This window comes from Cuculus canorus, chromosome 1 (assembly GCF_017976375.1).
Source record: "Cuculus canorus isolate bCucCan1 chromosome 1, bCucCan1.pri, whole genome shotgun sequence".
Lineage (NCBI taxonomy): Eukaryota > Metazoa > Chordata > Aves > Cuculiformes > Cuculidae > Cuculus > Cuculus canorus.
The window spans coordinates 160,860,581-160,931,541 of record NC_071401.1 but is presented as its reverse complement, the minus strand read 5'-3'; the positions used below and the strand labels follow the sequence as shown (position 1 = coordinate 160,931,541).

The following is a 70,961-nucleotide window of genomic DNA, read 5'->3' as shown; positions in this document are numbered from 1 at the left end:
TGTTTAGACAATGCAGTTAGACATATGGTGTGAGTTTTGGGGTTGTCCTATGCAGGGATATGAGCTGGATTCGATGATCCCTGTAGGTATCTTCAACTCAAGCCATTTCATGATTCTGTGACTTTGTGAATCTCTTCCTTTTCTCCTAGAAAGCATGCGTGATTGTACACTGGCACTCAAACCCATTCTGCAAACCCATTCCTTTTAGCAGAAAAATGATAGCCAGAATGGTCTTAGAAGTCACCTACTAGGAATGTCCCCAAAGTGCCAGCCTGGCCTTCAGACCTCATCTGCTCTGCTTATAGCTGTCAGCCACTGCACACAACTCCACTAACGGAAATGGGTGCAAGGTGTGGGTTAAATGGCCTGGCAGGAAGATGACAAATAGATTCAAAATTATAAATATACACATCTCTGCATTTATTGTCTATCTATACTGCTCTGCACTGGAGAACAAAAAAGGCATGTAGAAAATTCCTCCTCCCCAGTCTTCACTCGCACTGACTGAAACGACAAGGAAGTAATTTCCTTTAAAAGAGCTCTGAATGTTTTTAGTTTCCATCATTTTGGTATTGAATACTTTCAGTTTCAATAGTTTAAATTTCTCGTTTTTTACTTTATGCACTGCTGCAATTCAAAAGCTTATGAGAGATAATTGTTCACAAAAATGAGGAAAATGTCTAATTAATTTACACTTCACTGGAGTAAATGTGTGGGTTTTTATGTTGCTCAAGGAAACTGCTTTTCAGTGCTAGCTCTGCAGTCGTTATCTGAGCATTTATGTTTCTAAGACATCTCAAGATTTTGCAAGTTGTCCTTGTTTCCTTCTAAGCAATCCATAATTTACTACCTGCCTCTGACCCACTGTGGTCTTGCCTAAAATCCTGCCTTGCCCATTGAGCTCTAAGATGGAAATGAAGCTCCAAGCAACACTGGAAAGCACCGTGTATTAGAAGCTATCAACACTTGGTGGTACCTTTTCACTTGTAAACCCCTAATTTGGAGCTAACTCCAGGCAAACATCTCTCAAAAGTAAGTGAGAAAATGTAAAGTTTGGCTCAACTGACTTTCAACTGCTTAATAAGAAGTGAACTGAATGACACTTGTGTCACTCAAGTATACTGTAGACTAGGACAATTGTCATCATTAACTTCTGAAAACCATGTAATACTGCAGAAGACCCAACAGATTAGCTGTCTTATATTAGCCTGAGTAATCTTTCAGCTGAATTAAAAGCAAGATAATCATTGCAATGATAATATCTTATTTGTGTTAGCTTAGTGTCTGGGTGTTCCCAGCCTTGGAATACTCCTTGGTTCTCAGCATTCCACATAGTGTAAGAGACTGTCTTCCCGATAAAGGTTATAAATGACTTGAGACTGGGACAAGCAAGGGAATTCATATAGTTTCCTTTTAACAAGTGGGAAAATTACGCTTAATGGTACAACACTATTTTAACCAGAAAGCCTGTATCAGACTGAGAGGCAAACAGGTTCTTATGAATCTTACTGTCCTAAACATCCCTCACCTCCATGTGTCTGTCAGACTTTACATTGCTAATATATTTCATTAAGAAATTCTAGTTTCTAATAGAAATTTTTATTACTTTTTTTTTTTTTTGCCTTGTTAGTGCTTTTGTCTTGATACTTTTTCTGTTCTTTTTTTCTCAGACACTTGAGAAAAGACCATGCTGGTTGTAAAATACCGCTGTTGAGACACTGGATCAGCTTATATTTCACAGCATTTAGAATAAGGTTGTTCTAGCCAGTAGAATGGAATTTGGTGTCTTTCATCTGCATAGAAGTGATTTTAAAGATTGTTTTTGTGGTTACTTCAAACTCTAAGGCAAGATGCCCTGTTACTAAAGTAAAATTCAAAAGGACAAGATTCAAAAGAGAAGTAATTGGACTCTAAAAAAGTTAAAGCTGCAACAATCTTGTTGATTTCTCTGCAGAATAGATTTTACCTTTAGAAGTTCCCTTTAGACGGATAACTTCAAAGATGTTCTCTGTGTTGTCAGTTCTTCAGTGCCAATCTGCAGCAGCAAGGAGATATCAGCAAGTTCTCTATTTGTAGTAGCAGAATTTGTGTGAAAGCATCCCCCACTCAAACTCTAAGTGAAATCCTTAAAAAAAAAACCAACCACCTTATTTGCTCTCAAATGTAAGCATCCTAATGGTGCTCTTTGTGCCTTAAGATTTAGTAGCAGGCATAAAAGCAACAAAAACTCAAATAAGCCCATCAGTGGAAGGCAGAAACGGAGAGATGGACACTTGATGGCTCTTCAAAGCTCGCCATTACTGGACTAACCTGCCGAACAGTGCTAGTTAAAATTGTTGTGGTTCTCCTTCATTTTACTTGACCAGTTTCTTTTACTGACTTGACTACGATTTCTTTTTCTAGGACAGAAAATGGAGTGGATCCATAACTACTTGCCATATATTTATTGTCTGTCATTCTTGGCCAAGAAAAAAATTGTGGCTTAATCCAAAATACCTCTGGGTTTCTTTACAGTTGCATTTCATCCGATACTTTTACTTTCTTGTTCTCTCTGAGGAAAGGATTTCATGTCTGAAAATTACCAATTCACACAAAGATCTTTGGGACAGTTTCTGCATAATTATAGGCAATGAGCATTTATGTTTTTTTCTTTTGGGGATGGAGAGGGTGGAGGGGGTAATTGCTGATTCAGAGGCACAGACACTTGCTGTAGTTGCATGTTTACAGCAAGAAGTGGAGTTTCCCTGCCCAGTGCACGTTTCTGCCTGGAGAAGTTACCCTTTGATATACATGCATGTGACATTTCACCACTTCAGCAGTGAAGAAGCTTTTGATGGATTTTGTGCTTTTAGAGGTGTGACTGCATGTAACTAATAAAAGCTTCCTAATCAACAGGTCTGAAGAACAGAGCACAAACATCTCAAACTGTAATTGTTACCATTTATTTATCTGGTAGCAATTCCAAGTCAGCTATCTGCAAGGAAAGTCTTATTTTTCTGAGCCCGATCAATGGCTCACCATCAATCAGCTGAGGTTGTTTACATTTTGTCTGCTGTTTAAGTCTTTTGAGTTACAAAGGAAAATACAGTCTAGCTCCAAAGGCCATTAGCTTATGCCTTGCTTAAGCCTATGTTTATGATGCTTGTGCTATTTCTTCTCTCTGTTGAAAGAAGGGTAGGACCAGTGTACAAATCCATTGCTAACTTAATGAGATATTTAAATTACTTTGAATAGGATCAAGCACAACGTGTGCAATTGATCTCCCAGGTCCTGAAAGGAAGAAACTGCCCAGCTAGATGGTTGGAGACTTGTCCCCAGAGTAATGTTGACAGATGACTTAGCTTAGGGACTTCCAGAGAATGTAATTTCCTCTCCCTTTTGCCATATTGGGAAGCATGGGAGACTCCTGCAAGTTCACAGTTTCATCCTCTTTGGGAGGAAGCCTGGTGGTTCCTATGCTGAGACAAGAATGCAGGGGGTCACTAGGGACCTCCATCCTTGCTGTCCTGGGGATCATGGCAGGGATGGCCATGTGCCGCTCCCCATCCTGTACCATTGTTGACATGACTCTGTGCTGCACAGCTGAGCCAGAGCCCGCAGAGGATGGCAGGATTCATGGTGCAGGTCGCCTCTGCAGTATGCACAAACTCTTTTCTCCCTCTCTTGGGAGTCCGTCATTGTATGAATGGCATCAATAAGGGGATTATGTACTTCCAAATCATATCAGCAGTACCTGACTTCGTTTCCCAACCCACAGCAGCACAGTGATCTTAAAGCACAGGACAAGAGAAAAAGCATCTGCAGACAGAGTATTAAAATCTCGGTTAGATGCTGTTTGGCTGAGTTGGTGAATGCACTGTGGAAATAGCAGGGAGAAAAGGTTCAGAAAGGGAAGGAAGAGAGAATGAATTATGTTACAATTATTTTATGAGGTTTTTCTAGGACCCGACAGAAAGCTGATATGTGCAGTAGCAACTGGATCACCAAGGAATAAATAGGATGCTGTGAAAATATACAATGAGTAGAGAGAAGACGGGAATTAGTCTGGCATGATGTAGATAAACGTGACTAATGGGGGTCACATACTGCAACCTTTGTACACCAGTTTCATTTCCTCCACATGTTATTTGGTTGTGTAAAACCTATTTGTCTAGTTATCTTCTTCTAAATTTCATTTTACTCTTCTGTAACCATTGATGGCTCTTATCTCATTACCATATGCTTCTCTTGGTCAGGAACCATGCTTTGTGGGCAAGATTACCCTGGTAACAAAACAAAAACAACTGTGAGAGGAGAAAGATATATTATTCAACACGGCTACATCAAAGATAATACTTGATTTTTATGCATTTTTTTTTACCTGAGAACAACTTTCATACTCTACTGTGAAAAACAAGAAAGTAGTTGGCAATTGGGATTTGTTACGTGGTACAATTTCCAAACAAATATTCAAAGAAAAAGGTCAGTTTGTTAAAGTAAGTGCAGGAAATAAAAGCTTGACTTTGCTGATGATTTTTCCTTTCACCCCATTCATCTTGGTGTGAAAGAGACTCCGCACTAATTCCTCTAACTACACAAAACAGCAAGCTAATGCCTCAATCCTTTTTTTTTAGTTGTTTTGCAGAAGACCTGAGTTTATTATGTTACATTGTGAGGAATGTTTATATTGGTAGCAGTTCTCCAATGAAGGAAAAATATTAGTGCAGTTATAGCCTAGGTAATAAGTGAAATCCGAATCTGACCTATGCTTGGCTAAACATCAATCCTGTTAAAAAAAAAAAAAAAAAAAATCAAATTTTAGGATAGTAAGCTTTTAAAATATAAATGAAGGAAATATCTTGACAGTATCCTTTTAAATAACTTTCAGAACTGAGAGCACCATTTCTGAAAGTCTATTTAAATTCCTGTAAGCATCTGAGTGACCAGGAGTGAGCATATGGGGAGACAGCAAAAATCAATGCAGGCTTTTAATAAAGGAGAATTGAAAATGAGAAAGAATGCAAAAAATCATAATAACGGAGAATTGCTGAAGCCCTAGTAGTATTTCAGTCTCCTTCATTGACTCAATCTGCTATTCAACCTCCCCTAGTTAAGACAGAGGGACGTTAAACCTCTTTCCAGCCAAGGAGAGATGGAAGGAGCAAATGGAAGAAAGCAGTCTATTTTCTTCCGTGTACTTTTTTTTAAAGCACAGACTAATTACATTAAAACACTCCCTGACCTTTTCAGGTTTCAAGCAGAGGCTTATCAGGACTGTTTGTGATTCTTCAGCACATGCAGGCCAGCAGTTTAGAAACTACTGCACGTGTAGAGCAATGCATTCACCTTTTGAGTGCAAAAAATGACTAGTGGCTCCCACTGTCTCTAACTTCTTGTCCAGGACTCTCCAGGGAAGTGCTGGCCATCTCCAGATGATTCCAAGATGCATTTATGTCACCTCAGCTGCGGTTGGATGAGACCACAAGCAGGCTGCGTAGTATATTCGCTGCCTGGCTCGAGACAGGTTTCTGTTCCCTCTTCTCTTGCCAGGTTGGAGCAGTAGTTCAGCAACTGCCTCCTGCTCTACTTCCTTAGGCTGCACAGGGGAGCAGCCACTGCGCTGTTGTTGCTGCAGAGCTTTGGCTCTATCTCTGGAGCCTGCTCCTGTGTCACACTCAGTGCTGGTGCCCCAGTGGACCAATGTTTCCTATCAGCATTGCCTCTGGGTGCTGCACTGATCTGGTTACCACCAAAGTTTGAAACCAGACATGTTTTTTATCCCTAAGAGTCAGCAGTCTAAAATTCAGTATAAAATGACGTCTGGGGCAGGGCGGGAGGAGGGGGGCATGTGGGGTGTAGCAGGAAGGGTGGTCTCCAGAGATGTGGATTTTGCCTGCATGTGCAAAGAAGAAAAGCTTTTTGCTCCATTAGTCATCCCATAATGAAATGTCTGGTCTCCAGAGGCACTGAGGATGTCGTGATCTCATGAAAGTTGCAAGGTGGATGTCTCCAAAGACAGTTAATAGGATTAGTTAAAGCTTTTAAAGCAGCACCAGCTGGGAAAATCTTACTGTACAGCGACTCACCCAAGTGACATCAGATGCTGTGCATGCACGAGCCCAGTGGGTAGGAAAGGGAGAGCAAAGACACCACAGTGGCTCATGGCAGTGTGATGCACCACCACTGCCTAAATATATGATACAAATTTCCTCTAACGCTAAACAGCCCTTCTGCTCACTCTTGGTCAGCCAAACAGAAAAAGACATAATTGAATCTGGGCGCAGCTGCTCGGTGGGCTGATGGAGCTGCCCCGATGCTGCCTGTGGCCATGGCTGCATGGAGCGAACCTCCCGGTGCATTGCTGATGCAGGTCCTCAGGAGCAATGTCCTGCTAGTTTGTCTCTCCTGCCCATGCTGCTGTGGGTGCTGTCTCCTATCTGTAAGCATCGGGCAAGTTTCAGTGGGTACTCCTTTTGGCCTGCTACAGGGAACAGCATTTTTCTTATCACCATTATCGAGTTTTTTAACTAACTGCACTGGGACTCGCAGCCCACAGTGTTCATCCAGCTCTGTAAGACTTCTCTGGCCTTCAGCTGGTGGGGTAGCAGCCCTCCAGTCTCCAGGCATCCCAGTTTTTGTGAACATCACACAGGACTCGAGTGACAGCAGTGTGGCTGCTTGGTGGCACAGGGTGAACCCACTTCAGGTCCCTGCTGGAAGAGGTGACAATCCACCCTTTGGGTTACCTGCTGCACGGACTCTGTGACAGGAGGGTGGGGCAGCGCTGTAGGAGGAATTACGGCAAGTGCAGGCTGATAACAGGCTGACTGGGTGATCTCTGTTGGGATTTGGCAGGTTTTCACAGTTTGGGTCCACTGAGGAGATGGTTGGTGGGTCTGCAGTGAACTGAGTGCATGCAGGCATACCCGAGTGCAATTACAGCATCTAGAGGCAAATTACAAGTTTTAAACTGCTCTTTGCAGTTTGAGAAGCCAAAATTATAAATCTCATAGAAGAGTGTGAGAAGGATAAGAAGTAACTAGGAGAAAGCCACTCTACACTCTAGGGTGATTGTAAGAGTGCTTTCCTGTGAAATGTTGATAAGTGGTCAGCACCCCATAAGGAGCAAAGCAATGCTTTAACTTCCCAGCCAGTGATTGCTAGACACTTCTATGTGATTAAGTATTCTCGTTAACTAGAATTGATCTTTTGCAGAACTAAACCTAATCTGCATGTAGCCCAGTGTGTTTGCCTATTACTATTTGGTGATACTATTTAGTTCAGTGGCAACGGACCTGCAGTTAGGCAGAAGAGAAATTGGGAGAGATCCCTGAACACAGAGCGTGTGCTCGTGCATGGGACAGAAAAACGATCCTTTGCTTCAAAGGAATATGAAATAGGTCTTAAAGTTTCATCTTCTTGAAGGTTGCTGGTGATAGAAGAAATGGCAAATGAGGCACAGATGGGGCAGTGGCACAGAGTGGACTGCATCGCCTGATAGTCTATTTGCTGATAAAAACTATGTACTCAATGTAGCCAAGCTCAAATCCAGACACCCGATGAGATGGGGTGCAGAGCATCCTTATGAGGGAAGGGCAGTGCTTCCTCCCAGGAAACTGTGACAGACTGGAAAAGAGCTGGAGTCCACACTGGACATGGGCTGCTAACCCAGCCCTTCTGTCAAGTGATTAAAGACAGGGGAATATTGAGTGGGTGTAAGCTGGATATATTACCTTCATGTTTGGCAGCAGCACACTGGCCAAATGAGTGCATTTCTGGTGTCAGTAATTCAGAAAGGATATTGAAATATTGGAGGGATTCAAGTAAGAACCACCAGGATGACAAAAAAAATGGAAAACATGAGGAAGCCTCAAGGAGAGGAGTCTGTTTATCTTATCAAAAACAAGGCTAGTGCAGCTTGTGAATATCTGCAGAGGAAACAAAAATTTATTAATAGATAATTTTTCAGCCTAACAGACAAATAAATTTCATAATCTGTGAAGAACGGTTCAAGACAAGAACACTTTAGATTAAAAATAAGGTGCCAAGTGTCTAACAACAAGAGTAATTAACAATTAACCACATTAATAACTATGTTAGATTGCATTTTTTTTCTGCTGAAAGAGATGATCTGGTTCCAACAAGGGTTCACATGGAAATCTGAGGTCCGTGTTCTGCAAAATGTCAAACCAAATGGTCTCGATCATCTCTTCTAGCTCTATCTTTGAATTTTGTAATGTATTCTGTTCCTAATTCAGTGGGGGAAAAGGTTTTTTTCAGTATCTTTAATTTCTACCAAATGCTTTTTGCATTCATCTTCCACTGTTTTCGATTTCCTGCAATGAAATTTTGGCTGATGTTTAGCTCTGTGTGTATAAACATTGCTGGCAGATAATGAGGAAGGACTTGTTTCACAATCGGCCTGCAATATGCAAAACTTCATAGAGGCAATCCATAACATAGGAGGCAATTATGAAAATAAATTATTTGATTATGAATATGTTTCTGTGTTCAAGGGATTTTCAGACAAAATCCCACACTTTTTTGAAAAGAACAGTCAGGCCTGTTGCCAAGAGCTTGCAAAGGGAAGCTTAAAAAACAACTGATTGAGCCCTCTATATCATCTATAACCACGTTTTATTGTAGTTGTATGTTGTAGATGTGTATTCAGGACTACATAATTTAAAAAAAAATATCTTTAATTGCTAGTTTGTGTGAGATTTTGGTTTTTCAAAGCCTTTAACTCCCTTTCTTCAAGTAGCCACGTTGTTATGATGCTGCAAGTTCAACACAGCTTTCAAGAGCTGCAGGATCCAGACTGGTACCTGGTACTGCAGTGAGCAGCATCAGGAGAGAGAGAACCTAAAAAGAGCAAGTGAGGATGACAGTAACAGCTATGATGGATGCTGGTTTGCCAGCTAGAGCACCAGTTCTTTGGGAACTACAAGGAGTGGCTGTGGTGATCCCCGTGGCTGCAGGAGGGCTGCAGGTACACAGCAGCTCATGGACGTGTGCTGCAGCACTTGGCAGAGTTACCCTCACAGCAAAGCTCTGCTCATATGCCTCTGCTCACATGGCATCAAGGCTTGGTGGCATTTTCTGACATGATGTAACATCTTGTTTAAACGTGGTGCTGGCTGAAATACATCTCTCTGACCCAATTTTGCCTAGCCTGTGTGCTGTGAAGTCCACACTTGGCAAATGTTAAAAGCTACTGAGCTACAGGATTAATATCTAATACTTGTTTTCTGGAGAAGGGAGAGCAGGGCAAGTATCTGAGCTGAAAGATATCTTAAATCAGGCCTTCCTAGGTACAGTGTCTCGGTTGATCTACTGCTTCTCATGCCTAGTCTGTGCCTCATATTTAAGAGAGAAAAATTCCTTTTTTGAAGGATCCCTGGGTTAGACCATTCACTGGCTTTACTCTGTTGTTGTCACTGCATTATTGCAATGATATTTTAATAATTCTCAATGTTGGTATTATCCAAAGAGTTTACAAAGCTATGGCATGTGGACACATAATACATAGCACTTATATTACCATTAAATTAATAAACCAACCATATGCATATGCTAAAGCAATAATAAAAAAACAGCTGTGTTTAAGAAGATACTGTTGCTGAATGCTGCACGTAAAATTTCAGGAAAGAAGGTTTTTATTAGGGTTAGTTCAAGGTGTTTGGTTGGTTGAAGATGTCTCTTTGAATTACTTGTATGACTAAATTTTCCTGACATGGAGCAATAGAAGATCTAGCTTCCGTTTTTAAATATTCTATGGATACAGACTGATAAACCAGACCAGGATCATGAATTGGGGCAATAAACTCAAATGAACACATTTTTCCATGAATTTGGACAGTACAGACACACTTTGATCAGCTAACTTTGCCATTTTTTCAACCAGACTGGAAGGAGTAGAGGGTACAATCCAAAGCAAAGAGCATGTATTACAGTCTGGACTTTCAAGGGCATCCACAAAAGGATTTGATATACACAGGGGTTTAGATTCCATGTTTCAGTGCTACCAACTCCATTATTAAAATCAAACTTTGTTTTCAGATTCACCATGAACAAACATGCAGTTAATACAAACCTGCATTTCAATATCAATAATTTGAAGCACCAGTAAGTACAGATGGATTCCACTAAAAAACCTTCAGATCCTTTTTCCACACTTGCTTTAGCAATCACCTCAAAGCCTTGGCTTAGACTTGCATTTCTGGTCCTCTGAGAATCCTAAACCCTCACATGTTTGAAACACGCACACCCTAAAATCAGGATTTGAGGCATATTTCATCTATGGACACATGGAGGAAGAGACTGAGTCCTCTGCCAGGAAAAAAGCAATCAATTTGGTTTTGTTAGGTTTAGTCTAGGTTGCTCACTCCTGTCATATGAAGGCAGATGTGGTTTTGCTGTTGCTTCCATTTCCTTGTTTTTGTTTCTTTTTTTTTCCTTCCTTTTTCATAACAGATACCTCATGTCCACAGCTGTATTTTGAAGCAACACTCCTCACTACAGGTTAGGAGTGAGAAAGAGGAAAAGCCGCCTGTGAGGAAGGCAGATAATGATTTGGAGTTTTTCATCAAATGCTCTTTCCCTAAAGATGACTGACCTATTTTGAACACTAAAAAAGACAATTCTGTGCTTTTATAAATTCATAAGAAAACAAATTTACTAGCAAACTTATTCTGGATTGAATTGCTTAAATGTTTTTAACTTTTTGAAACTAAATTAAGGCTAGGCTTTGGATGAGCAAGGGCACAATGCAGAATTAACAAGGGTAAGGGACTATCTCAATAAGTGCATGTGATAATTCTGTAATTTATCAGCTTTTGGATTCTGAGCTTTATGTGAGAAGCTGCTCACATTTCTGAATATTAAACGTAGAGTGGTATAATTCTGTCCTCAGCCTGACTTCCAGCTGCCCTCCCTGCTTCTCTCCCTGGGCAGTCAGCAGCCTTTCCAGTGTGCCTGTTACTGCCGGCAGCTTTACACCCACTGCTTTTATAATCTTCATAATGTGTGATAAGACCTGCTTCAGCTTCAGCTTTGAATGTGTACAAGTCATTAGTCCAAAGCAAACATATATTTGGCTCTTGCATTTGGAGGAAGAAAAAAATGCCCTTAACTGGTATTTGTATTATCTGGCCACTACAATGTGAAAGCGGGGAAAATAGCAGGAGCAAATAAAACTGTTATTCCAAGGAAGTCCATTCTGAGAAATTTTTACAAATAGAAAATAGAAATATTAATGAATTCATTTTGGGGGTACAACTTGGCACAGGATTTTGTTTTGCATGCATGCAAGTCACTGAAGTTGCTCTTATTGTACTTTCTGCTGGAAGTGCTGTCATTTACTGAGTGGGTACTTGCAAGAGGTAAGTATTTCAGCCCATTTTATTCACCTGTATCTTCCTAAGACTTGTTAATATTTCATTTGTAATTAGATGTACACACGATGAAGGTGGAATTATTTCCTCAGGACTACCACTCACTAAAATGTCCTTTGTGAACAATGAAAAGTGCATTTAATGTTCCTTGGTGCATGACAAATCAGTACACGAGTATGAGAACCAAAGTAAAGATGTGGTCAAGCATCTGTGTCTGTAAAGATGCGGGTAAGCTGTTACTAAGAGGGCTATGTGTTAAAAACAGACTTTAGAAACATGGCTTAATTCTGCCGTTCATGTTGTGTTGAAGAAGGCTGAGGTAATTCATAAGGAGGCTTTATACATCCACGAATCACTCAAGACAAGAAAATGATCTTCTAATTACATCACAGTGACAGAAAAGTATGAAACCACTATTCACGATACCCTGGACACCTCATGATACCTGTGGTAATTGTTCTGTCCAAATAAAATTATACAAAGGAAACTATTTACAATTTGTCTAAATATGGTCCTCTGAGGATTAATATTTACAGGGCATTTGGGAAAAAATTGGTTTCATATCAATGTAGATAATTCAAATGATAAACTGGACATTACAGTAAAGGACAAAGGATCCTAGAGAAAAATAACACTCATGGCTCTCTTTGCCAGGACAGAGAAATGCAAGTATTGGGAGTCATCTTTGAAACCTAATTCTCAGGGGCTGTGTTTTACCTGATGCTGTCCCTAATGCTGAGAATGGAGGAGTGGCATAAGCAAAGGTGCCCAGACCCCAGGGAGGAGAGGGACCTTGGCTACTCTCTTTGAAGGAGGATGGGGTCTTTTGCATTTGCTAGCTTGGCGGTGTTGTCTCATTCTCTTGTTTGAGAGAAATGAAGACCTTTGGAATGTATACACCTGAAATTCTGCTGCTTAGCATTACTAGCCTGGCTGGCAGGGAGCTGCAGCAGCCCCCAGAGATGCGACTTGTCATGGGCAATCTGGGTCATACGCAAAGATTTTGTAAGAAATACAGGGACAAAATGAAAGGAGTTATATTTTATGTTCCCTATTAGGTTTGCAGCCTGCTCTCTGGGGGTTTTGTACCTTTTTTAGGGGGGAAGCTAGGACTTGCTCCTCCTGCAGGCAGGGCACTGCTCTACAAGAAATACAGGGGTGGAGTATTTTGGTCACTTCCTGTATTTAAAATGTATAGCTTTTGTTGATATTATTTTTTGCTAAAGCTGGGGGAGGGGAGGAGAAAAAACTACACTCTTTCAAGAAAGGAAGGCCAATGAGAATTTTTGGTGTGCTCCCAAGTCATTAATTAATATCATCTGATGAGTCAGAAAATGTGGCTGTCTGCTGACTTGCAGCATGTCTTAGTAACAAAGCAGGTTCCTGTAGTGGCAGCTCACCGTTACTAATGCAGAGCCAATCCCTCTCTCAGCCCCACATCCAAATAAAGGGCTGCCTTTTTCTTCCCCTTTGCTTGTCTGAGCTCTTGGTCCCCCTACTGACCTCCGTGGGCAGCCTCATGAAAATAACGTTTCTAAAAACATGCTGTATGCTGTAGGTGAATATATAAATATACTCACAAATTGAATGAATAAGGATATTAGGTTGTGCCATATTCAGTAAAAAAAAAAAAACGTCATCACTGTTTTTTAACACCACTTGACCTTTGGCCCTGAAAACTGCAGGGGTTTTGCAAAGCAGTTTCAGGTCGTGCTTCTGGCCAAGCACTCAAGGCAGCTACTGAAGACAACCCTTGCCCTTTGCATAATCTGCCCCCAAGAAGCCTAAGGCTGGTTCTCACTACTTGGAGAAGAAAGGGGCTGCATCAACTGGGATACGCCGCTGCAGGGTCCTGGCTGCTTCTGCTGCAGGGCAATCTGCTCCTCATGGTCATCTGTGAAGAAACAGAACTAGGGCAAGGCAGATGGCATATGGGCTCATCTTTCTCTGAGCAGGAGGCTGGGCTACAGCAACAACCTGCCGAGATCTCTTCCTCCCTGATTTAGCCTGTCATTCTCTAACCGATACCAGGACTGCTCAGGACCACAAGCCCTCACACCCCCTCGCTTGAGTCAAGTATTTGGCTTGCTGGCCGGCTTCCTTCTTGGCTTTTGGCCACACGTTTGCATCTATATCATCATTTCGTGACAGAAATCTGCCTCCCCTCCTCTACGCCTTCTGAATGTGCACAAAAAAAAAAGAAAAAGATCATTTTAGGTTAGGGAAATTATCCAAGCCCATGCTTTGCAGTGGATTTTTACAGCTTGAGATCTAGATTCACTATCTGCTACCAAACCAAATAGACAAGATTGTCCTAAGAAACCTTAGGAAGCAGGGCAAGAGGCATTCAGGAAGTCTGAGCTGTCAGCTGCTGGAGTATTTGCTCTCTATGCTGCTGTGTGGCACATTGCTGCCCAAAACTCAAACCGTTGTGGCTACTCTCTCCTGACCAGAATAATACCATAGTAGCATCAGTGTGAGAGATCGGACACACAGATCCTTGACATCATAGCAGAGCTCCTGGGCAGCCAGGGGTCCAGCAGCATTTCACCCTTCCCTCCACAACGGCTGGGAAGCTGTACTGCCTGTTTTGGCCCGATCCAATGTCTGATCCAAGCTCTCACTGCCTGTCCCACGTGGTCATTTCACTCATCTTCATTCCTCTTTATGTGCTAAAAGTAACACGTGAAATCAGGCAGGATAACTAGGAGGGATCACACACACAGAGTGTTGAAGAATCTCAGCACCTACAAAAAGGAAAGGAAATGGAAGGTTGGCTCCTTCTCTCGCAGAGGCTGGAATCAGAGAAGCACTCAGCAGGTCACTCCAGGTATGACTCAAATCCATCATCCGTTCTCCTGTGTTCAAGTAAAACAACTTGGTATTGCTCCCAGCAGTCACATTTCAAAAACAGAGTAGTGATCATTTTTTCTAGCAAATGGGACTGAAAGAAGTTTGGGAAGGCACATACAGATAGAAGGTTTCCTTGTAGCTGCTCATTTACCTTCTCTGCTCCTCCCTAAAAAATGTCAGGACAGACACTGTTGCACAGATGGACCATTCCCTCAACCCCAGGTAGGGTTATCACATTCCCAGCAACCACAGCAGCCTGAAGTTTGCCAGTGGCCGCGCAGCTTGGAGGCTGAGATTTCTGACAGCCCACCCCAGGACTGACAGAGTGCTTCCTCCTGCTGGCTGTTAACCTTGTGCACCTTGGATGCTGGCGTGCTTGGTCTCCAGCACGGTGCCTGCTGTAGAGGGCAGGGAGCCACTAAAAGCAGCAGCTGGGGCTCACCAGGAAAGGCCACTGCAGAGCTGGACATCCCCACTCATGTGGCAGGACCTGGTGCCATGAACATCCTGCTGCAGGAGGAGTTGGCCTCCATATCTAATGACTGCTGCATTGTGAGGGGGATGGAAAATCTTATTTTCCTTTGCAGGTGACTTTTAGACTTTCTAGCTTTGGGAGTTTCCTACCACCCAGCTGCTGCATGATTTCATCTTGCCATGCACATTGGACCACGGTGACCTTCTCAAGCCAAGCGAAGCCACATTTACCCTGAACAGCCAAAGCTATGCCACAGCTATTACAGGGGGTGGCAAACACTGCAATCCCTGGTAGGATGTGCCAGCCCATGCCACCATCACCACCCATGCCAGGAGACATCTGTGCCATCCCCTCCACAGCCTTCTGGCTCAGAGACATCCTCACCCTCAACATGAGCTGTAGGCAGCTCACTGCCCAGCGTCTTTCTCCTGGCCACCAGCCCATCGCAGTCTGGCAGGCTTGTGTTGTGTGGGGGTGGCTTTGGCCAGTGTCTTATCTCTTAACTGAAACCAACCCATCTCCTTCTGGAACTATGTTGCAAAAGAAAACATTACCTGCAAGATGCCTGGCAGGTTTTTGTTTCCTTATGCTCGTTGGTGGCATGTCCTTTCGAAGCTGATAAGTTCTCTATCGGAAGTTTTTCGTCTGTATTTTAAATATATCCTTTTGATGATCTCTCATCAAGCCACAGCTTGATGGAGGGGAAAGAGTTTTCAAAATGTTTGCCCACATGGTGTGTCTACAAAATCTGTATTTCACACTGGGATTTTGAGCTGCTGTGTTCCCAGTCAAAAAAAAAAGACGCTGTAAATCTGTTCACTCTTTCATAAAGGGTAACAACTCCATGTGAATTATCTAAATGAGTTAATAGCTCTGAACAAACATGTTTATCTGCTAATTTAGTAAATAATTGCTGGGCCACAGCACTATATAAGTGATCACTCAGCAAAGGTACCTAGGTTCCAGGCACCTGACAGGCATTGCAAATAGTGTTTCAAGGCCTAATTGGTTAAAGAATTGGGTTTTTAATGCAAGCTACTTTTTAGCAATTATTTGAATAGATTTATTTTCCTCCGGATGAAACTCATACTAGATGAAAATGAGCTAAGCTAAAAATCAGCTCATGAAGCTGTTCTGTTTAGCTTTACAGGTTTCTATCTTGCTTTCTTCCAGCTAGCTGCAAATTTTAAATCAATTTTATTTAACAAGCTCTAAGGTAAGGATGTATCTGCCTTCTATTCATATTCAGTGGAAACTCAGGTACATCTCATTTTAATCATGATCACTGAACCTAGTTTTGATAGAGAAGGCTGCTCAGAATACATATAGATTTGTGTAAATATAAAGTAAACTAGGAGAGAAGGTAGAAGACACACAATTGTTTTGACACAAATAGAAAAATTGTTTTTTCTACTAGTTATTTTTTGAAATAGAAATCCTGTGAGTTTTCAAAATAGTAATCACTTCTATGTAACTAAAACTTTTGAGAGGTTCATCTGCATTCTTGTTCCTGTTGTGGGACTGGTATTTTGCTGTCCTTAATGAGGCACAGTTGGTCCCCCCTGCGGCTTCCCAGTGAATTGGTGGTACACCAACAACTCCCAATGTGTTTGCGGGGGACATGGCTGCAGCTCCAAGCCATGTGCCTGGGAAGAAAAGGGCACTCAACAGATCAAGCAAAATAATAAGAGAAATTATCACATCCTCCAGAGGCCAGATTTTCAAAGACAAGTGTACAAGTCTCCTTAACAACAGTGTTGCATGGGTAGCCAGTGTTGTCCACCCAGTCTTTCAACCTAGGAATGCATTATCTAAATTTAAAGAAAATGGAAATGATGAGCTGTTACAGAGGTTATCCCCTTCTCTGAATGCATTCATGGTAGGGAAAAAATATGCCTGCAAACACGAGTAGTACTGTGCACGAAAAATAACAGGGTAGTTTTTGAGTAGTCTCCTTTTGTATGTGCATATCCCCTCTTCCTTTCTGTTTTTCTCATTAGGCTCCATGGATTTCTTTGTGCAGCAGAGAACAACAGCCTGCTATCTTTTGGAGAGCCTCAGTGTTTAGGACTTCTGCTGCAGGTATCTTGCGTGTAAATTATTCCAAACACACTGTGCCTGCACCTACAGAAGCAACGCAAATGCCCATAAGATGAGCAGTCAGCATCAGGGAAACCGTTTGCTCCCATGGCCAGGGTGACTGCCAGCAGGCAGCTCTCATCCACTGAGAAGGGAGGGGCCACAGAGGTGAAATTCTTGTGGAGGGGTGGCAGGACCCTACACAGCCAACTTCCCAAGCACCGCAAGAAACACATGTGCCATGCTGGGAGCTAGAACAAAGCTTGCAGAGAGGCTGGGGATAGGGGAAGGAGCCCACTGGTCCAGTGTGCTCTCCTGAAAGGGCTTCAGACCTGGGGTTTGGCACTGCAAGGGAGGTGGTGGATGTATTTGTACAACAATACGCAAAGTACTAGGTATTGGACCTCACTGGGTGGAGAAGGAGGGTCTACATGCCACCAAAGGACTGACTTGCACAAGGTTGTGCCAGTACTGTGGGATGGGTGAATATCAGACAACAACAGTGTTGGAAAGCTCAGAGGCTTTCCACCATGGGGATATCCCACAACAGTCCTGGCACCCCCTAGGTGTCTATCTCTGAGGCGGCTCCACCAAAGCAAAGCCCCACCAGCAGCACCACGTGCCAGCTTTGCCCGCTGCCCTTATGGACAGGAAGGAGCCATCTGAGCACCTCCTGTCAGGGTAGGGCTGATTTTCACTCGTGCCTTTCGCATGCTCTGGGAACTTAGGAGTAACAGATGGCAGCGTTTATTGCATTGCAGTGGCGTCCCCTGCCAGTTTCACATTGATCCAAGCCCAACAGTGCAGGACAATCCCCCTCATTCATAAAACCCTAGGATATTTATTGTTTCCTTTGCTGCCCTGAGATGTTTGGGTTTTGAATGATACTGATTTATGCTCATGAGCATCTTAGTGATCTTGTGAAAAATAACACTGTGGCAATGGGTCAGGGGCAGGGAGGTAAAGCTATTTTTCTTTCTGCTCCAGTTCTCTCTCAGGCAGGGTGTGAACTATGTTCTGCAGTTAATGATGAAGTGCTGAGGTTGCCAGGACATTCTGCTTACCCAACAAAAGGAACAAAGCACATCTTTTAGCGAAAAGTAATATTTTCTTGTATCTGAAAGACCAATGGTGTCCAAAAAGCACTGAGGCTTTGAAGCTGGTGTTTGGGGGAAGGTTAAGTGCGTGCAGCAGTAAAGCTAACTGACAGCTTTAGAAGAAGGGACGCCTAATAAAACCTTCTTAAATAGAACAGTGATGCATATAAGCTGTCCTGGGTGGGACTTTCATCTCTTCACGTGATTTTTAATCTTGTCTTTGGATTTCAGTCTTACAAGGGACAAAATTACTTTTGCTATTGCTTTTTAAGCATAAATTAAAAGTTATATTAACCATGTATACAAAGCGTGCAGGCTCATTTTAAGTGTTTTCTCAGAGATTACTTGAAAGACAAGCATCCTTTTCCACAATCTGTAGGTCTAACTCCTGCTCATAGCTGCAGTTACAGCTGAGGGTAAACAACTGTCAAAATAAAAGGGTATAATGGTGTGGTGTTTACATGACCCCTTATGCAGCTACAGCACACTTATAACCTAAAGTCCTGGTGAAAAGGGACTGTAAATATCAAGATGGAAAGAGACTTGATGACATAATATGATGATATAATACGATTTCACAGTACAAAAGCTTTGAGTTTGTCTTGGATTTCATAAACAGACAAACTGATATTTTCTGGTATGGTAATTCAGAGAAACCCTAGGCCATCAGGATTCTCGGTGGGTAGTAGTAGGCTTGGATGCAGCTGTTACCCCCGCTTGAAGTGCCCCAGCACTTCTCAAGGAGGGGTGCTTACTTCCCCTAAGTGCCTCACTCCCCCTCCAGAAGTGCCCAGCTCCAGACGCAGGACAACTAGGAAAGCTGCTGCTGCCCCCCACACCCCGATAAATATCTGCATCCTACTCTGCACATGGTCCCTGCCATCACTGTAACTGCAGATCCAACCTTCTGCTAGCCAACTGCTGTCCTCATCCATTTCCCAGGCATACTGGGTCATGAATTTCATTACACAGACTCAGGCAGATGTAGTAGATGTACACAGCCCAGTAACACCTACCATGGTGGGACAATAACTAGAATTAAATATTATTTATGATTTAAACAAATATGACATATTGCTTAGCAAGTATTATTAAATATAAATTTTAATTTACATATTGAAAAACTATAACATATTATTACTAACTTCACTTTTTTTTCCTTAAAATTAGTACAGATTTTAGATTTAATTCATAATCATGATAGCCTATTTTAAGGTTACCATAGTGTATTAAAATAGCATGAACTGAATAAACATTGGTAGATAATATTCAGGCAATACTCGTTTGCTCTCAAAGTGTTTGAGACAGTGGAAGCTCTAGAATAAGGGGAGTCACAGATGGCCACCTTGAACCAGGGTTTGAGATGTACCAGCTTGTGGCAGCAGCAGCCTCTTCTCCATGTACAAGAGGAATATCCACTTTGCTTTGCTTCAGTTGTTAAAATCGTTGACTATGGATAACTTTCAGTAACCAAGCCATTCATTTCCAGTGCAAAATGCAATTTGAGAAGAGTAAATGGCACATATGAAACAAATTTACCACAGTTTTACATTTCTGCATCTCTATTAAATTCCACTTTCTACCCAGAAACAGCAGGATGCAAAAACAAGATGGCTTTTTCAGTTTTCATTTGTTGTTCTCTGTCATACAAAATGAAGAACCTAAGTAGGGTGTGTTAAGATGTGTAATGACTTAAGTATGTTCACCATTGTGTCATCCTGGATAGCAAAACTAAATGCCAAATTCTGTGCAAAGACCATATACAACTCCAACTTAACACATCTTCATGGCCAGTAATCAGGGAGGTCTACCTCTCCCCTGCAAAAGAATCAAAGAGAAGAAATGCAGAACAAGATTCAAATCAATTATTTAAAGGGAAGTGTGTCTTGCTGTTAATTTATATTGAAATTAAAGCCACTGGTTGAAATTGGTCTATTCACCTGCCCTGCCCTCTGGCGATGCCTCTCACTGTCTCCCACACCTAGAAGTCACAGATCTGGGTGGACAGAAACTCTGAAGAAAAACAGAATTGCCCTTTGAGCCTTCTGATGAAAGCAGAACAAATTTGAAGACCAAATCAGAAGCGGGACCTGCTGGCTAGGCAAGAAAGCCAAACTGGGCTGCAGGAGAGGAAATGTTCTTACTGCAGGAGTGGGCAGGCATAGACTAGCTCTCTTCTCCTACCTTGAGGACCAGGTATAAAAAAGTTTCTGCATCAAAATATTGTCCCATGGCCCTGACTTTATTTCTCTGTGGCAGACATAAGAGCCATGGTTCCTCTGGAAGGGGTGACTGAAGGAGTACATAAAATGTCCTTGCTGCTCCTTCTCATATGCTAGATAAATTAATCATGAGGTGGTATCTGCTCTAAGGTTCCTCATTCTCCACCGAGATGTCACAGCCTGCTTGTTACTAAACATAGCCTCATAAATTATAAAGAAAGAAGTTTCTTCCTGGATAAGAAGGAATAATTGATGCATTGAAGTATTCACAACATCGTAGGAGTCTTTCTTACCATGCAGAGCTTTGTCAAATGGACAGACATTTCTTCATTGAGATTTCTTAAAATCCCTCTAGCAGCTTGGGATCCCTTTTCTGACTTGCATTGTCCATTGCAGAAACCAGCCCAATCCTTCTTCTTTGTTCCCTAAAACACCAAGAGATGCTGAAATACTCTAAAGACTTCCAAGTGATTGCAGAATACTGCTGGCTCTAAGACAGACCATTTCACCTGACATGTCAGTATTTTGCATGGTATTTACCAATATGATTTTGCAGTTGCAGTGACTCCTGCCATGAAACACAAAGCTCCCTGGAGTTTTATCTAGGGCACCAAACCTTTACAAACCTTTCTCAACTGTTGAGTTGACTACATCTGACATTGGGAGAACTTTGCCTTGATTTGGGAAGCAGCAGGCACTTGTAAACTTTTTGAATAAGGCTGTCTGTAGAATGTGCTGTTTCAACCAAGCAACTGATGGAGAACATTTAAAACGTAATTTTCCTTTTAAAACAGATGAGCTGAAATAGCCATCATTTACTAATCCTGGTGAACCGCTCCTTCGGATACTGAGGAAGCAGCAAGAGAGAAACTGATGGGTTTTGTGACTTAATGGAAAGTGTTGCCTCTGCTAGCACTGAACAAGCTGATCCTTAAGACAATGAAAGAGCATCAAACCTAAAGCAACACAGTACCTTTCCCTGTACCACTCTTTCATTCAGTTCTATAGATTGTCTGACCTAAATAAACATTTCAAACTCTTCCACATCTTTATCCCATTCCCATTTACTCTTTGTTATAAGACATTTTATATATTTTCAGTATTTAAGTGACATAGACTTACTATTTAGCCATTCAGCTTCTATCATCTTTTTTTTTCACACAATTATAATCTGGTTATTAGATTCCTGCAGGGTAGATTTTGCTAAGTATGTTTGACTTTTCTAGCTTGGAAAAATGAACCTCTTTGTGATATTATCTTTCCTTTTTTTCCTTTTTTTTTTCTCTTTCTTTTCTTTTTGTTCTTTTTTTTCCCTCTGTGTGTGTGTGATGAAGCAGCCTGTGGTGTCAATACAAATGCTGTGACATTTATAGCAGTTCAGCTGGGAACATGCTGCCTGCCTGTTCCTTTTATACCTAATTTGCTGATGATTTCCAACAGCGTAAGAGCACAAGCAAGCACTGTGCTTGATAGCAGTGTCTGCTGGTGCCCTTTTCTCTTTTTTTAACCCTTATCTAATTTTGGCAGGGCCACAGTTCCTGCTCTTAAACCTGATAACAGGATCAGCACACAGCCCAAACCTACAGTAAAAGGCTTTGAGACCACTTAGGCAGAATGCCTCAGTTCAGCACATGCTGGAATAGGGTCATTTGACCCATGAGATTGGCAGTGTCCTACAGTTCCAGTGAGCTTGCTAAGTGCCCACATCCCTAATAATCCCTGCACTTGCTATTGCTATTCGCGTGTATTGTATTTCTTGCTGACTCCCTTTGTTTCCGCTGTTCTGATTTGAAAAAGGTCTCAAATCCTAAATAAGAAATGCTCCTAATGACAGTAATTTACAAAGATGCTTTCTACTCTGTTTGCGGTTTCCGCAGTGCAAGCCTTAATGTACAGACAGTGTGGGGAGAGAATTGGGACGGTCACAGATCTAGAGGAAAGAAATGACTACTAGATGTAGCACACTGACCTGCAAGGAACAGATCACTAGATTTTATTTGAGTGTCCATATATTAAACTAAATAACTCATGTTAAATTAATGCGTATCATCCAGAAAGGCATCAGATCTTCAGCCATCAAGAAATGGAAAAAATGTGTATTCCAACCTTTTGATAATTATCCTTTTTGAAAAATACATTTGTGTAAAAATTGCATTTCTTGCTACTTCTACCTAAACCTAACAATTATTATCTGTTGATAATTTGAATATTATCACCAAATCCTTTATCTGAATCAATACTTTCTTAATACTATATATTTTGAGACCCTATAAAAACATTCTCTACAGATTTTGACAAGCAAATGACATTTTTCTCAGCTTCTGGCAATTTGTTTTCCTCTTTTCCAATTATTTGGTGGATCTCTTCTGCCAGTTAATTCTATTCTGTAAAAAATGTAGTCACTACCTTGGCACAGGTTTCCAGGATCATCTCACCAATGTTGTTATACAGGTATTTGTGTTGCTGTGTTACTCACTATTTTCTTGTCAGTATATCCTTAAATACACTTTTTTTCCCTCACAGCATTTCTCTGAGCACTTCCATTGTATTGCTTGTTCTCTCTTCCCGGATGCTACAGTCATTTCTTTCCAGGGTCCTATTTTCCTCTGTGAGGGTCTAGTCAGCTCTTCTCCTTCCTAGATGTGTGGTTTTGCATTGTCTTGTGTTAAAATTCTTATTGTTTGGGTGACTTGAGCTAAGCAAGTATCTCAGCTCACTCCACATGACTGCCATATCATAGCATATTTCCTTTGCTGCCTGGGCATATTCCACACATTGGCTATGCAGTGTTCTTGGAATTGCTTTCAGACACTTGACAAAAACCTGCCTTGGTCCTACACTGATTAAATCCAAAATCTGGCAGTTCATTTCATGACTGTTCCTCACTGTTAATCAGCAAGGTCTTAATCCACTGGCTGTTATGTAGCAAGGATTTTTTGTTGATGTTGGTGGAGGATTTTTTTGAGATAACACCCATCTAGCCTGTTTTAACGTGTATGAGTTAGAAGTCTTTTTTGTGCTCATAATTGCCTTTTATCAGCAAAATTTGTAAACTGCAAAAGTGAAAGATATGTTAAATAACTCCAGTTTGTTCTTATAAAACATTGATGTCGGTGGTTAACTGTACATCTTCTTGAGCACTAAACTGCACATCAAGATCCTCCATAGTTTCATCTGGGATGGAAATCGGCCAGTCCATAGCTTTCAACCAGTGTCTGCCTACTTGTCCTGTTCAATTAGCATGTCACCATCTTGGTATAAGTTTTCTGTAATTCCCCTGCTACTTAAGGAGCTAATGAAAAATTATTCTCTTCTTAGCCAGCTCTTTTGGGACATTTGGGATGCACAAGACGTGCTCTGCTTCTGTTACAGGAGCCTGCACTCTTCATCTTCCAAAAGGAGAGAAAAAACACCTAACTCAATGTTTCTGCCATGTTTTTTTTCTCATTTGAAAGATTCTTCTGTTTCCAGGTAGCGGAGGTCCTTATTTAGAATATACTTACATTTAATAATTGTCCTGGAACAAATGTTAGGTCCCTTCAGTAAGAAAATGCATCAATCCTTCATTGATTGTGAGACACTAGAGTTACCAGGATGGGCTGTCCTTTTCTGAGTTTCTGGAAAATCCCAGCATGTCACTCATGCAGCTATGAAGTGATGGGACTAACATTGTATTGTTTTGGGGTGGATGCAGCTGCATTGCTCTGCATGGAAAAATGTGTAAGGTCCCCCCCTTCCACCATAACCCAGTGGTTGTGGTAAACGAAGGCTGGATCCTGCTGCCTGCCCCATGCCTATCTGCTCACTATACTTCTCACTTTTCTTTGGAAGCTGCAACAGCAACTTTGTGCTTTGCAAGCGTGAGTTCATTTGAGAGATTTCCAAAGTGCCCTGCAGCTTTTCCAGTCTGCTCAGACTTGGAGTCTCCTTGTATGACAGCCTTTTGAAATGGCCACAAATATGTTTTCTCGATACCCATTCATGTATTAAATACTCATCTAAATGATGAAATGCTTTCCTGGGTCTTTCCTAATGAACAAGTGTCAGATGTTTAGCACTAGTAGACTTTACTGCTCAAAAGCGCAGGCTTCTTGGAGCTCCTCTCAGTCACTTACAGCTCTGTCTGTCTGAAATTAAAGGGGAGGAGGGAGAGGGAAAGGAAGAGGCTGTTCCTGTCAATGGGATTCCAGCTGGTTTGTATATAAAATCTTTCCAGGACACCTAAAATGCTTCATTCACCATTTGGACATCATATTCTAAATAAAGCCAACTATTTGCTTGACATCTACAACCCTGCTGAGGTATGTGATAATGGTGCCCCTTGTCCGCTAAGACAAACACACACATTCTCCCTGCAGTGAGCAGCCAAGCAGCCCTCGCCAGCCTCGGTGGTGGAAGAATGCACCCCTATTCCCGGCTGCTTTCTCCCTCTGCCTGCCTGTCTGGGTGAGCCAAGCCCATGAGAATACCCCTGGCATAACTTTCTGGCAAGAACCATCATTTTTATGTTGCTTTTGGGTAAACTTCAATGACTCATCTTGTATTCATGCTCATCTATGGTTGGCGTTTTTTTTTTTTTTCTTCTAATGTTCTGATCTGCCAAGCTGAGAGTGGTTTGATTAACAATGTGCAATGCTTGGAGAACAGATGGGCTCTTTTCTTTCACCCAGTGGCATGAAAAAATGAAATTTTATCAATCAAACTTCAGTCTGTGGCATTTTATATGAAATGGTTGTTTTAACCCACGGTTGTTGTGCCACCCACTGTCTCTGTTATATTTCCTTCCACATTAGATACGACTTTATGACAACAGTAGTCTGTGTTGCAGCTGTATCTCACATAAGATCATATCAAATTGCCCTCTAGTACAAATGCACACTTAGGGAAAGTTCCTATCCTTGAAAATTTACAGCTTAGACAAGGGAAGTGGTTTGCCAGGCTTAGTAGCAGATCTGGTAATGGATAGACAGATCCTTAAGCTCACCGTAGAATTCACTACACTGATTCTACTTTGTCAGGACTGGTACAAACTCACTATTATTCAACGTAACAAGTCTACTTAAACCCAGACAAAACATTTAGGGGAAGTAATGGTTTGCTTTTCCATATGCCACTTCATGAACAGCTGACCAAGAAGATGAGCAGCAGAAGAAACGCTTCATGCTCTGCTGCTCCGCTTGTTTGGAGACTGCCTTTCTAGAGAGTTAGCTGGTATCATTTTTTTCAATGCAACTTTGCTTACTACCATTAGGAAATAAGCAACATGCCACTCAAATGCATACTGCTCACCTCCTTGAAACACTGAGGGGAACAGCTAAAATCAGAGCTAGCCTAGGCATCGCGACTACCCAGAAAGTCAGATCTGGGACTCCTGTATGGACTGTATTCCAAGCTCAGTCCAATGCACTCTGGAAGCCTTTATTACCATTTATGCAAGAAGAAACAGTATGTTCCTTAGTTGATTGGAAGATTGATTTCCCTGTAGGTAAAAGAAAATGTATGTAACATCTTGGGCATTCCTATACCGAGCTGGTGGAGCTTAGCTTCTTGAAACTGTTGATGCCTGTCACAATGTTTGCCTAGAGCAAGATCAGCAAACTAAGCTTTTGCCAGTTTTAAAGATGGATTAAAGCAGAATATTCACGAGGGCTAATTAAGCAACAGCAGCTGCTCTTCACAGGTCAGTCTGCAGGCAGTGGAGGCAGGCAAACTCCTGCGGGAGTGACTCAGAGCACCTCCCTACATTAAACTCTTGTTCTGAATCACCTTCAGACAGCCAGTGCTCCCCTCATGAATGCATCTCACCACCACTACACATTGCTTGCCTTTCCAGCTGGGTCACCTGGTCTCCTCTGCTTCCACTGGGGGATCCAGGCCAGGGGAAACTGAGGTAAAATCTGTCATGGGTGGAAGGATAAGCATGCTGTAAACGATTTCACAGATTCAAACAGGGTTTGAGCTTTCCAATTATGAAACCCAGGTTGCTAAATTTGAGCTTTTGAAACTCACTGCTAATATTTTAAAGCGAAAAACAATAACCATATGGGATTTAGCAAGTCATAAGCCAGGTTATGATGAGCTGCTTGGTTTGTCAGTTCCCAGATGCTACTTTGATAAATCATCAGGGGATTTCCTCACTGGCTTGGCTGCCAGCTATCCCAGGGTGAATACAGCAAACAAGAAGTTTTGTATTACATTTTATGGGCTGGAGCCTTCAGCATGCCAAGTACCCTCTGAGCTGCATACTTGTGAACCAAGGACAAACTGACTACCCCGAATCCCTGCAGTTACAGGGAGAGAGCTCCTTGTGGACAGAAAACTGGCGGAGACACCATTTCAGCTCTGCATTTCAGATATTCATCCTCTGGTACACAGAGGTAGGAGAAAAGGAGAATGTGGGAATAGGGTTCTTCTATGCCCCATACTCTGCCTGCTGGTTTTCTCTGAGCCTGAGTTACAGATACAGCAGAAACTAAGGCTTATAGCTGCTCTTATTGCTCCTAGGGCCAGCTGGCCAAAACTACAGCTACACATAAGCATATTTACTGATATATACATCTAACCATGACAAGAACTGAGCTCTTACATGCTCTCAGGCACAGAAAGCATGAGAGTGTTTCAGGGTGAACCAGACGATTGCTATGGTGCCCTTCTCCCAAGAGGATCATATCAGACTTTGCCCCTTGGAGCACCCAGTGCCACCCGCAGCAGTGAGCTTGCTTGCCTGCACAGCCCAGCTGGACTCCGCATGAGGAGCAGACGTGCAGTTGGCTGTATGAAGCTCTGTATCTCAGAATTAATTTGTCTGTGGTTCTGCTGACACCTTTTGATTATGCTGCTATCCCAGTAAAATAAAGGGCGTGATGAAATCAATTTCCCACCCCCTACTCCACTGCAGATAGAAGACAAAAGATATATTGCTAATTAAAATGTTCTTATCTGCTGGAAAGCAGTTTGTAGGATTGGTTTGAATAAAACTGATGATGCAGCCCACTCAGATCACTGGGTAATGACCTCTCTATTATAAAGTCCCAGAATAACATAGTAAAGCAATCTTGCTTTCCTAAAATCTATCAAAAAAGAACTTCTCAGTTAGTTACAGCATATAATATGGATACTCCTGAAATGTCCTCTTCTTAGTGAACAGCTGATATTGCCTAACCTCATGGAAATAAGAGAGAATTAGTACCAGCTGCAAAATGCATTCACTGGATAGTGAAACTGGCAGTTGGTATTATGCCTGCTATAAATATTTTTAATTAAAAATTGTTTTCTGTCTCTTCAATTGGTATAATAGCAGTGATGCTTACTGAGAGTTACTGAAGATGTAATAGGATTTCCCTTCGCGTACAGCAGAGCTATTTATTCTGCCATAATTTTGCTGTAGTGGAAATCTGCATGATAATGCCCGGATTCTAGTACAAGAGAGAAATACACCAAGGGAGTGTTTTATCTGTGTGCTTCAGAACAACACACATGAACATTGTTGCAAATTTCTAAAGAAAAGTTGTGCTCAGTCTCTGGTTGCTCAGGTATGACTTTAAAATTATTTTAAGAGCTGCTTCTATTGAAATTCCAGCTTCAATCCACAGCCCTCTGGCACCATATGGCTTTGAGAAAGGGCATATTTCATTGAAAAACTCTTTGCAGGTTTACAGAGAGCACAGCAGATCTGTCCCTTCTCCTTTCCCTGTGGCTCCCCATGCACCCACTACAGAGTGGTCAGGAGTGGTGCCGGCAGAGTGGACTCTGGGTGCTACCCCAGCTCCAGGGCAGACCCGTGTCTCCAGGTGACAAGGGCCACCTCCTTCTCTGGGGAGCGAAGAGCCATTAGGCCAGCTCTGCCCTGGCAGGCATAGCCCGCGTTAGGCATTACCTAAATAGGATGGATAGTGAGACAGCTGGAAAAATCTCTGTCAGCCATCCCCGCTGGGCCTTTGGGAGTGCGTGATTGCTCTCTGTACTATGTGGGAGACTCTCTAAAGCAGACGGGAGCGATTGCTTTCTAATCCGTGTTTGACTCTCTTCCCCTCTGAGGCTTTGGACCAATATTCTGATTTAGGCATTTCCTCACACCGCCTTCCTCAGCCTCCTGCCTTCCTCCTCCCTAGTTTCTGATACATCTACCCCTGACTGGCACTCGCCTTCACCCTCGCATTTTTACTCTTCTGTGTATATCTCAGAGGTCCTGGCACAGCTTAACGTGGTACGGTGTTTGTTTTCTGACAAATCCCAGAGGCTCAAGTCAAGACAAAAGCCTCATTCTGTCAGTCACTGTATGAATGCATGATTAGGCACATCCCCTGCTACAAAGACCTTTTGATCTAAACCTGCTGCTTTGATTTCATAATGATACTGAATTCCTTTCCTAGTTTGGCTCCTGTCCCTTTCTTGTTCACAAATTGACAGCAATTTTACTATAGCAAGTCTTGCCCTAAACAAAGCCATTGTTTTTTTTATCCATTGGCACTTCCTTCTTATCCTAGGTTCTTCCTTCTGCCACAAATCATCTTTTCTTTGCTTTCCAGCTAGCCCTTTCAAACTCTTTTATGGTTTGCAATCCTCTCATTTTCCAGCTTCTTATTCCTCTTAAGGTTCAGCATGTGTTCTTTCTAGTCTCTTTCAAAGGGATGCCCTTGCTTTCACAAATGCAGCTATCCCATATCCGAGCTGAATTTATGATGGCCACTGTCCACTTTTCTTTATCTCTTCATGCCTAAATTCACAAGTGTCTTGGTAGCTACATATGAAAGCTTTGCTATTGGGTCAGTGACATTCTTCTCCATTTCTTGCAACATCTCTCTCCTGTCTTTCCAGCCTCAAAATATGAATAGATAAATGACTGCATGAGCATTTGCTTTTTTTCCCTAGGTTTTAACCCTACTAATGGTGAAGGTGAGTTGTTATTCATGCATTATGTCCTCGTGGTAAGGTGCAGATTGGTTATCTGGAGAAAAGATAGCTCAAAAGGATGAGAACTAGCTTATGGTCTTGTGGCAATGCAGGAAGCCTCTTCCTTTTGAAATTCATGTTTTCCATTCCCACTTACCTGTTTCTCACCTATCATGAACTCTGCCTGCCTGGGCATTTCCCTAGCTCTCCACAGACAAGGCAGCAGCACCACCATGGTGTGGTTTGTAATGGGCACCATTACCTTCATCTGTCAATACCTCTATGCTACACTGTATTCGACAACAAAGACAAGAAAACAAAACCAGAGAAGTGATTTATACCACTGCCCAGAAAGAGAAAGGCAGAGGGAGAGGAAGAGGAGAACGAGAAATGAAGACCCCATCTGCATGAGTGCACAGAGGTCATGTTAGCCAGGTGGGGAATGAATCAAAGGGACTTTTATGGAGGTGGCTGGGCAGGGGTAGTTTCTGTTTGACTACTTTAATTCTGCTAGGCTACCTCCCAGTGTTGGGTCACTCAAAGACGTACTTTTGTTTCAATGATGAAAGAACTCTACACTAACAGAAAAAGGACAACACAGTTGTGTTCATTTTTTTCCTCCAGTTCAATTAATACATTTTGGTGGCCAATTTGAACTATCTTTTTGAGCACTCAAGAGGTTTTGTGTGGAATAGCTGTTAATTTAAGAGATTGTCACACCAAGAGAAGCTCTCACTTGCCTGTGTGCCTGTTTCCTGCCTTGTCATAAACTAAAAGTAAGAACATCCTAAGCCAAGATAAATTTGAAATACAATTCTCCAGTTATTTGAATCAAAAGGCAGTATTGATTATTTAATTACTTGGAAATGATCCAGATGCTGGGCATTTACTACAGATTAATGACTGTCCCAGAGCAGTTAATGGCCCTTCTCGCTGCCATCAACACAAGCTGCTTATTAATCCCTGGAAAATGGCTTGCATAACAATCATAACCTGCTGTTAAAAGTTTATAAATAGATAAAAGTGTCACATGGATTTACGAGTGCTGAGGCTGAATGGGATCTGTGTGGCATTTCTAGTGAATGAATGCCATGTGCATGAGCTCATCTGATTGCTTGAATTATCACAAAATCCCAAGTTGCTCTTTTGGATTGGAAAATGGCATATAGGAAAGTGCCAAGTGGCCTGAGTCCTATCTACTGAGTGGGAAATAATTACTTTGCTGCATAATAAAGAGGCACCTTCATTCTAACAGCAGTGCTCTGCCCTTTTTGTCACATAGTCTGAAAAGTACATAAGAGAGGCTGTGTAACTGTGCCGTTTCATTCCTTTGCTTTGTTTTAAGAAGGAAAGAATACTTGCATGTATACACACAGACAGAGCTGATCCAGGTTCTCTCCAAAGCTCAGCAATGGGTTCAGCAAGCTTAAATGTCTTGCTAGGCTGAGATCTGTGTTATTCAGATGAAGGTCTTCAGAGGAGCCCTTTGCATCTGGGTCTCTGCAGCCCATACTGAGCTGTTATAACAGTGAAGACTGTATGCATTGCCAGTGAAAGCTGCCTTCAGGAAATATGCTGTCCCTTGGTCCTGGCAGAGCTGGGAGGATGCACAGACCCCAGGCGCTGGGGCAGCTGAGGCAGGGAACTGCAAAGGCACTACATCCCACCGAGCATGATGTAACCATGCTCTGCCACTGCCCTGGCACTCATGCTTTCCCTTCTGTCTGGGAGCTCAGTTGCCAAGCCAGCATGGAGGGGACCCATCTCCTGTGGGGATGCAGCGTCCCTGTCACGGGACAGCCCAGCCCAAGTCACCTGGGCACCAGCCTTCAGTCTCCCATCCCCTCAGCAGCCACTGTCCCCCCACAGCTAGCTGTCCTCACCCTCCTAACCCGGCCAGATGAGCAGTGGCTGGTTATTGCATTTGAGCGGTGACTAATAAAAATGATATAAACACAATGCTGTCTGGACCCTGAGAAGGCTGCTGAGAGGAATAAAGTGAGTCTGTAGGAGCATCCTGTCCCTACCAGGAATTAGGGAAGTGGCTTCCCTATAACTGACCACACCACAGATGCCAAGCTAAGAGGAAAGATGATAAATTACTGTCTCCTTCTAAGAATCAGTCTTGAGGGGACATGAGGGACCTTCTGGAATTATGGCTTCCAAGTCTGTTAGCATGACTGCCTCTGTTTTCTGTTCTTTTTAGTAGACCTGTCTCAATTGGGCAAAGACACTCCAGTGTGGTACTGCATCCTTTGAATCAGAGAACCTGGGTGCCATAAGGCCCCAGTCCCTTGCCTCCTTACACCATGCACAGTGCTCCTCTCCCCTTCTCCAGTGCAGTGGCTTGTGGGGCTTGGTGACCCCCCATGTAGGAGTAGGTGCAGGAGCTGGGATGCAAGAGAGGAGCAAGCACACAAGTGGGCTGTGGCTGGCACGACAGTGGTGTAAGATGTATACACGTTGAGTGTATTTTGATGCGCACTGCCTGAGAGGTCTGCAAGTTGGAGAAAAGGAAAAAACTGCACTGCCAGAGTGCTGCTGCAAATATCCCCTGCCTCACCCACCACCCTGGCTGTGCTGTCTCCCTCCTGTGCCTCTCTCTTGTTCTCTGTCTTCTCCCCCACTGCAGTCTGTAATTTGTCTTTGCACTCTCAATGCTCTGCTGTCTTTCTACCTCTCCCCTCTCATCCTGGTCAGGAAGCTGACTCCTACTGCTGAGTACTGCCAGCATGCCCCTTCCACAGCCTACTCCTGTGATTTTTTGGTGCATTGCATCTTACTCATAGGAGGATTAAGGCTACAAGTGATGAACCTGTCTAATTATCCTCCCTGGAAGAAGGCCATGAAGATGACTGGGGGCTGGAGCACATCCCATGTGAGGACAGGCTGAGACAGTTGGGTTCGTTTAGCCTAGAGAAGAGAAGGCTCTGGGGAGACCTTACAGCAGCCTTCCAGTACTGAAAGGGGGCATACAGGAAAGCTGGGGAGGGGCTCTTTAACAAGGAGTGCGGGGTTAAGATTGGTGGGGGGGGAATGGTTTTCAGTTGAAAGAGGAGACTTAGATTAGACATTTAGGAAGAAATTTTTGAGTGTGAAGGGGCAAGGGGGGTTGAACCAGATGATCTTTAAGGTCTTTTCTGACCCAAACCATTCTATGATTCTATGAAACTTTCCAAATCTTCTTTGCTGCACTTCACAATACCAGTAGAGTTTTCAGGAAAGACATGCACCTTCATGCACTACCTCCACGAGAAGAAACACATCTTCACGTCCCCCAGTCCTGCTTTCACATCAGCTGGGTCACTGCATCCGTCCTGGAGCCCCGTCCTGTGCCCGCAGCCTGCACAGCACAGAGGAATGCCAACCCAGAAAGCAGCCCCGGGAGATTTCTGTGCCAGAGTTCTGGGAGAAGAAAATTTGCCCCCCTGTGCTTGCTTAGGGCCACTGCACTTTTCTGGCAATCATAGAAGCACAGAATCATAGAATAGTTTGGGTTAAAAGGGACCTTAAAGTTCATCCAGTTCCAACCCACCTAACATGGGCAGGGACATCCCACTAGATCAGGCTGCTCAAGGCCCCATCCAACCTGGCCTTGAACACCTCCAGGGGTGGGGCAGCCACAGCTTCCCTGGGCAACCTGTGCCAGTGCCTCACCACTCTCATAGTGAAGAAAATCTTCCTAATGTCTAGCCTAAATCTGCCCCTCTCCAGTTTATACCCATTGCCTCTAGTCCTATCACTACAAGTCTTTGTAAACAGTCCCTTCTCAGCTTTCTTGTAGCCGCTTCCAGGTACTGGAAGGTCGCTATAAGATCTCCTCTGACCCTTCTCTTCTCCAGGCTGAACAAGCCCAGCTCTCTCAGCCTGTCCTTGTGCTCCAGCCCTCTGATCATCTTTGTAGCCTCCTCTGGACTCATTCCAACAGCTCCATATCCTTCTTACATTGAAGATTCCAGAACTGGACACAGTGTTCCAGAGGAGGTCTCACAAGAGAGGAATAGAGGGGCAAAACCACCTCCCTTGACCTGCTAGCCACGCTTCTTTCGATGCAGCCCAGGGTACGGTTGGCCTTCTGGGCTGCGAGCACACATTGCCGGCTCAAGTCGAGCTTATGCCAATACATAAGGCACCCAAAGCCCGGTGCCAGGCCAGGCAGGAGCAGGATCCCAGCCTCTCCAGGCCCCGCATCGCCTCCAGTTCTTCCCATCTCCTCCCTCAAGCCGAAACCACAGGGCAGGCGGCAGCTCTGTTCGGGATGCTCCACTTTAGCACAGCCGTCGCTGCCATCTAGCGGGATTGGGGATGGATAACAGACCCCAAGCGGCTGGAAGGACCCAACAGCATCCCTTGTCAAATCCCCTTCCCGCTTTTTACGATTTGGTCCTCAGAGTGGACTGTGAATACTCGATGTGTCTTTCGGAGCAGAGATGGTGTGCCCTGCCAAGCCCCTTTACAGCCCTGCAGAGGGACATTCAGTCCTTCGCAGACCCACAAGAGCTCCTGTAGCTGCCTCCCTGTTTGAAGGATGTGGACAGAGAAAAATTGAAATAAATAGCTAAAAACTTGCATCACCTCGATAGCAAACTTGCAGGTGGAAGGGATCCTGGTATCCTGTTTGTTGTGGGAAGTAGGGCTGGCACAGGACTGGGAGATGGAGCAGGCTAGGAAAGACAGCAGTCTATTTCAAAGAAAAGTTTTAGGGAGTCAAACCTGATTTTTTTAATTAATATTTTATTTATGTGCAGATCAGATGACGGTAGTATGTTTCTTGTCATGATGGTAATTAAAGACCCTGGAGCGCAGGCTTTTATGAACAAGTCCGACAAACACTTGCCAAGAGCAATGCCCTCCTCCCTCAAAGATGCAGGTGTTCTTGCTCTCAAAGCTCTCCAGTTCTTCACTCCATTGGATTTTCATGGTCTCCATAAAAGAGAGTGAAAGAAGCATTTTCTTCCTTTTTTACTGAAGAAAGCACTCAGGTACAGGAAGAGGAAGTGAGGAGGATGCAGAGCATTCCCCAGAGAACCTTAAATTATATTATTCAGCTGAATAATTAGGTCTCATCAGGAACATGTGTTCTCTTTAGTTATGAGCACTAAAGTATTGCAAGTATTTATCAATGCACTTCAGTGTACATTTTGGATGATGGTTCTTTTGTCCTTTGTGTTGCATAATACTGATAGAAAATTCAAAACTGAACACAGGCAGAAAAGATGTTTCACATCAAAGAGCAGGAAGGAAAGAAGACAGTTGGTATATCGGGCTGGAGAACAAGTCTTAACGAGGAGTGGATGAGGGAATGGGGGTTGTTTAGCTTTGAGAAGAGGAGGTTGAGAGGAGATCTTATTGCTCTTTCCAACTCCCTGAAAGGAGGTTGTAGAGAGGTGGGTGCTGGCCTCTTCTCCCAAGTGACAGGGGACAGGACAAGGAGGAATGGCCTCAAGCTGCGCCGGGGGAGGTTCAGACTGGATAGCTGGAAAAAAAATTTCACAGAAGGGGTCATAAGGCACTGGCAGAGGCTGCCCAGGGAGGTGGTTGAGTCCTCATGCCTGAAGGTATTTAAAAGACGGGTGGATGAAGTGCTCAGCGACATGGTTTAGTGGCAGATAGGAGTGGTTGGACTTGATGATCCAAAAGGTCTTTTCCAGCCTGGTGATTCTATGATTCTATATGCCTCTCACCTCAGCTGCAGCATCTTAGAGTCTGTGACTGTAATCAGAGCAGAGGCGCAGAGCAGAGTGAGCAGAGAAGGAGCTGCCGAGCCAGCCTGGGGAAGTGGCAGAGATCTCCAGCAGCACAACCACTTACCAGACCCTGTCACCTTGAGACGCACTGTGCTGTGTTCACAGGAGCCCTACAGTAGCGTGTCCAGTTCTGGGCTTTCCAGCTTAAGAAAGACAGGAAACTACCAGGGAACAGTCCAGCAGAGGGCCACCAAGATGATTAGGGGATTGGAGCGTCTCTCATTAGGAAAGGCTGAGAGACTTGGATTCTGTAGCCTGGAAGAGGGGACCTTATTACTACTTATAAATACCTGAACAGCAGGTGTCAAGAGGATGGGGCCAGACTCTTTTAAGTGGTGCCCAGCAACAGGACAAGCGGCAGAGGGCACAAACTGGAGCGCAGGAAGTTCCACCTGAACATGAGGAAAAACTTCTTTGAGGGTGACAAAGTGCTGGAACAGGCTGCCTGGAGAGGCCTTGGAGTCTCCTTCTGTGGAGATAGTCAAATCTCACAGGATACGTTCCTGTGCAGCCTGCTCTGGGTGAACCTGCTCTAGTGGTGGACCAAAGGATCACCAGAGGTCTCTTCCAACACAGATCATTCGGTGATTCTGTGAGCCAGGTGCACACGCGTCTCGAAAGAGAGTAACTCTGACCGAGAACTGTGGGAATTCTCTACGGCAGAAGCAGCAAAGACTCATCTCACTCCGACTTGCAGCCTGCAATGAGACCCAGCGGGCAGACGCTGGCCCTGCCCGCCTGCACTGGCTTCTTTTCCACCTTTGTAAGTCCAGGGGAGTCCAGCCCGGCAGAAAAACGTGTTTTTATCTGAATACAATCAGCAAAGCCAGTCTCGAAGCCTCGGCAGCTGCTGCTTAAGAGCTCCAGCCTAGCTCCCCCCGTGCTCTCATCCCGCCCGGACTACCACTCCCACCGCGCCCCACGTGCCCTTAGCCCACTGGGACTACTACTCCCGGCGTGCACAGCGCTCCTTAGCCCACTGGGACTACCAGTCCCGGCGTGCACCGCGCTCCTTAGCCCACTGGGACTACCGGTCCCGGCGTGCACCGCGCCGCCGGACCCTGTCCCTTCCGGCGCCGGGTAAGAGGTGGCGGCGCGTGGGCAGGCATGGCGGACCCAGCCGAGGCGGCTGAGGCCGGGTCCGGATCCGGGTCCGTGGGGAAGCAAAAAGGAAAACAAAAAAGCAAAAAGAAAGCGGCGGCAGGTAGGGCGGGGTGAGGGTTCTCCCCGGGGCTGGTGCCCCGTCCTGGCGCCCGCGGTCCCTCCGGTTTCCTGCACAGCCCGGGGTGGGAGCGGGGCCGTCGTTCCGCGGGGCGGGGAGGGCCTTGGTGGAGTCGCTCCCCTCACTGTGGTGGGGCTTATGCCTATGTAATATTCCGCCCGGCGTGTATCGCCGCTGTGTGTGTGTGTACACCTATCTATCTATCTATCTATCTATCTATCTATCTATCTATCTATATGTGTGAATAATAATAGCTTAAAACAGTAACTTTTTTAAGATTAGAAGAGACGCAAATCACATTCGAGAGAATGTTAAGCAAACCTTTGCCTCCCTGCTTTCAGTTATTGTATCTTTTGTAGTTAGGGAGGAGAAGTAATCGTCACTGATGAAAGAAGCCGAAAAAAACTTTTCTTTTTTTTTCTTTAAATACTTATAACAGTTGATGAATCTGAACTTCTCACTGTACCTGATGGATGGAAAGAACCAGCCTTTACAAGAGAAGATAATCCCAAGGGGCTGCTGGAAGAAAGTAGTTTTGCAACGCTGTTCCCAAAGTACAGAGAAGCGTACTTGAAAGAGTGCTGGCCACTCGTCCAGAAAGCCTTGAGTGAACATGTATGAGTACTTGTTAATTGTGATACTTTGTTTTATCTTTCAGAAGAGATAGATGTTCCTTAAACACATAAAAAAAGTGCAAGTTGCTTTTCTGATACTGTGTGTGTATATATTTCTACTGCACTTATGTTTAGAATTGGTAGTGTAGTTTTTTATTGCGTCAAAATCAGTGCAGTTCTGTGCAGTCAGACCTGGCAGTTATATATATATATATATGTTGTCAGTAAAGCTCTGGAACAGCAACTGTCTCCTCATCCAGATGCTGACAGCTTTGTTGTGCCTGAATTCAAGGAGACAAAGGAGGTAGTGTTCTGGGCCGTGTGACACGCATATTTGGTCTTTTGTGTTTACCTGCCTGTGTGAGTTTCCTTAAGCTGAAAGTCACTGTAGGAAATTTGGGAAATGGATTTGCGTTCAGTATGTAGCATCCTGTTTGTTAACTTCTTACTGCAAAGGTCAGTTCTGAGGTTCTTATTTAGAGGTTAATTCACTGTTTCTTTTGCTTCACTATTTCTTTCGTATTGCAGTATGTGAATGCAACGCTGGATCTGATTGAAGGAAGCATGACCGTCACTACCACTAAGAAGACATTTGATCCATATGTGATTATCAGGGCTAGAGATTTAATAAAACTTCTGGCAAGAAGCGTTCCATTTGAACAGGTCTGTATTAAATTCTGGAAGCTTGTCTCAGATTATATCAGAATACCTATAAAATAGTAGATTTTCAAACTGTGGTATTTTTTTAAGTGAGTCAAGTACAATAAAATATTTATTTAAAGTAGGTGTATCTGAACACAAAGTGAGCAGAATAAATGGAAGTATTTTCTCGACTCTCCTGCACAATACATTTGTGTTCAGATGATATTGCCTGCTTCTTGTCTCTTTAGGCAGTTCGTATCCTTCAGGATGATGTTGCATGTGACATCATTAAAATAGGCTCTCTGGTGAGGAAGAGAGACACTTTTATAAAAAGAAGAGGACGACTCCTTGGGCCTAAAGGATCTACTCTGAAGGTATATCCCATAGGTGTAGTAACCAAGACAACTCTTAGACCTAAATTTGTGTGAGATCTTCAGTTTACACTTAATTTCTCTTTTTTTTTTTGTGTAGGCCCTGGAACTGTTAACAAACTGTTATATTATGGTGCAAGGCAACACTGTTTCTGCTCTCGGACCCTTTAGTGGGCTGAAAGAGGTAAGGGGAGGAAGGTGAGCCCCTACATGTCGTGTACTTCTGTGCTCAGCTCGAGGGCAGATGAGAGGCAAAATGTGGCAACCTCAGGACTATCTCAGTGACTTTTCAGCTCTTTGTTAGTAAGCCGTATTTACATGAATATCTGTAGATTTAGCATCTTAGCTGCTGAATTTTGTTGAAGATCTTTCAGTCTTAGGAGTAAAAAAGGAGTAAAAGGAGTAAAATACTGCAGAGTAATGGTACATAACCTGAAAAGTTTTTATAACTATGTGGGAGAAGAATGCAAGTCAAAAGCAAATTTATTTCTCATGACACCTTAAAATCCACAGTAAAGTGAAAATAATGTTTGTGGCGCATGCTGGGGTATATTAGAAAATTGACATTTCTGAAGTGCTGTGACTTCCAGTTACCCATGTGCATCAGCCTTTTAAATCTACCTACTTTGAGGGGCAGAGAGAGGAAGGAAGATAGTATACCTGGTGTTTTAATTGATTAGAATATGAAATACTTGCTGAGTTTTCTGTTATTTTTCTTTTTTATTAAACACAGGTTAGAAAAGTCGTTCTGGACACAATGAAGAATATACATCCCATATATAACATTAAGGTTAGCATAGCCCACTGTGCATCTTCGTTTACAAGAAAGTACTATTTCTTCTTAGAGACTTGTATTTTAATAACTTACATGTTTCTGTGTGGTAATTTGTCTTCAAGAATTTCTGTATTGTGCTGCTTTAAAAAAATTCTGACTTTGATATCCTGCATTTTACCAGGATATATATCCATAATATCATTAACAGTATCTCAGAAAACATCAAAGGAAAAGTGTGTATGAGCTTTTCTTCCTTCAATTGTCTGGTTGATACTTGCTCATTTAAACTGAGGCACCTTCTTCAGTGCATTTTGTCCCTGTTTTGAGACCTATGTATCTTGTTCTTCTGTTCATAATTAAACCCATCTACTCTTACTGAAGTGAAAGATGGAAAGTTCAGCTGTATCGTAGTCACTGTAAAAAGGTTTACTAAAACTTGAGTTTGGAGCTCTTGGCTATTACTGTAATACTATTTTTTTAATAACTTCTTTGTGACATTCTAAAACTACTGAAGACTTTGATGATCAAAAGGGAATTAGCAAAAGATCCTGAACTGAGGACACAAAGTTGGGAAAGATTTTTGCCCAAGTTCAAGCGGAAGAACTTGAAAAAACGCAAGGAGCCAAAGAAGAAAAATACTAAGAAGGAGTACACACCGTTCCCACCTCCACAGCCAGAAAGCCAGGTCAGCTGAAACTTTATTTGCAGGAATACAGCATGACTTGAAATAGTGTTCTTAATAAGGAGAGTTTGGGAAGCCTCTTCTGTCTGATTTCAGGAAATCAATTCTGATTTTCTGATACTCTCTGTCTGGCTTAAAATGCATAGTAATTTAAAGCTTCTTGTTATGTGTGTTACACAGGTTGATAAAGAATTGGCAAGTGGTGAATACTTCTTGAAAGAAAGACAGAAGAAACGAAAGCGAGTGGAAGAGATAAAGGTAAAGTTATTCTAACTTGCTGTTCAGTTAAAAAGCACTTGACTGAACTTGGAATGTTTTTGTGTGTGTTCCTTTTGCCCTGCTCTACTGATGTTTGGCCTTTTTATTGGTAACTCTAGGCAAAGCAAGCAGATGCAGTCAAGAAAAGACAAGAAGAGAGAAATAAAGCTTTTATCCCACCAAAGGAAAAGCCAGTTATGAAAACAAAGAAAGGTAACCTTTTTTTTTTTTTCCCTATTCTAAAACCTTCAGCTGATTCCTAGGCTGAATGATTTTGCAGAGGTAATAGCTGCAGGAAATAAGGAAGGTCATGCAAAATATTCTAGTGGTTTGATCCATGCCTGGAGTTGCCAAGGACAGTAGAAAGATCATGGAGCCCCTAGTTCTGTACCTATGAAAAAAATGATAGTTCTCTGTAGAACATTTTCCTGGTGGAGATACTGGAATGTCAGTCTCAATTGATTGTTCTGCCTACGTCAATTTTTGGTTTTCAGTCTTGTAGTGGAGCTGCCACAGCTTTTGCATTTTTCAAATGGCTTTTCTATGAAGAAGAAGAAACCTGGAAACAACACTTGGAAACTATGCCACAAGTTAATATTTGTAGAGGATAGGGCAAATAGCTTTTCTAAAAGTTAAACTGTGCTATGTACAGAGTAAGAACTTGTGTTCTCAGATGATTTGCACTAGAGAAGCAAGCATTCAGTTTTCTGGATTCCTTGATCACATTACATTTTCTTTCATCATATTAGATGTACTAAATATGTTTTGTGTTAGCTATACCACCTATGAATTATTACACCATATAGTAAGTACACAGTTTCTTATGAGCAGGAAAGCTCATGTGTTCTGCAGCATTGATACAGTACTTTGTTGCGATGCAGTAAATTTTCAGTCATCCTGTTGACAATACTGTATCTCAAATAATGTACTTTTCTAGCTGCTCTGTGGTTTGACCTGAAATCCGTCAGTCTTCCAAGAATAAATAACAGTTGGTACCCACTGTTAGATAGAGGAATTAGCTGTTTGTGAGATAGGAGAGTTAGATCAAAACTCAAGACTTACGCCCAAAAGAGAAAGTGCCATCACCTAGACGAACATGTTGCTCAGCTTTAAGTGTTTAACTTAAGAACACTGGCACTCCCTGTACAAGTCTTTTATAAAGGTCTTCATGCAGGGGTCAAAGATCTCTATCATATCTCCTCAGCGTATCCTTCCTCATCCTGTTTCTGATTGTGGCCATTAGTGCATGGCCAGGGAAAGAGTATAAGGAAGAGACTGGCGTATTTGGGATCTTACCATCTCGGTTACTTGCAGAAAGGCAAAACACCATGAAATCTTGTCTGAGTATAGGAACTCAACAATTAATTTCTTCTCTTGTTATTTGAGACCGACAAAGACAATAGATCTGTGTCTAAGAGTGTATGTATTAATTTTGGAGGAGTAAATCTGTGGTCTGAGAAGTGGTGATAATGGTTTGTATGTATGCATAATGTGGCACCTGTGTTCAAATGCAGTTGCATGGGATTTTTTGTATAGCTGTTCTCCTTTGAATTCTGCTGAAAGAGGTTTGTGGATAGTACTAGTTTCATCGAAAATGATTATTAGAATAGCTTATGCAAATCATTCATGAACATAAAATGGGTCCTAACCAGTGCCACAGGGTACAGTTTTCTGTGTTTGTATATGAAGTCATCCTGTAGACTTAAAATTTAGAATGTAAAATTAATGTCTTTCGTCTTTATATTATTTGCTATATAGCCTCCTCTGAGAAAAAAATTGATATCAATGCCATCAAGGAAAAGGTAAAGAATGCAAAGACGAAGAAATTAGGAGCACTTCCTGTGGAAGAAGTCAAGTTAAAAATGGCAGCAGATGAAAAGAAAAAAAAGAAAAAGAAATAGTTCACCACCTAAAATGCTTACTTTCCTCCTATGTTAATGAACATTGTCAAACATAGATTTGAGACTTCTTACTGTTGGTTTCATCTGGACAAGAAAAGACGAGATAGAAAGATAATTCTCTTTTCCCTAAGTATGATGTAATTGTCAGACCTAATGCGGCTGTGCAGAATTGCCAAGGTTGGTGAAGAAAATCTGCACTGCTGTGTTTGAGAAGGTAAGAGAATGTATTTGGGTAATATCCGTCTGCATACGGGGGCAGTTTCCTACTAGAAACATTTAGGAGTTTGGTGCAGGATGTTAAACATTAGAGTTTGAGAACTCAATGGGAGCTTAAAGTAATTCTACTGTGAAAGACTACCAGACTATACACAGCCTCATTTATGGTCATAACTTTTGCAAAACAGGCAAGATTTATTACTATATTATGCTTTTGTTCCTATAAAAGCTGATTATTTTTACATGTTGTGTCTTGTCGTGATGTTAATAAACTATTTTAATACTTTGTTCTTGAGACTTTTCATTAGTTGTCTAGTGCACAGTCTACATGTTATTTTCCAGGAAACAAGCTCACAGCTTTATGTCATAATTAGACAAACCATAGTAAACTGAATGCCATTAATAAACTGTCATTTATTAGCATTATCCTGGAGGCTGTTAGACAGAATGTGGTGCAAAGCAGGTGTTGTTCCACACAGAATGCACTACAGGGAAAGCAGAAGTGTACAGTCTTGCCTTTCTTTAAATGTATTCTAATTTACTTCTTGCTTGCAAGAAGGTCTAAGAAATTGTGTTCCTTTTTTTTTTTTTTTTTTTTGTGGTCCTTCTCCTTTTCTAAAGAAAGTTGAGGTATTAAGAGAAGTATTTAATTTCCTGAAAATGCAAATTGTGATGAAATAAAGTTCACTGTAAGAGCAGATATTGCTTATTCTGTACATCTTGAGATTGAAGAAGCAAATGCAATGATGAGGAGGTGGTAGAGCCACACCAATTCCATAATTGTGTTCAAGTGCTTTTGCCAGGTCTTAGCATTTTGATCACCTGCACATGCAGTGGAAATAACTATGCTAGAACATTGTGGCTCACTGCTTTTAGATTAGTGACCTTTTATTTGAAATTAGTAGGTAAAAACAGTGATTTACTTTTTACATATATGAATAATATATGTAGTTAAGTAGTCAGTCTGTGCGTGTTGAGAAATAGCTCTGATGCTTCCCCATTAGGGGGCATTAGCCTTAGTGTGCCTTTCAGTTATGTAAACCTTTCTTGGCACTCGCTCCTTGCGGGGACTGCATTGTTCATAGATGGCAGTTTGCTTCCTTGTGGAATCAGTGAGGAGAATACTACTTCAACAGATACCTCGCTGAGAGTATGGTCAGTAAATCACAAACACCCATCTTGGAAACTGCAACAAGCTGATGGGTTTAGTGATGGCAGCACTGTGAAAAGCTTTCTAGAAATGCCAACTGGTGTTTCACAGTTGACAGTCTAAAGGGAAGACCAAAGTTTGATACTGGTCAGGTAGTTCAGACCTCTCATATACTGAAAGGACTAATTTCAACAGAGGGCACTGCAATATCGGAGTTTAAATACCTGTTCTCACAGTACGGTCCCATGAATGAGTGCTTCAGCAGCAGCCTGCAGAGCTAGAAGCCAGTAAGGAGAGGTCTGACTGTAGCCAGGGAAGGGAGCACTAATGTGTTAGGGGAGGGAGAGTTGTTGGTTCTAATCTGGACAAAGTCCCTTTTGCTGCAGAGGACTGGCCAGGTGCTCCCATATTTGTTGTTTAAAAAGTGAAAAACAAGTGTAGGGGTTGTTGCCCTACACTGGTCTTGCAGGTTGGCGCTTCATTTCAGGAACCTGATCTAGCTGAAAGCACCATACAAAATAGTATTTTCCGGTTGCATTAGGTAATTGCCTGGCTTCCTAAGTTGCAGTGCAGGAAAGCGTACCTCAACGTGATGGCAGCCTCACCTTAAATTATGTGTACTTCCACTTCTTTTTACGACCCACAGCTGAGGCTTTTGCACTGAACCCTTATCCATAGTAAAACTCTTAACAGACTTCAGGAAGTCTTGTCCTCTTGTTATGGGGTGAAAAGGCTTCATGTTTTGTTTAATCTTTTTCAGTTATGGTTGACAGGTTTCAAGGATTGTTCCTTGGACATTTATTTTACTTAACCTGAAAAATCAAGAAAGCTTACTCATATGCCTGTAGGCAAGTTCAACCGAAGGATTTGTCTGCTTAAGAGTCCATATCTGAACGGTAACTGGCTGCATGGGCTCACTGTTGGTAATTTTTGCACCTTTTTTTTGAGAGAATATGGCTGTACAGTTCTAACACTGTATAAAAAGTAAAAAACAGAAAATAATGTGGATTTGGAAGGGTGACAAATTTTCTTTAGTGTTTTCAGAACAGTCTGAACTATTGCAAATTATGTCCCTAAACTGATTTTAGAGTTTACAGACTCGTAAAAAAAGTACCTGAAGGCTATATTTATGTGTTAGTGTTTTGCATTTATTATATGGAATTTGTGGATGTATCCCATAAGATAAATGTGGACATCTCAAAATGGTTTGATTATTTGGAGTTAAGTATCTGGAATTTTGGATGACCTTAACATGAGTTTTATTTGAGAGGTACCATGTTGTAAAGTTTGGATTTTTTTCCCCCTAAGCCCTAATAATTTACACGTTATTTAATTAAGCTTTTTCTATGGTATTTCCTTAGAGCTGCTGAAGTACATAGTTAAATGACAGTGCTGTGAATGTTGTGAATGCTGCGTTCATTCTGTTTACTTTCCTGGAGCCCAAGTGTAGGTTTAACTAAGCAGGGGAGAACTGCTGAGCTCATTTTTCCTCCCTGGATGCAGCAGCATTCCCTCTTCTGCATTTCTCTTTGTGGCAATAGGATCTAAAAGCACATGGCTTCAGCGGGGCAGACTCTCTGTGCTGGGGTGGGAGCCCTGTGCAAGAGAGCATACACAGGATAAGTCCTGCTGCCCACGTGCTGCTTGCTGTCTTGTTTTCGGATGGGACTTTCAGTACATCATGGAGCTTGAGGCTGAGATCTTGCACAAAAGAGTGGCAAAAAGGCAGGTATGGAGGAAAATAGCTGCTCTTTTTTAACAGATAGACCCATGACCTTGCTTTTGCAATGGGGATTTTTTTTCTTTAAACACCCTCATCTGGCCGGTTTGGAAGGCTGAACTGAGTTCAGCACTCTCAGAACTTGACCAGTGTGGGTACTGGGACCCTGGTCACTGGAGTGTGGAAAAGAAACTGCTCATCTTCTGTCTGCAACTGTGATGTCTTGGCAATGGAGGCTCTGATAGCCAACAAACTAAATATAAATTTTGCCCTTGATGTGTCTTTATATTTTTGGCCTCAGCCGTATCTGCATTTTGAAAAATGATTTATTTAGGGAATGCCGTAATGCCGAGACGATTCTTGTGCAAGCAGTTAACTACTTGGAAGAATAATGTGAGAAACTGTGGCTTTCCGGTTCCAGTGTTTTCAGTTAAGATCCACTCCAGCAGTGAGGTCAGGAGTTGGTATGCAGGAACACTGACAGGTACTGTATGAGCAGTACCCCAGAAACAAAGTGATGAGGGGAACTTCCCAACTTCCTTTACCACAGTGTGTCTGTGTGCCCTGCAGAGGGCCACGGTGGTGCAGAGGCTTCTAAACTGCCTCTGGACTGATGGATTGCTACAATCCAGCTGCGGCCTTGTACAGCTCTGTTCCTTCCATCCTCTGCTCTAGCTGAGTGACTGTGGTCAGTAGACGACATGTCCAGCTGAACACAGCAGCTGTACCCACTGCTTTCTGCCTGCTCCAGATGTGTGGGTTCCAGCAGACTCATCCCTCGGCAGCTGTTGAACCAAAGGCATAACTATGGGCACAGCATGATTTTATTTGGAGGTTTATGCCATCTTTCCCAGCATTGTGTTTCTCAGCATTGTGCAGGTTGGAGCTGAATGCCGAGTTCTTTTGTGCCCAGCAGTTAAGATTTAGATCATGCTGCAAATACATAATTGCCGTACATGGGAAGCAGGATATACTGACTTATTATTTGAAACAGCAATCAAAAACTCTATGCTCAGAAAAAATAAGAGAAAAAAAACAGGAAAGATTGCTGTGATACATAATGTGTGTAAACACAGGTGAAACTGTCTCTTGGCACAGGTGACGTGTAAAACCAGATTCTGAGCAAAGAGAATTACCAGGGTCCCCAGCACACTGCGAGACTGTGAAATGCACTTCCTGCCACAGGCTGCAAATGCCAGAGCTCACATGGGTACAACATTTTTTAGAAGAAACATTTAAGTGAATATCTTTCCAGGCTACTCTGCATCTTGCTGGAGGAGTGTCCAAGGAAAGAGTGTAATAGGAACAAGAGAGGTGTGTGCTCTGTCTGAGGCCTCAGCTAGGGCCAGGCTCCAGAGCTGGACACCCTTCAGTCCTTCCGAAGACGGTGTGGCAGGCAGTTGCCTATGCCTCAGTGTGCTGCCTGGGCAGCGTGCTCCCTTATCCACCATTCACACCGTTCCACTTTGAAAAAATACCAGAATAATTTAAACCCACTTATTAGTTTTGAGCAATAAGCAAGCTGCAATGAAGATGGTATTTCTGTACTGCTAAATCATTTGTGCATGCAAACAATGTCTCTACCAATCTTTGTGCTGTCAGTAACGAAGGGATGAGTTGACCTCAGTGTTTTCCTGGTCTTCTGCATGTCTGTCACTCACTGGTGGGTGCTATAGATGTGTATTTTGGTAGGAGACAGGTGGCCAGGATTGACAGTATAAGAAGTAACGGTCTTAAAACAAGAACGGTGATGCAGTACTCATCACATGCAGGTCTGTCCCAGTCTGGACGCCAGCTGGAATCACCTGTGAACAAAACAAGTTGCTTATTTTCAAGTACAGTTGCACCAAGGGCAACAAATGGAAGCAGTAATTCTGGTGGTACTTACTGATGACTTTGTCACGCTCTGCATTTTCTGGAAAGAGAAAAGAAGTGAGCATAAGCAGAATTACACATTATATACAGTTTTATTCTAAGCAAAAGGGAATGAAGTGTGAGCCTCATGATGGGCTCACAAATGCAGCTATGGGAGCTGCATTTCTTTGCAGAAGATGCAAAGTTCCGCTGACTTTAGGAGAGCCCTGCAGTGACTCTCGGGGCTTTGATAAGGTGCACTTGATCACACTGTATTGACTTCTCCCCCTGCCCGTGGCTGATATAAAGAGGACTCACTCCTGCAGGTATGCTTTCCAAGATCAATTTGGCTTTTGCCCAGTGCCTTGTGTTTAATATCCTCAGCCTGTAGCTAACAGTAAATGGTCCCACGCATCGGGGACTTTCTCATTCCTGTGGTGCTTCCCCCAGGTGGATGTCCGCAGCACAGTACCTGATCCTTCTTGTGGGAATTGCAGAAGGTCTCCTGCCCTTCTGACTCCATCCCCCCATTGCAAAGCCAAGTGCAGGAGAATCAGGTGAGCTGGCAGGGACTCAAGCTGAGCACTGCATTACTGTCAAGGGCTCTCACATGTCACCCTGGTTCTCTCCCAGTGCTTAGGGGAAAGCAGACGGCGTGGGTGATGTTCACTGGAGCAAGCACCTTTGGCAGTGCCATGGCAGCTCTCCCCTCCTGCAGCGGCGCTGTTGGGGCAAGGCTGGCTCAAGCCAGAGCTCATGCACCAGCTAATAACTTGGAGGCCCTGGGAGGGGACATGTATCAGCTTCTGTGCTTCCCATTTGTGCAAACAGTAACTTCTGGCAGGGATAATCTCACCTTAAACTGCTCCCACTATATCTCCTGTATCACACTCTCCAGCACCTGAAGAGCAGTTCCCATCCAGTCCCTTCCCAAGGTAGAAAACAGGCTCTTTCCTCCATCCTCCCCTCTCTTTGTGCATCACTACTCGCTTGGCTTCTGACTGCAATTTTTGAGACTATATGTAGGAATAAGAGAGTGCCTGTCTCCTGCCAGGATCTTTTGTGTGGTCTTTCCTTTTCTATGTGTGCTTGGGGAGAAGGGCTGGTTGTCCTCTACTTACGACACAGCTTGCTGGCACAGTGCTCGCCGTTGCAGTCACTGCACGCTGCTCCCATTTTGTATGGGCGCACTGGGTAATTCCCACTGTGAAGGAAAGTAACACTGCTCTAAAAGTGCCATTGGGAGGAGAACATTAATACCTACCACTAATTAGTTTTTAACCTGGGTTTTGATTTATTTGTCTTGACAGGGAGATGGCTTTGGATGGTCCCTGTCTGAGTGCCCTGTAGCCCAGACAGGTAGCAAAGCAGAAGAGATTAAGGGCAGTGGGGTGAGTTTAGGAACCTGGAGACAGTGGTATTGCAAACCTGGGAATTAAAATAGTCTCCACACTGGATAATTTATGTGTGTGGATATTGTGGGGTCTCAAAGCTGACTTTAGCTATGGGAGCAAAAGCAGATTCAGTTACTGTGTATGTACATGCTTATTCAGCCTTGAAGGGGAAACTGGTGCTGGAAAATCTCTCATAGGTAGTGATTGCATCCATTTGTTGCTAAATATTTAAAAGTGATGTGTATCTCCCCCTGCTCCCTCCCTCTGCCAGAAGCATGAGTGGTACCAGCTACCTCTGCCCAGGATCTTGGCTAGATATTACCTGCCTACCACTGATACTACACAAAACACAGCTCAGTTCTCCTCTTTGCTTGGAGCGTGGCCCAAGCAAGATATACAGTGTGCCTCAAATTGGGCATAAACGAACTGTGAAGGATTTTACATGCGTGTAATCTCAGCAGCTCTAAACTTTGTGGTAAAACCTCATTACTTCCATCAAGGCGAGGCTTCTATTGCTTTGTCTAAGCTGAAGAAAATCCTTTGGAGTATAGTCACTTTAGGAATTGAAATTGCGCATGCATCTTGCTTTGACCCTTGGCAGAGGGCTGCTCTGCTGGCTGCTGTTGAGGGCAAGGGCACCTTTCTTCCCTGTGGGATCCCTGCATATGCAGGACAAGTAATCCAGCATGATTTTGGTCCTCTGCATGATACAGATATTGGCTAAGGAGCTGAAGGAGGAAGGCTTGGCTCATGTCTTTAGGAGATCCAGCCGCATAGCAGCAGCTGTGTCATTTCAAGGGATCTGGCTGAGGGTATATATTCTTCAAAGACAAGGCATGGACAATTAAGAATGCCAAACTTGCTTGAGTTCATGGGTGGTGTGGCCTTGGCCCAATGTAGTATGCATATAAAGCTGTTAAACCTCTGTTTATACTGTGGCAGCATTAATTAGCTGAAGAAGGGTAAAAAAAGCCCATCGATTCTAGATAGAACAAATACCCTAGTGATGATATGAAGGACCTCCAGTGAAACTTTAGCCTTGACGAGCCCAGCCTTATGAGCAGCGCTTAGCCCTGAACTCTCATGCTAAAGCTAAGACTGCAGCTGCAAGCAGTGTACACTTCAACATTTATCCAAACCATTGACCTCGAGGCTTAATTCTGCGGGCACACATGTAAATATTTTCAGGATTTGAGCTTGCTCCTTGGCAACTGTCTAGGGCAGTCTTGGCACTTGGGAGCAAGGGCTTAGTTTTCAAATGATCACTTTAGTATTTTCATTTCCCTGTCATAAATTTTACCCTTTCTACCAGTGTCACCGCTTTTTGGCTGCAATACATAGCTCTTATTTAGCCAAAAAAAAAAAAAAAAGAAAAAAAGCTGGCTGGACAGAGAGGTACCACCTTCTCTATTTTGGGGACCGTTTCCTCCCAGAAATCACGTAAATGGGTAGTCTTATCTAATAAAGATGCCCACTGTGGGAGGGAAGGGGCAGACACAAACCCCGTGAAATATTTGTAACGACAAATCTTACGCTGGCCCGTAGTTGCAGATGAAGTGCGCTGCTTTGGTTATGGAAGAGTATGCCACCCTGGGACAGAAGTGGACAGCACAGCCAACCTTGTAGCTTGTAGCCCAAACAACCTGCAAAGACAGACGGGTACACTGGTGACAAAACCTTTTCTTCAGCCTCTGAAGCGTTATGGAGAAGACCTGTCCTCCTCTGCTTCACAACCACAAATTGGCTGAGGAGCAGTTCTTGGACAAGCTTCATGGGGGAAAGCAGCAGTGATGGATCTCAAAATAGTAGTTTGTTCTGAAAAATGCCTGATTGTTTTGCCCAATTTACCAGGTATTTTTTAAAACTACTCTGAAAGAAAGATTAACTGGCTGCAACAGGTACTTTTCCTTTCTTGCAAAGGAGAAGGTGATTTTCATCTCCTTTGCTTCAAGGTAATACATTAGCTTTCTGTCTTTCCTGCTGAGGGACATCAGATCAAATTTGTGCAGAAAAGGCCGCATGATCTGCTACAGCTCCTATGAGAGCTGATTGCCCCTTCAATAAATCCAGTGGGGATGTATAGGCAAATTGCTAGAAGGCCCTGGTGTTATGGGAGAAGCAGGGAGAAGGAGCACATCCAGGTTGTGGTCCTGCCTTTTAGCATCATGGCCATGACTAAGGTAATCTAGAGGCAAGGGCATTACATCATCTAGTGATCCTCTGTCTACCAGAAGCTGTTCAGTTTGATCTGGCAACCCACATCCAGCTCAGAGATGACAGTGCAGCCAAATGCTGCAGTCCCAGAAAAATAAACCCCATGGCAGAAGCAGAGGGGAGACGAGGGCATAGCGGTACCTGAGGGCAATCCAACAGTAGCGATGACTGGCTGTGTGAGAGATGTAGAGGGATCCTGGCAAATCAGGGGATGAAGACACGTACTTGTGCCTTCACTGACTTGAAGGAGAGGCCTGAACCTCTCTGTTTGTGCCTGTTTGGTGCCAGCTCTGGGAAGTGGGGACAATCCTCAGGGTGTTCTGAGTGCAGCAGCAGAGCAGATACTGCTCCCGATGCCAGACATAAACAACTGCATCCCTTAGGACAGTGAAGGACCAAATCACAGGACCGTTCCCATCTTAGGCATATACTGGTACTGGGGATGCGGTAAATGTAGTAATTGTACCTGGCAGAAACTTCTCCACGGCTAGGAAGGAGGGAGAGAAACTAGGGGTTCTCTGAAGGTGCAGACCCAAGGATTCCTCCCAAAGCCGGCATACATGTAGCTTCTGTCTAGAGTCACTATCACCACCGACTCCAAGTGAGAATAATCTTATTTTTTTATTCTCCCTGTGCAACAACCTGGGCTGCTCCTCTACAAATAACTTGGTAAAGAGCACTGCATCGCAGTGCCAGGTAAGGCGCATTTCACTGCAATTTCCAGATGCTGACTCTTGCCATGTCCCTGTGAGCAAGATAAATAGCAACACGCTGTCACCTCTTATGGCTCTTGTCTCCAGATATTTGCTCTTTGAAGGATGTACCTACACATGTCATTCAGATGAGCTTCAGCTTAGTCTTTCAAGTCCTATTTCACAGAAAATATTAAACAGCTTCAGGTCAAAATCTAATCCCAGGAGCTGCTGTTGAAAGCCATCCTGCTGTCCTATAGCCTTGGCTAATAATTGTGGAGTTGCACTGCAGTGGCGCTCTTCTCCCTCTCTTTGCCCTCTCGCTTTGGAAATTGTGGTTAGGAAAAGTATGCACGCGATGCTTGTAGAGCTGCAGATGTGTTCTTACATGGCAGTATTGGCCAGCATTTGGCATGGCTCCTGGTACCATCGTGCATGGCGGCCCAGAGCCATTGCTGTTGCCTGATTTTTGGCCACTGCTTGGCTAAATCTGACTGCTTAAGTTAATATCTGTCTTGTTTTATTCCTGGAAACAAAATACAACTGGCACATTGTAAAAAAAATAATGCAGTGACTCTTCTCCCGCCTAAAGTGGGGGGATATAAGAACATCTTGTGCACGCAGACATAAAATAAGATTACAGCACCTAGAAAGCAGTTCATTGAGTCTTCAACACAAATCTAGAGTTTCTGTGTCAAAACGGCAACAATGGTTCATGGTTTAGATGGAGAAATGCAATGCCTACCTGTGTATAGTGGCCACATTGTCCTCTGCATTTATTGGTGGTATAATTGTAGTCTCTGACCTCATTGTACCAAGAGGTGATGGCTGCTTGCTCAGTAAAAGCAGGAAGTGAGCCAGTCCAGAGGTTTTCTCCAACAGGGGTAAATTTGGGGTGAGCCTGCCCTGGAATTTTGAGGTACGTATTATGTTTAAACAGGCATTTCTTTGCCCAAGCTTTTGCGGTCTTTGCCAAATCTGGATCCCAACTCTGCAAAATAAAGACAAATAAAAATCACTTTGGTATCTTAGCAATGATTCAGAGCAACTTTCAGGAGAAGCTGTGTCTCGGTAGCATATATGTTTCAGGTTCACTTGTTGTTTTGCTTCTGCTGAAACTTACAGAGCTACATGGTAAATTGGCTTGTAGGTTTGTTTCTGATTTGAACTTAGTTTTGAACTTGAGGACATTTTTGGGGTGGTGGGTGGTCATAGCTGACTGGTTTGCTGGATATCAAGTACTGTACTGTACATCAGTCAAATACAGTGTTGTGGGTGCAGTGCGCATATCCAGGCTGTGAGAGAACATTAATGTAATTTAAACAGGGAATTTGCAGCAAATCTGGAGATTGGGGGGTATGCTTACTGTACCAGTCAGACTGGAGTCTCGTGCAGCCTCAGGCATTGAGGCCATTGCTTGCAGGTCAGTTCACAAGCACATTGGGATTTGGGGGACAGTTTGAACTCAACCCTTTGGTTTGTATCTTTGTGTTCGGTGGCTTCAGGTGTTAGTGCTGAATTCATATTTATAGAATCACTCATTCACTTGCTGTTTAATCCTACAGAAAGTGGTTATTTAAGCAATTGAATTATAGAAATATCTTCTGTTTGCACTGAAGGTGGTGTCTGGTGTTGCTAGGTTTCCTTGTGTACACAACCTGATTGAGAAATACAGTATTGTACCTGCTGGAAAATGCACTACCAGGAGTGTTCTAGTAGTAGTAGTAGTTCTAGTTATACTTTGTGTCATGTAAATGAAGTTGTTCAGCACTGCAAAACTATTTTGGACTGTTCTAAAAAATAAACTTTTTTATTTGTCTTTTTCTGTCTGGATTAAAATATCTCAGTTCCTTCTGTAAACAGTAGAATTAATAGAGAAATTACTTTGAATGGATCAGTGGCAGTGACTAAGGAAAAGGTGTTTGTTAAATTTTATGGCTATGTTTTACATAATATAACTTTTTTTGCACCATAGGTAAGTCTGAAACAATGTGTGTATTGTTGATGCTACCAAAAAGTGATTGGAAGTTGCAAGTTTGTACCAAAATACATCTACAGAGATTTGAAAATACTTTGTAGCCTATGTCTTCTGTTTCTTCCTATGGCTAACACTTAGGAAAAAATGCACAGAACAGGAGTGTTTGCATATAGATACAATTTCTGTTTGAGAAAATAGTAATTACAATTTTTTTTCCCCAATGAACTATTTCTTAGCTTTGGTTTTGTATCTCAGAAGAGTTGCTTAGTGATTTAGAGAGAAAAAATTGATCATATAATTGGTGAAAATTAATGTGAGGGAGCAGTAATTCAAAGGAGAGTGTTGTGAAGCCCTGAAGAAACTGGTGAGACTCTTTCTGCTGGTTTTGAAGAGCCTTGGAACAGAGCTAAGCAATGCTTTGAGGGAATTGGAAAGGGGTGGTGTCTGCCAGGTAAAAAAAGTTAGATAAACATTCTCATTTTATAATAAATGTATTACGAATATAGATGGTTGGACTTTGTTACTTCCAGTTAAAGGAGTTTCTGTCTTGTATATTCTTTTAAAGACTGTTTTTAAAAAAAGTGGAAATGCACTGAGTTATTAGTCTTCATTTTTATATATCTTGGTAGACAGTTTTCTATAACATACAGAAGTTCCCTATGAAATAAAGAAGTCATTTTCTTTTCCTCATTTTTAAAGTGTTAAAGGCCATTTAAAATTGAAGAAATATAATGTTTTCAATTCCAATGGTTTTGCTTTCATAACAGATTTTATCATGTCTTGTACTGCTTTCTCCACATTAAATTCTTCCTGAGGGAGGTCATACTTAAGATGACCTAAGTAAATTAAAAGAAACTTACTATGTAACTTGTTTTATTTGTAATAATCTTTGTTTCCTAAACTTTTTTTAATCCAAATTTCAGTTCTTTAATTTTTCAAAAGGAAAAATTAGGCACAATTTAAAGAGATGAGTACTGCTCTTTTAATGCATCATGCTGCACTAAGAAAGATGAAGTAAAAGAAAGATTCACAATCTGAGAGGTCTGTGGAGATTATCCCCAGGAGAAAAACAAAAGCACAAAAGGTGACAAATGTTGCGAAAGACAGCTCCCAAGCTTCTGGAATTGAGCATCTCACAAATCAGAGATGAGCTTTTCGGCCATAACCTCAGCTTTGTGCATGCTTACAGCTTCCTCCTTGCTCGATTTTTCATGTGCCCAAGCCTTCTGAAATGAGAGGTGGCCATTTTTGGGTATATTTTTAATCATGACAGGCTGTCTTTTGCATGGTGGCTGCAGCCACTGTCCTCTGATGTGGCCAGGGAGAAGACAAGGCGAGCGGCAGAGCAGTGCAGACCTGAGTACCTCTAGTGTTCGCTCCTGCTGCACTTGTTGCTTTTTGGCTTCCCCAGCAGCCCCAGCACCTGGGAACAGCTGCTTTGTTGGCTCAGTCCATGAGAGCCCTGCAAAGAAAGCTTAGACAGAGCTCTCCAACATCATTTGGCAATGATCTCTCCCCTTGCCAACTCAAGTATGAAAGGTTGTGCTTAGATCTGCACATAAATTACACCCCGGGCTATTGAGCTGTCGTGCCTTGGAACGCGGAGGCTTTCCACAGCACAAAACGACAGTGGTGAGTTGAGGGTAGAAATCTCAATTTTTGAAAGAGGAAATTAATCCAGGCAAAGCTTTACACATATGTGATCATATAAAGCTATCTCTGCTTTAAAAAAAAAGTAGTTCTTACGATCCCAGGATGCTGGGGTTTTTTATTTCTTCTTATTTTTTTTTTTTCATTTGATCACAGAAATAATCTTTGAGAATTACGAACACCATCACAATGCTATACACTTGCACGTAAGTCGTGTAGATCCCCTTACCATATAGAGCATGTTACTGGCTGGTGGATTCACTCCAGACCGGAATCTGTTGTGAGTTCGCACACATTCTTCAATAAACTTTGGATCTCCGACATCAGGCAATGTCGTTGGTTCATAGGAATCAGAGGAATGACAGAAGTACAGTAAAGCCAGCACACAAGCAGAAAATCTGCTTGTCATGATTCTCCGCCTCTAGTCTTCCAGCATTAAGAGCAGAGTGTTTCAGCTGTACAAGGTGGTTTGAGCTCCACTAGCAGTGTTTCACTTGGCAGGCTTGGGGGCTGGACTTATCTTAACTGTGGTGATTGAATATGGTGTTGGTCACAGGAAATGAGTCATAATTCAGGACTGTTGCTAGGAGAATGAAGAAAGTAAGCCACAAGAACACATCTGAGCTGTGGCAGCTTTGTCTTTTTTCTTCTTTCTTTAATTGTGAGGTGCAAGTTTCTTTTCTCCTGTCCTTTGGGCTTCTTTGCTGTTCTTTCTTTGGCCCCTACCATCCCATCCATAGCTATCACTATGGATTGCAGTAAAGTATTGAAAAAAAATTCTCCTTTTTATGAAAATAGCATTGCAGTTAAAGCTGTTACTCTGAGATAAAATGCTGTGAGAAATAATTTATTTGAACTATGACTTTTACTACACTATGAAGAATCACTTTGGTTGTGCATTGAGTTATTGGAAGGATAAGTTTGACTGAGAACTGCATTTTAAATATGCTGCAGCTATCGATGGGTTTCTCCTGTGAATCATACGCATGTGTTGTGTTTCTATCAATTTCTTGCTTTCGTAATTTATAATTCATTCTCTGCAACCAAGCCCCCAGTAGAGTGGAGTTCTATGAAGGTTGGTGCTGTCTCATGCCAGGTGCCCAGCACCCACACTGGGTTTCACAGCCAGGATTTGGGAGCCGATGTCCCGTGCACATTGCCTCGGGTGCCCAACACTCCCTGCTTAGACCCACTACAATCAACACCTTTTTCCTCACACTGCCTTTAACTATCACCTGTCCATCAAGCTCAGGCCTTTTCTCACAGTCCGAGTTTGGATACCTCTGTGGCAATGAGGCTGGGTTTTCTTCCCACTCCAGTTTTTCTTTTAGGAATCTGCATCCTTTGAGCACCTGGTGAAGGCCCTAGTTATCACTTCTGCACATGAAGTTCTGCAGGTGCTGGGGCTGGTGGCAAGGCCACTTTCAGGTTGGCAGGCCAGGGTCACGCTATAAGACGGCAACAGCAGCCCCACCAGCACACATTAGATCCTGTGGGTCACACACCTCCAGCTGTTCATGAGGAGACTACTTCTAGGCAAAAAGGCCCTCTAAGGGAATCATGGATGAGAAACACTATATTCCCAGCTCCCCTACTGACCACATTTTAGAGCACAATAATGTGGTGGGTTAATCCCTGCCAGCAGCCAAGCATCCGCAGCTGCTTGCTCGCTGCCCCTTCCTCAGCAGGATGTGGGAAGAAAACAAGAAGAAGAAAAGTGAGAAGATTCATGGGTCAGGATAAAGACAGCTTAATATGTGTGGGAAGAGGAGGAGGGGGTGGGATGAACAAAACTCTGCAAGTGATGCAAAGGCCATCACTCCCCACCCCGAACAGCAGACTGTTGACTGAACAGTCTCTGAGCGATGGCAACCCTGGAAGCCAGTACCCCACCTTTCCTTTTCCTCGACACTAGTTTTTTTTTCAGCTGAACACAATGTTATATGGTGTAGAATATCCCTTTGGTCCATTCAGGTCAGCTGTCCCAGCTGTGTTCCCCACCAACCACTTGCCCACCCCCAGCTTACTCACTGTTGTTCCATATGAAAGATGGCAGCAGACAAGAACCGACAATTCTGAAATTAAATATGTAGCTTCTTGCATTGTGACATTTTGCACCATCTGACAAGAGCCCAAATATTTGGGGCTCATTTTTATTCTGTGGCATGCCGTGATCCTTCAGAGCTGCAATATGGCTCAGAATTTGAGTCACTGTGTTCTCAAAACATTAGGGCTAAAGAGGAGAAACAGCTTTAAATATTGATATCACTATTATGCATTGCTAATATTAGCCAGGATCTCTTAGCTTGAAGGATGGGTTGGTCTCTCTTACTAACAACTCTATGTAGGAACAATAGAGGTTGAGGGCTAAATGTCTCTAAAACAAAACTGAATCCATCAACAATTTGGGCTTTTTTTAAATGAGGTTAAGATCTTCCATTTCTGAACCAGAATCTGTCCTGGGCCCATTTCATCTTCCCTCTTCTGTTTTACCTCCCTGGTTCCCCACTTCTGCCTGCAAGCTCAGGATGACTGTCATCTATTCTGCATTTCAGATTTTGTCACATTCTCTCATCCTAAAATTAAGCTGTCCCCGTTGACACCCCTTCTTAATCCTTGCTCTATCAGCTTTCCCTGGTATCATTGTAGCTATGAGGGACAAAGCTTAGCTCTGAGAGAACAGGATAGTAAACTGACACCAGAGACACTTTAACAGACACTATGTAAAGTAATATATAGTCTGCATGGTCTTTCTAGTAATGTACCTCTGAGGCAGAGCTAACAGGATTATACAGACTTAGAAGCTTGTTGCAGCTACTGCCAATAAATTACACTAACTTTATGCACAGACACTTATATCTTGCCCTGAGTGAAGAAGAAGCATTTCTATGCTGGATAAACAACACAAGGATAATGGAGAGCTGACCAAGTGTTTTATTAAATGTGTGCTATTCTCTGGGAGTTATACAGCAGTAGGATCACTGTTAGTAGCTTAATTGATTATTACTCATAAAAAAATATGTGTGGAAACTGCTGTTGTACTAAAAAAGCAGCACCAACACTCAGTACCAAAAACAGTGGCCTTAAAATTGAAATAGTAAGACAGTATTGGTCACAAAAAGAATGTGGATGCTCAGCAGGTGGATGCTCAGCCGGTGGATGCTCAGCAGGTGGAATGTAGGGTGGTGGATGGGGTTGTGTATCCCAGTCTGGGTACCAGTTGGCATAACCTAAAAAACAATGAAGAGACAGGTGTTAAGACCCACCAAACTTAGCCATACTTATAAGAAAGCAATTAAGAACAATTTGATACGTACTTATCAGCTTTTCACGTTCTGTATTTTCTGCAGAGAGATCAGAAGAGGAAAGAAATTTGAGTATCATGCAGTCGTGATTCTTACTGTAAAGAGCTAAGTCATTGATGGTGCCCAGCTGATTGCACTGATGACACACAGTAAGTGCACAAAACATCCTACAAGGGGGAGGCAGGCCAAAAAGAGCAGGTTCCCAACTGGCCTGGGACTCGTATTTTTCATGGAATCAAAAGAGAAGCAGAAAAGAAGCAGCTGTATTAAGAAGAATTTGTGTCATGGGGAGGAGGGAATAGCAAATAAAAACAAAACATGGAAATTACTTTAAATTGATGCACAAACCATATATTTAAGTAGTTACAGACAGACAAATATAAGTACTCAGTTTATCATGGAGTACACCTTTACTAAGAGAATTGATGCATTTGCAGAATTGCCAACGTGCATCCTTTCAGAATTGCTGGTTTGCCCTGTATGACAATATGGTAAAATGGGTTGTAGGATCTAGCACTTCATTTTTAAGAGCTCTCTTCCTCCTTACCCTCCCCCACGTCTTTGAGATGTTTCTAGTTTTCCTGTGATGCACCAGTCTGAGACTTCAAGATGAGTCAGCCAGGATGTCACAGAAGGAAGTAAGAGTATCAAATGCTCGATTACTTCTACAGATGAACCTATCTAGAGCCTGGCTAGTAAAGACCATCCTCATTAAACCTCTGTATAAAATTTATATTTGATTTAAGATATAGATGCATGTCCTTTTATCTCTGTTTACTTAAAAGATTATTCCTGACTAATTTGGGACTAGGTGTAATGACATAAAGGTCCACATGCTGTGGAAAAACAATCTCTTACAGCTGTATTTCAGAAAACTGTGGAAGTTAGAAATGAGTGTGCTTTTCAATATAGTCTTGTAATTGATTCAGAACTAGAGTTGCCTGAAAATGTGATGGGACATAATAAACAAGAAAGTAGAAGTTAAATATGCTATTTCTGCTAGGAAAGAAGAACAAGATGGGAAATATTTTTTGTGGCTAAAGTTTTAGATTTGACCTCCCAATCAGATAAAAAGCAGAAAGTAGCCTAACTGGTACTTCACTTCATCAGAAAATCTGCCTTCTATCTCTGAGATCCTTCAGCAGCAAAGTATTTAAATTAATTCCTTCTTATGCTATTCTTACCAGAGTTTGGTACTGCACTATGCACTTAGTTGCCTTGTTGTATTTCCACTGATAATTATGCCACTTTTATTTCTGTGCAATTTTCTTAGATGATCACTTTGGTCTTACCACAGAGCTTGTCTCTGCATTTCTCATTACCGCATCCACTGCATGGTTGTCCCGCTTTATATGGTTTTCTTGGGTAATTCCCCCTGTAAAACAGAATAACAGTATTTTCTTAGCTCAGTCACTTGAAAAGCAATTTAAATACAGTTTCATCATATTGTTCAAATAATTTATCAGGAAAATCTATTAAAAGGGATAAATCCCTTTATCCAAAACCTGATCATTGCAGTTGTTTGAAATTACTTTTAGATCAGCTTAAAGCTCTCACTGGCACAGGGAGCAGACTTCTCAAGCAATACTGTATTATTCAGTGTAACCATTCCAGAAATTGCAAGGTATGAGATAATCTAGAGGACTGTCTTCCTTTTATTTCTTCAATCAAAATTTCTTGTTTGAAATTTGGGTGGGGCCGTAGAAAGATATAACTTTTCTCAAGGGAAAGCTTGCACCTTCCCCACTTCTCCTGCAGAGACTGAAGTCAAAACAGATCTTATTCCACCACTCTTGGTTATGGCAAGTGCTCTCCGTTAGGACTGGTTCGCCTGCCTGTTTAGGAAGGGACGTTCTGCAGCTCCATCTACGTCCAGCCGCTTCTGCTCTTAAAGGCTGGGAAAGGTTTCCCTTGGACCGGTGACACGTGTATATAGCTGCATCTGAAATTTGCTACAACCACTCCCGTCATAATTGACATCTGATAACCAGGTCAGTTATACAACATTAAAAAAAATAAAGAACCTAAACCCCAAATGCCGTAATTAACTTACGCTGGCCCATAGTTGCAAACAAAATGTGCTACTTTGAAGAATCCTGGCATATTTTCAACTGTATTGCAGAAGTGAACTGCGCAGCCAACTTTGTAACTCTCTGCCCAAACGACCTAAAGAGCAAATGGGAATATGTAGCACACCTGTTCAGAGATTGCAAAAGCAAGGACATTAAGGGAGGATGGAGAAGGAAAGGATCTTGTGAAAGTTTAAAACAGGTGACGTAGAATCAACATTGACAACCCAAAGGGCAGATTAGACCAAGGACTGAGGAACCTGATCTAGTTAGAGATGTCCCTGTTCCTGCAGAGCGGTTGGACTAGGTGACCTGTAAACATAGCTTCCAACCCAAAGCATTCTATGATTCTATTCTATGAATGATTGATAGATGTTTTTGTGTTTATTATCTGGCTTCCCTTGAAACATGAAATTGTCACGGGGATAATCCCCTTCCAACACTACTGAAAATGGGACTCAGACATCCCCGGGGAGTAGAATATTTATTTCCAATCTCCTGCTGTGATTCCTGTTCCAAAATGGTCTGTTTGAAGCCAGTACTTGTATTTTCTGTGAAACTATGACATTATATATCATTGGGCATGTAAGACTCACCTGGGTGTAGTGACCACACACGTGCGAACAGCTATGGGTGTTGAAATCATATCTGCTAACTTCATTAAACCAGTCACTGAGAGCTGCATCCACGGAGAAGATGGTTGCTGTGCCAGTCCAGATGTTTTCTCCAACAGGAGTAAAGGTGGGGTGCACCTTCCGGGGCACTTTAAGGTAGATGTTGTGCTTAAATTTGCACTTCTTTGCCCATGCTTTGGCAGTCTTAGCTAAAGCAGCATCCCAGGACTGTAGAAAAGGAGGAAAACATAATACAACCTGCAGTGCAGTGATTTAGCTGAATTAATACTTTTTAGACAGAAACTTGTAAGGATTCTTTTCTCCTTTCCTGCTTCTCATCCCTACATTTGGTTTCTTTCTGTAATGACATTTCTACTCCCATAGCAAAATTGTTTTCTTCTTTCTCCCTTAGATATTGCAGGACACACGGTATCTATCTACTGTCCTCTGGTAGCTGACTTGTTCAAATATTTAGGGCTGGACTGCAGTCTCTAAGCTGTTATGCTTGAGAGGAGGTAACTGGGTGAAAATCCCAGCTGTAGAGGGGCTTGCAGGACTTTGTGTCAAGAAGCTGTTGGCTGTCCAGGGATTTGCACTGTGCAGTTTTCACTAGGCCACAGAGATAGGAACTCTGTTCTGCTGGCAGAGAGGAGAAGAGTCACAGCTGCTCCCTCCCCCAGCTCCTTCTGCCTCTTTGTTCTTCTTCATCCAAAGCGAATAAAAGGCTTGCTCATCTCTGCTGGGTTGAAAAGGAACCATTCCCATTCTGAGTGGCACAAGCGCTAATTTGAGAAATGGATCTGGGAGACTTGCAGAAAGATTTTATGATACTGCATGACCAAGCATTAAAATGGCAGATAAAATTCAATACAGAGAAATGTAAGTTAAGGAATCTGAGAAGAAAATACAACAATTCTGACTCTGTGTTCATGATAACAAGTTTGGAGATGGCTATTGCCCCTTGTAAATCAAAGTTTAGTAGTAGTCTAAAAAGGAAAAAAAAAGTGTTAGAAATCCCTTGCAAAGGAATGGAGAATAAAACCACATATATAATTACACTGCTGTAGAAGTCCTGTTAAATGCTGTGTGCAGCACCCCAGCTTAAGAAAGGGGCACTAGAACTGGAGATGGCAGAGAGAATATGGAGGAGGATGATCATTCTCAAGTGGAGATCATTCTCAAGTGGATGATCATTCTTTATGGAGAGCTTCCATGGAGCAACAGAGCGCTCTGCAGCTTTGATCAGAGACAGCTGGACATCTTCTGTGAAGAAGGTAAATAAGCAATAGTTCCTTCCTCCTTCCAATACAGAGACTGGAGACTATCAAACAAAGCTAGGAATTAACAGGTCCAAATCAAATGCAGGGGGTATTTTCACACAACTTGAAAATATAGGCTGTGGAGCTCTTGCTATGTGATGCTAGGGACAATAAAAATTTGCATGAGCTCAAGGCTAAAAAAAATCATGTAAGAAAAACCCATCAGGAGCATTTAAATACAATGTAATATGTTTGATTCAGGAGGTTTCTCTATATTTGTCCTGCTCTTATTCCAGGCTTGATGGATCTTTGGTCTGAGTGGCTAAGTTTGCTAGTGAGCTAGCATTTTAAATTAAACATTGTTTTTTAAAATGGCAAGAAATTAAAATCATGATAAGGCTGAATTTTACGGCTTTCCTATGAACTTCCTTTCATAGAAGTTACTCATATTATGCATGCAGTTCTACGTATAACTTCCTTGCCAGATATACTGCACTGCTGGAGGGCTCAGAGTAATGACATGAACTGACTGGGGTTACCTCCCTTGGCTATCTATCTACATTTTCCTTATGTATTCCACCAAGCAAGCTGAGACCTATCCATCCATGGCCTCTTCTGATATGCACTGTATTGTTAGGAGACTCTGCTTTCCAGACTAGATGTTAATATCCTTACTCCCCAAATCCTGCTACAGCAAATGAAGGTCAGGTATCAGGATCAGGATATTCTGGCAAATCCCTTTCTTCAGCACATGTTCTAGATAGGAAGAAACAAGGGGAGGTGATAGATTCTCAACAAATCCTGTTGTTGCCTGTCCAGGACCTTTTTAATACCAAACAGCTTCCCTGTATGAAACCTGGACTGACATAAAACAGACTACTATCTCTAGTAGAAAGGGGTACATTAAATGCTGAGAATTGAACACTGTTTTTTGCAATACAGTCCTTTGCTCTGGCTGAAGCAATCCATCCGTAAATGAGGAATTCCCTTCAAATTATTAAAACTGAACAATACTGTGAAAATTAATATATTTTCTACTTCCTATGAAGATCTAACATATGTATTACAGAAATCATTGACAATAAGGAAAAGAAAAACACAAAGCAAATGAAGCATAAGATGGACTAAATCAGCAGCACAACCAATACTAATTTTCAAACAGACCACGAAAACCTTCTTACCATGCGATACATATTGCTGGCTGGCGGATTCACTTTGGATCGAAACTTATTGTGAGCTCTCACACAGTCTTCAATGAACTTTGCATCTTCTATATCAGGCAAGGGATCTTGTGGATAAGCATGACAGCAAACAAAGAGATCTAGTAATAACAACGCAGCAAAGAAAGATGTGATTTTCATAGTTCTTCAGTGCTTTCAGTATACTTTTTAAAAAGTTTTTTTTAAAGAAAGATCCCTTAGGTGGAGCTAAGCAGTTCTACTAGCAAGCAGTTCTTCACGTGTTGTTCTCTGGGTGTGGAAGCACTTGAAAGTGTTGAAGTAACAGGAAGTGTTGTTTCATAAGGTGCAGCTCTATCTGACATCATAGCCGTCAGGGGGTAGACAGTGCAACAGGCATCTGCCATGCATATTAGTAAGGAGCAACACTCCTGGTATATTTCTGCTTTTTTTTTTGAGTGTGCTCCATTCTCACAGCCGAACAACACTGTGATTGTGGGTCTTACCTGAAGACATGCTGGAGAAGAGAAAATATACTCTGCATCAACCATAAAAATCGTAGCTTTAACAAAATACAAATCTGCTCTTCAGCTGATTTTCCTAGAGCATAGCTTAGTCATACTAGCTCAGTTACAATTATTTTGCAGGATCTTGCTTCCATTTCAGAAATACTCAAAGAATAAAGAGAATTAGGAAAACTGCACCTCTGCAGGAGAAGCTTAAAAGGTTTTCTGAGCAGCAGCTTGCTGTGGAACTGATCTTCTGACCTTGTTTGGTATATAAAAAAAATATGGTTTGGAAATCCCAAGCTTGAGCATGTTTTGCTTCTCTCCTTCCTTAGCCATTTGCCATCACCCGGTAACCTGAAATCTCTGAAAGACCTTCCTGTGCTCCCAGAGATCAGCTATAGGTTTGGTACTCCTGGTGTAACTTTCCAAGTCTGATCACTTTTGGGGCAGTAGGATGGGCCGTGTTGGGATTTGTATTGTCTCATCAACTGTCCTATAAACTGGTTGAATTTTTTTTCAAACCTAAACCAAATTGTATGAACATGCAAGAGTGAAAGGAAAAACACATTTTAAAAGCTAAGGTCTTGTAACTCAGATATAAGTATGTTTACAGAAAAAATATGTTGTAAACAATGCTCATGGGTCTGATTCTTTGCTCAGTTTTGCAGGTCAGGCCTTATCCTGCTGAATGCTTGTAGAAATTTTCTTTCTGGTCTTGCTTTTTCTGTTTTTATATGGCTTTTCCCTCTTAAATAATACACTTGATTAGCTTCAGAGAGTCTTGTAATAATCTGTACACCTAATTCAGGTAGACTGAAGGAGTCTTCCAGCACCATCACAGCTATACCTACCTAGGCTATGAACAGGAGGTATATAATTAAATATTTCTCTGTGCATATGTATTTATGGATATCCATGCCTTACTAACTCTCTACACCTTCCTTTTAGCCCTGCCATATTTGTTGACCAATTTCATGAACGTAGGGGCAGCTGTAGCAAGCAAGAAAAGTGTGTGTGTGAGGGGCCTTCTGGTGTTTTGGATCTTTAGGGGGAGAAACAAAAAGGGAGGCACCATTTATTTTTTTCTTTTCTAATCAATTATTTGTTCAAAAAAGACCAAGCTGAAGTAGTTGATGGGAGAAGATTGTCCACTTCTTCTTTCTCCACGGACATAACAAGCTCAGTGCAAGACACATTTTGTCCTCTCGCATCCCTGATAAAAGGATGCACAAGGCACTACGAATCATCTCAGTCTCTCCCCTCCCTTGGCAAGTAAAGGGAAGTTGGAGGTGAAGCACCCACTCTGACACAATTCCAGTCCAAGGCAATAGTCACAACTGCAGCCTAACTTGTGCTTGGAAACTGAAACGAGATCTTTATGAAGCAGAAAATTTTGACATATCCAGGATAGTCCAGATTATAAAATCCTTTCCTGCAGAGATGACTCTGGCTCCATCTAGTGATTCTGTCTATAATTAAAGCACAAGTCCAGCCCACCCTGAAGCATCTACAAAAGGTGTTTTTACAAAAAGAGTGTTGTAATCCTCTGCCAGCATTAATCAGTGGATCTTGTAAAACAGATTAAAAATTAAGCTTTGGGATTTGATACCACATTATATTTGTCTGGACAATACAAGCATCGACTGTCCCTGCATAGATCTCAAGTGAAATTCAGCATAATTAGCTGGGTATAGACAGGAAGCTGTGCAGCCTAATGATTTTGAAAAAATACCCATATTTACATACCTGTTTCTCACTTCTCACATGCTTTCAGTTTAAAATGACTGGAGAAACAAGACCTCATATTCTTAGGTCTTCCTTAACGTACATTTCAGTCAGACGACTAAATGCTGGGTTTTCTTGTTCTATCCACAGGATTAGGCAGCTGCAAGTTCACTTGGTCTTCCAGACCTGTGAGTAAACTAATATTCTGACATGCATTGCTGCTTGTATTGCACAACCTCACTTCAGGATAGAAAACTGGTTAAATGAACGGATGGCAGTGGTACTTGATCTCTACAATCTCTGACTCTTAATTTAACTGAGCAAAATCACACTGCACTGCTTGCTGTGTTCTCTCAACAAAGCACTGGGATATCATAGGGACCGAAATGCAAGAGGTCGGTAGGTGTTCTTTCCCCTGTGGTGCCCACTTTTTGCCTGTTGAGATGGCCCTTTATCACATCTGCTTTGCCCTCAAGGACAGCCTGTTGCACTCCCTTAACTAAAGGATAAGGGAAGCGTGAAGCACTTTCCACAGGCTAGCTCCTCCTTTTCGTGGTAGCTCTGCTAAAGATTGTGAAGGGAAGATAGACAGGCAGTGATAATGCTGTGGGAGGCAGCAGGGTCTTGAACAATAGAAATATCTGAAGGAAGGGTGTAGAGAAGACAAGGGACAGGTTCTTTTCTGTGGTGCAACAGGCAACTGGCACAAAATGGAACATGGGAAATTCCCTCTGAACATCAGGAAATGCTTTTTTACTGTGAGGGTGACCAATGCTGGTGTGGGTTGCAAGGGAGGTTGCGGTGTCCATCCTTGGAGATATTCAGAAGCTGTCTAGACATGGTCCTGAGCAACCAGGCCTAAGTGGCCCTGCTTGAGAATAGGTGTTAGTCCAGATGCCCTCTACTGTTTATAACAATGACATGGGTGGGGGAGAAGGAAATGTTATATGCCCCATGCTTTTCAGTTTGAACTCTCTCTCCTTTGTCTTTCTCAACATAATAAATACTGTTTAATATTCCAAATAGACACATGAGCTAGTAAATACTACCAAAAATACAATTTTATGGATGAGAATGGGAGACAGATTGTTTCCTAAGTGGGTTCTAGTCCTGAGATTGAGTATAACCTGGTATTCCTTGTATCTGTGTTTCAGAAGTGTCTGCTCCTAAAAATTAAGACCAACAGAGTTGCTGAATGTTTTTAAAGCTATACTAAGATATATATTGAGCTAATATACTAACTGTTAAACAGAAACCACAAGCCTTACTCCCTATATAATAAACGAGACTTAAACACATAGGTCCTATCTTTAGCCACAGGAAACTTTTAGCTTTTGACTTCCCACCAGGCAGCAGCTGTCAAGAGAAGGTCTAGACTTTTCTGAAGGGAGACAACCTACTGTCTCTTGATGTTTCACTCCATCGAAACATGGTGCAAACTTAGCAATTCATAACTCTCATTCATCTTCTTGACAAGAAGAGAATTATACCAATTATCTCATTTAAGGAATGAACTGTATTCCTCCAGGATTCTAGGCCTGTAAAGCACCCTATATCACCTCTATTTATCAACAAGAGCTACCCACCAGACATACAGGTGTAAGGATTGGTATAAAGTTGTTATATAAGGTGGAGGGAGAAGAATGTCACAAAAGACTACTTGCAACTTGCTACTACTCTCCTTTGAAATGCCTTTTATATGCACTGCCCACAGGTACGTTGTTGGCCTGAGTTTTACCCCAGCAGCATCTACAGTGGGACATTGCAACCACACGCCCTGACATGCAGTCCAGGCAGCAATAAAATTGAATGGGGATCTTCTGATCCCAAGAACAGAACATGAGTTTTGAACTTGTCAGAGAAGAACAGGAGAGTTGTTGATATATATATATACATATATATATATATATATATATGTATATATATATATATCTCAAAACCAAAAAGTTACAGGTTAAGTAATTCATTTTTGGGGTGATGGTCCATGTACACATTCACAGCATGGGTGATTCCAAACAGTAGTCCACATGATTATCTTAAAAAGTGTCTCAGAATCCAGAATAAAATAGACCAAAGGACAAAACACTGCTTCTGGAAGCTCTGGCAAGAGCATAATGCCTCACAAGGGTGTGAAACAGATCCACTTGGTGACTGTGCATGTTTTAGTTGCAGGAATGCAATACAAAGAAGCTAAGGATGTTGCCTGAGCTGCAATTCAGCAAGTCTCTTTTGGTATCAAAGGCTTCCACTCTAAGTGATAATTACACTATTACTTCATACAGTTTATAATCCACTGATTCTTTGAGAAGACTGATAGAACTCAACCGCAGATCCAGAGAGATGAAAGGACTTGCCTTTTTCTCTATGAAATCTTATCTTCTCACTACAAAGAAGTAAATCTATCTATCTATCTACAAGTTGCTTAACACCTAGATTGTAGAGTGCTGCTTCATTGAAAAGGTGTAAGGAATGGAGGAAAAAAAGCACACACAAACAAATTAGGAGGAAAAAAGTCACTCTCACAAGGAACTTTAGGTGGCTTCTGAAGATTATGCTCCTTAAATGAAATAAAATATATGGGAGACTGTAATTTGGGCTTTAATTTCACTTGCCTCTCTTGTTTAGGGCACAGAAAATAAAAGGCTTACATGACAGGAAGGGAAAAGGCTGCTAGAAGATGGTCTGCCTGCTCTAACTCCACTGGTTTCTGCTGTGACATAGAGATCAGCATTCTTGGTAGGAGGCAGTGGAGAGAAGAACAATGGCATTAGGGCTCACCTCAGAGAGCTATTCAGCTTAGCTACCAGAGAGAAGCTGGGGAGAACAGCACAGCAAACCAAAACGGTATATTGATAAAGATTAGAAAAGTCTCAAGGGACAAGGCTATACTTGACTTTTATAAGGGACACTGTTGATGTCAATTAGTCATTATTCTGCATTGGCAAGTAGAAACATTTTAGTTCAGATTTTAAAAAGAAAAAAATAACAAAATTCCACATTCCAGCAATTTTCAAAATAACAATTGAAGTACAAGTCCAGTTTTGTGGTACAGCAAGAGAGATGAGTAGGGCTCAATAGATTTTTTAGTTCAGGTTAATTGAACTCCCTAATAGTGGCCCCGGTTTGCTAAAAAAAAAAGAGTTGCTACACAAGCCAACAAGCTGTGTGTGTTTTAAAAATGACAAACAGATTGCATATGTATGTGCTTGATTATGGACTGCGTTATTACGAGACAAAATATATTATTTCAAAACTATCTGCCTCTGTGTTTTCAAAATCTTCCTGCTCTAGGAACAGCACCAGCTGGGGCCTATGTTTTTTTCAGAATATGAATTTAGATGTAAAATCACATGTTGCTGTTGGCTTTTTCTTGTATTGATCCTTTACTGCTTTCTAATGTTTAAATAACATTTGGTATAATCATAGCTATTAAATAGGCAAGAAATGATAATGTAATTTTATTTTATTCAGTTGCACAGAAAGGAAAAGCAACTGATCTAGCAACTGTGTTATTATTCTAAGGGAATTATTATTATTCTATACTTCTGAGGAAAAAAAGAGAAGAAATACAGTGTAATAAACTAAAGTGCCATTAAAAAATATATAAAACTGCAAGAGGTAATGCCAGTTCTGACAGCAGTTGCCTGCAGAAACTTTCTTATTTCTTCTGTTCCATATGAAAAATAAATCAATGAGGTAGAGCATAAGCTAAGTTTGGGATAAGACTGGCGCAGTATGAGATTTACCAGTAAAATTAATAGATGAAACACCTAAGCACATACACATTTTAATGCTTACATCTCTCTTGATAACTGAATTAGACAACCATCTTTTTCTCTGATTGCATTTACAAGACTACCAATAAATAAAGAATTTAATTTATTTTCAGCTAAGTATCGTTACAATTGCTATCATTTCTTTTAACACTGAAACCAGCCTGGTTAAATTAAATTCACCCTGGTGAATGCTTGCAAATAAAATTGGCTGCATTTCATATTCCTGCACCATCCTTACACAGAATAACAGCACGGGCTACTTTATATGAATATTCCCAAACAACCTAAAAAAATGGTTTTAAAATAAAACCTACACTTAGCAATAACCAATTCTAATATCTAGAACATTTCAATTATTTTTGGAGATCCTACATATTATGTTTATTTTATTTTTATTATTTTTGATTATTTTTATTTTATATCTGATCTTTTGATACATTTTAAAAAATTGCTAATAAGCACATATTTTAAGATCAACTTCTAAATATTAACCCCTCAAGGTGAAGTGACCTATGCTGCAAGTTTCCATATGCTTATGCTGAGTAATTTCAGTAAGAGTCACTGACTTTATGATCCAGATTCCATGGAACAAAAGGGAAATTAGTGACTACTGTCCAACACTCCTTTAATTAATTTTAACATTCATAACTCAGGTCTGCACAAGAGGCTTCTACTGTGTGCTAGAAGTAGCCTGGCTGATTACTGCTGATAAACAGAAGTCTGAAAGCTTTAGCACAGCACATTTCATACTGATGAGTGTTATCAGCCATACTTAAGAGAAGATGGCTTACTATCACAGTTTGGGCATCCGATTCTTCTTGGGAGATTCCTCCCACACCTTCTGCATATGACTAACCAAACTCTACTGAGCCAACTGAGCTTCTTACAACATTTCCTGTCATAGAAACATGAGGATACTTGAACACAAACCAGTGATGCCACCCTAGTCACCGCATCCGGGGACTACCACGAGACCCCTGGAACCACTGTCCCATATGCCCCAACAGAGCTCTGGAGCTGCCCATGCATCCCCAGGCCTGTCCCTACTGTTGCTGTAAATGTCGGTCAAAATAAAGCTCTCTAAGACTCTTTCTGGAGTTTTAGAGATCAGGCATTCTTTTATTCAGTGCTGGGTAGATGGGAGATCAGCTCCTCCTAAGACATGCACAGCCAGATGCCAGTACTGAAGCTTTTAATTTTCTCATTACATGCATATGTATCTTATTTCTTGGAAAGGCTTTACATATCCACACTATTTGTTGGAACTACTTTTAATAAAGGCATACTCATTACGCTTGGCATTCCTACTAGTAGGGTCTCTCTGGTGGTATTCAGGAATCATTTCTAAGTACCTTTCTGTTGAACTGGCCTGTTGAGCATGTCTCGTTAAGGTGATGCTGTGAAACATGTCTTCTCTTCGAGGCTGATATCCTCCAGCTGGCCGATTCTGGCTTTCTAGTCACACAGTAAGGGTACAGGAACTGTTGGAATGGGTCCAGAAGAGGGCTACAAAATGATCAGAGGGCTGGAACACCTCTGCTATGAGGACAGGCTGAGAGAGCTGAGGTTGTTCAGCCTGAAGAAGAGAAGACTCCAAGGAGACCTTATAGTGACCTTCCAGTACCTGAAAGGGCTACAAGAAAGCTGGGGAGTGACTTTTTATGAAGACATGGAGTGACAGTACGAGGGGAAATAGCTTTAAATTGGAGGGGAGAAGATTTGGATTAGACATTAGGGAGAAATTCTTCACAATGAGGATGGTGAGACACTGGCACAGGTTGTCCCAGAGAAGCTGTGGATGCCTCATCCCTGGAGGTGTTCAAGGCCAGGTTGGATGGGGCTTTGAGCAGCCTGGTCAAGGGGGAGGTGTCCCTGCCCATGGCAGGGGGTTGGAACTGGATGGGCTTTAATCTCCCTTCCAACCCAAACCATCCTATGATTTATGCAACTCAAGCATGCAAAGTCACACATTGCTCTAAACAAACATCATGATACATGGACGCAAATCTGTACAGGGCTGTCTCTGCCATGTCCTGCATGGCGCTGGCTGGACTTCAGTATGCAGAGGTCACTGTGGGTACACCTGCCGTTCTCCACTAAGGCATCATCCATGATGCTCTGTAAGGTGGGCAGTTGCCCGGCTGCAGCACTTGGCATGGGCCACAGGGCCAGCACGGCCACCCATGGACTCACATCCCCAGCTGCTGGTGCCTTCTGGGAGAGGCTTCTGCCCACCCTGGCGTCTCCCAGAATCCTCTCCATCCAAGGGGCCGCAGTGCCGCTTGGAGCTCGCGGGGGGCGCTGTGCTGCTCGGAGCCGCAGGGGGCGCTGTACTACTCGGAGCCACGGAGGGGGGGGCGCAGTGCTGCTCGGAGCCGCGGGGGGGCGCCGTGCTGCTCGGAGCCGCAGGGGGCGCGGTGCTACTTGGAGCCGTGGGGGGGAGCTGTGCCGCTCGG

General features: G+C 42.4%; 3 protein-coding genes across 3 annotated transcripts; 1 reads left to right on the top strand and 2 right to left on the bottom strand.

Annotated features, from left to right (window-relative positions):
- The first annotated feature begins 35,789 nt into the window (after positions 1-35,789).
- KRR1 (KRR1 small subunit processome component homolog) lies at positions 35,790-41,704 on the top strand. Its single transcript, XM_009563023.2, has 10 exons — positions 35,790-35,941; positions 36,399-36,574; positions 37,102-37,236; positions 37,464-37,589; positions 37,687-37,770; positions 38,320-38,376; positions 38,876-39,046; positions 39,224-39,301; positions 39,421-39,514; positions 41,060-41,704. The coding sequence occupies exons 1-10, from the start codon at positions 35,845-35,847 to the stop codon at positions 41,200-41,202; spliced, it is 1,161 nt and encodes a 386-aa protein (XP_009561318.2). The 5' UTR covers positions 35,790-35,844; the 3' UTR covers positions 41,203-41,704.
- Positions 41,705-45,741: 4,037 nt separating this feature from the next.
- Positions 45,742-54,572, bottom strand: LOC104061139 (glioma pathogenesis-related protein 1). Its single transcript, XM_009563024.2, has 6 exons — positions 54,300-54,572; positions 51,188-51,433; positions 49,070-49,179; positions 47,264-47,346; positions 46,177-46,203; positions 45,742-46,093 (listed from the first exon to the last, which is right to left on the bottom strand). Exons 1-6 carry the CDS (start codon positions 54,477-54,479, stop codon positions 45,942-45,944), a joined length of 798 nt encoding a protein of 265 aa, XP_009561319.2. The 5' UTR covers positions 54,480-54,572; the 3' UTR covers positions 45,742-45,941.
- Positions 54,573-56,997: 2,425 nt separating this feature from the next.
- LOC104061140 (glioma pathogenesis-related protein 1) lies at positions 56,998-62,797 on the bottom strand. Its single transcript, XM_009563025.2, has 6 exons — positions 62,499-62,797; positions 60,041-60,286; positions 59,429-59,541; positions 58,668-58,750; positions 57,388-57,414; positions 56,998-57,300 (listed from the first exon to the last, which is right to left on the bottom strand). Exons 1-6 carry the CDS (start codon positions 62,676-62,678, stop codon positions 57,074-57,076), a joined length of 876 nt encoding a protein of 291 aa, XP_009561320.1. The 5' UTR covers positions 62,679-62,797; the 3' UTR covers positions 56,998-57,073.
- Between the last annotated feature and the right edge of the window lie 8,164 nt (positions 62,798-70,961).

Excerpts from the sequence above, each read along its gene's own strand:
- KRR1 (XM_009563023.2), top strand. The coding sequence starts at position 35,845 with ATGGCGGACCCAGCCGAGGCGGCTGAGGCCGGGTCCGGATCCGGGTCC. Across the intron at positions 38,377-38,875 it reads ATCCCATATATAACATTAAG|ACTTTGATGATCAAAAGGGA; the intron begins GTTAGCATAGCC and ends AAACTACTGAAG. Across the intron at positions 39,047-39,223 it reads CTCCACAGCCAGAAAGCCAG|GTTGATAAAGAATTGGCAAG; the intron begins GTCAGCTGAAAC and ends TGTGTTACACAG.
- LOC104061140 (XM_009563025.2), bottom strand. The coding sequence starts at position 62,678 with ATGAAAATCACATCTTTCTTTGCTGCGTTGTTATTACTAGATCTCTTT. Across the intron at positions 58,751-59,428 it reads GTTTGCAACTATGGGCCAGC|GGGGAATTACCCAAGAAAAC; the intron begins GTAAGTTAATTA and ends TCTGTTTTACAG. Across the intron at positions 57,301-57,387 it reads AGAACGTGAAAAGCTGATAA|GTTATGCCAACTGGTACCCA; the intron begins GTACGTATCAAA and ends ATTGTTTTTTAG.
- LOC104061139 (XM_009563024.2), bottom strand. The coding sequence starts at position 54,479 with ATGACAAGCAGATTTTCTGCTTGTGTGCTGGCTTTACTGTACTTCTGT. Across the intron at positions 49,180-51,187 it reads AATGTGGCCACTATACACAG|GTTGTTTGGGCTACAAGCTA; the intron begins GTAGGCATTGCA and ends CTGTCTTTGCAG. Across the intron at positions 47,347-49,069 it reads ATCTGCAACTACGGGCCAGC|TGGGAATTACCCAGTGCGCC; the intron begins GTAAGATTTGTC and ends TTTCCTTCACAG.